The sequence below is a fragment of the Coenobita brevimanus genome, chromosome 90 (assembly GCF_032717465.1).
Source record: "Coenobita brevimanus isolate Jiangsu-jjx chromosome 90, ASM3271746v2, whole genome shotgun sequence".
Classification (NCBI taxonomy): Eukaryota; Metazoa; Arthropoda; class Malacostraca; order Decapoda; family Coenobitidae; genus Coenobita; species Coenobita brevimanus.
In genome coordinates, this window is record NC_137043.1 from 30,409,965 (window position 1) to 30,482,053 (window position 72,089).

A 72,089-nucleotide genomic window follows, 5' to 3' on the forward strand; every position below is an offset into this window, starting at 1 on the left:
ATATATATATATATATATATATATATATATATATATATATATATATATATATATATATATATATATATATATAAATATATATATATATATATATATATATATATATATATATATATATATATATATATATATATATATATATATATACACAGTATACTGTATACACACACACACACACACACACACATACACACACGAGGTGCTCGTAAAACAAAGTTCATTAATGTGGGGTTGAATCATCAAGGATGTTGCAGTTACCATTAGTCATTGGTGTCATTGTTTCAGGCGAAGTGTGCACCGATACTTTTTTTTTTTTTTTTTTAAATCGATTGTACATGGCTGGACCCTCACGCCGACTGGGGCGCTCAAATCACTCGGCCACAAGGCCCGTGTGTGGTGTAATACTGATAAGTGGTGAAGTATACCCAGCTATTTATATGTTCATTCCGCAGCAAACCATTTTCCATACAGGCGTCGCTTTACATAATTTCACACCTCGTTGAATCTGCTGAAATATGAACGATAGTAGTGTTTGTTAATGGTGTATGGAAATTAACGATGTAAAACCATATCACTGGCCATCGGAATATTAGCACTGATAGAAATGGACAGGCCTATAGGTTACATAAAGTGACACTGTTTCGTCTGATTAATGAGATGGGTTTACTTGCTTTGGTCCGATGATGCATTTGTAATTACAGTGTTGGTACCGTCAGACTATTATATTTTTCTTACATTGGGTCTCTTGAGGTGAAGGGGTTAATGAAGACTATATCCAACTTCTCCGTTTCAAAAAAGTATTCAGAGGTTAATAAAGCCGTGTAGAGGTACAAAGAATAAAACAGAAAATATGCGATCAGATTGAAGGGGATAAGAGGCTATACGCTAAATATATCAACCCCTTTTCCTGTGATTAAATGAGGAAGGTTTTAATGCTCTGAATGCTGTCCGTCCCACTTTAATCAGACTACATTCCTTATGTAGGGAAGCAACACTGGAAGGCCTAACACTTCATCATGGTGATAAGCTTTCTATCATATTTGTTACCTTCTCTCGATTTATTCATCCGCCGTTGCGAAGAAAATAACAGTTTTATACATTCAGACGTAGAATTTCCTCTTATTTCATGATCTATAGAGGCATGCCATTTGATTACATACTGTATACTGTGTAATATATATATATATATATATATATATATATATATATATATATATATATATATATATATATATATATAATTTTTTTCGCATAATTGAGATATTGCTTCTGTTAACCTCCCCTCTAACGCGCGCGCGCACACACGCGCAGTAAAGTTATACCCCGCTTTCGCATCGTGAGCGAGGATGTCAATCAATCAATCAATCATTTCCTGTGGCACCCTCGGGGATGCATAGGGCCTCGATGAACTCACACCACCACATCCTATCTTGTGCTAACTCCTCAAGATCTCCCCAACACTCATCTCCAGCTTCCCGTCTCATTGTCCTCACCCACGTCTCTTTTGGCCTTCCTCTACCTCTCCTACCAAGTGCCACCCACCCTGGTGTACCTCGTACTATTCCCTGTCTCCTATACACATGTCCTAGCCACTTCCATCGTGAGAATCTAACATATTCATCGATCGGCTGCACTCCCGTTATTTCTCTAATTCTACTATTTGGTATCCTTTCCCACCACTTAACTCCTAATATTCTTCTAAGTGCTTTATTTTCAAACACCAAGAATTTATTTTCCTTAGTCACTGTGCTGTACCAAGACTCGTGTCCATAAATTAAGATACTCCTAACCATTACCTTACAAAGTTTGATTTTTGTATGCATAGAGAAATTGTTATTATTCCAAATATTTTTAAGCATTCCCATTGCCTGATTAGCCTTCTTTAACCTTTCCTCGAATTCAAAGTTCAAAGAACCATCCTTGGCTAAAAAAGTACCTAAATATTTAAACCTATCAACTTGCTTTACAACCATACCTCCAATTACACATTCCTGCGCATTTTCCATATTCATATTGATTATTTCAGTTTTTCCACAATTAATAACCAAACCCATCTTGCGACCTTCACTCACCAAACAGTCCAACACTCTCTGCATCTCTTCTGGCCCATCACAAATCAAAACTATATCATCTGCATAATCTAAATCCAAAAGTTTCCTGTTCTCTCCCCAAAGTATACCTGCACCGGTTTCTGTTCCAACGCGTTTCATAATATAATCAATGACCAATATAAATAGTAAAGGCGATAGAACACCACCTTGAATTACTCCGGACTTGACTTCAAACGAATCACTCAGACAACCATCAACCATCACTTTACAAAATGTGTCCTCATGCATGTTCATAATGACCCTCACAAACTCCTCTGGTATTCCATAATGTCTCATGATCTTCCCCATAGTCTCTATCGAAACACTATCAAAAGCCTTTTCAAAATCAACAAAACAAAGACTTAACGGTACTCTCATTTCATTAACTTGCTGCATCAGATGCCTAACTATAAAGATCTGATCATTGCAACCACGTCCCTTTCTAAAACCAGCCTGTTCATCCCTCAGAATACCCTCAACCACCGGCTCCAACCTATTTAACAACACTCTACTGAAAACTTTCAAAGCTATCGGTGACAAACAGATTCCCCTCCAATTACCACATTCACTCAGGTCTCCCTTCTTCGGAACTTTAACAATTACACCATTCTTCCAAACTGATGGTAGTAACCCCGTCACCCATATCTTATTGAATAGCTTGGTCAGGATCATTATTAATCTATCCCCCTCCACTTTAAACATTTCCGGAAATAAACCATCCTCCCCTGGTGCCTTATTATTCTTTAACTGTTTTACTGCTTTCTCCACTTCTGCAAGCCTCAACTCTCCTGTTTCTATATTTAAATCTTCCTGAGCAGACGGTATATCCTCTTCTGGTGGTATTGGTCTATTAAGAACTGTCTCAAAATGCTCTTTCCATCTATTTTTAATATCTCCATCTTTGGTCAATAAATTTCCTTCCTGTCTCTAACTGGTATTTCCTTGCGTTTACCTGCATTACCACTCAGTTCTCTAATCGATTCATATGCTATTCTTTGACTCTGTCCATCATTTTTGTTTATTAAGATTTCAGTCTCTGCAACCTTTTCATCCACACATCTTCTTTTATCTCTCCTAGCTAACCTTCTTACTTCTGAATTCAAACTCCAGTACGCAGCTCTTGCTAATTCAATCTCTTGTTCATCAACGCATTGCATCTCACTCCTCAATTTAGCCTCACCTCTCTTTTTATCATATCCCACGTTTCCTCTGATATCCATTTCTTTCTCCTGAAGCTATGTCTCCTTCCAATCGTACATTCAGCAGTCTCATGCAAAACTTTGTTCACATCCTCCCACATCTCATCTACACTTCTCTCCCCCTCTTCCAACGTTTCCAACACCAAAAACCTATTTCTGCATTCTAATCTGAATTCCTCCTTTTCTTCTCCTTCCCTTCTAAGCTTAACAATATCGTATCTACCAACACCAGATTTTTCCTTCTTCTGATTTTTAAGTTTAAACCTTATTTGCAATGCTGAGTTGATGGTCACTACCAATATCCGCTCCCCGTTTAACATGAACATCTAGCAGAGAACTTCTATGCCTCCTACTGATAGCGATGTGATCAATCTGATTTTTATGTTTTCCACACGGCGACACCCAAGTTGTCTTGTGTATATTGCAATGCTGAAAGAGTGTGCCACCGATGACTAAGTCATTTGCTAGACAGAAGCTTCCAAATCTTACTCCGTTTTCACTCATCCTACTACCAACTCCCATCTTACCCATACATGCCTCAAATCCCTCATTTGAACAGCCCATTACTGCATTAAAGTCTCCAACGCAGATCAAAACATCATGTCTAGGTACCCTTCCTACTCCTTCTTGCAACTTTTCATGAAATGTGTCTTTCCTTTCATCGAGTGCATCATTAGTAGGTGCATAACACACAAACAGACTGATGTTGCCATGATTTGATTTAAACCGTGCGTATAACAATCGCTCATCTATAGGATCCCACCCACATAAAGCCTTATTTGCCTTACAACGCAGCAACAATCTTACTCCCTGATAATGCATTCCGTCCTGTCGGCCAGATATCAATAAACGTATACCATCCTCCAAATCCAACTTATCGACTCCAGTTAATCTAGTTTCTGTCAGAGCACAAATATCAAGTCCGTAATTTTGAAAAACCTTCACTAACTCATCGATTTTACCGTCATGATTTAGCGTTCTCACATTCCAGTTACCAATTTTAATTGTATTTTTTGCATTGACAAAGGAATTAGATTGTAATTGAGGCAACCGTGAGATTCTTAGCACCCCCTGCCCATTTAAGGGCTGCACGGGACTGGGGGCCATTATTGTTCTTTCAGAGTCCATCAAGGTTTCTTTGGCTAACTTCCTGAACACCTCGCCATTGTGTTGCAGTTGCAGTAGGCAGCTAACTTGCCTGATTGCCCACACCCGAAAGACCCAGCTATGCTGTAGCCAGTCACGTGCCGGCATGCTTCCCAGCCATTTCACTCTTAAGGAGTTCCTCTGCCTGAGAAAGCAACCACCCCCCTGCTCCCGAGGGCTTTTGATCTGTGTAGGTAGAGGGCGATCACTCCCTCACTAGCCATATACAGTGTATATACAGTGTATAGGCTACACTCACCACTATGAGTACTGTACACTATGAGTACTGTACTAAAATAGAATTTCCAGTTAACTGAAAACATATTTTCAAAAATACCATTTCATAGGGAAGTGATGATTTTAAGATTTATAAGATCACTGAATGGCAGTTTAGGTACTAACGTTCCCCTAAAATAGTGGCCATATAATAATGGATAAAACTACGTCACATTATATACTTCTTGCATATCTTCCGTAAGCAGTATTTGCCAGCAGTATATAGTAAAACTTGGGGTGATAAAACTTTGACAGGCAGTTTAGTGTTTAATTAATGACGGCAGCGGGATTAGGGATATACAGTGAACCTGTTTTTACTTAAAAAATACAGTTGGGTTTATACAGGTCCAGCATCGCTTCCAGATTTAACTATAATTGTAAATATCCATCTGAGTTGATTATAGGATCAGACCTTGGAGGGAGAGTGGCAGACATAAGTAACCCTTCCCCAGGCTGGCGAAGTATGAATGGGGGAGGCGTTTCTACTGCGAGTGATGCATGTTAAAGTCGAACTGAAAGTGACAGTGTATGCGTGTGTGTAGGTGCGAGTCATATGTGTGTGTTTTACGTCTTTGCTTGCGTGCCCCCCCCTCCCCTGAGTGTGTGTGTGTGTGTATCGTACATTCAGCATTATCTCCGTCAGCCTTATCTCCCAGCACATACATCTCATTCATCGTGACCTAAATTTAGTTCTTCATCCCTATTTATTCTACATCCCGGCATACATTATACAACCTGACCCACCTCCCACCAGACTCACCATACATTTTTTTGAAACAGCTGCAATCATTAATCCCACGCCAATCCACTTTTCAATTTAAATATTCCAAAACATAATCCTGATTCGAATTTTAATAGGTCTGGATACTGTGTCTGATTTGGATCCCCTCCTTATTAAATGGAAAAAAATACTGTATGGTTCGACGGGAAAGTACTGTAAGTGCAATTTTTTATTTTTTTCATACTTTCTTGATCTGGCATGTGATTAAGTTTTTTGTGTAGGCCTCCTGGTGCTTTGAGGATTTTATATATATATATATATATATATATATATATATATATATATATATATATATATATATAGAGAGAGAGAGAGAGAGAGAGAGAGAGAGAGAGAGAGAGAGAGAGAGAGCAAACTTCTTAGCCTAACATTTCCCAGCATCAACTCCAGACAAACACCGTACATCACCTCTTATTTTCAGGCAGTTCAGAATTATAGAAGCCTACCAAATCACCACGTTCACCTCATGACAAACACCATACATCACCTTGGATTATTAAAAGCTAAGTGAAGTTAACAGCACTTAGTTGGTGGCAGCGGTGGGATTGAAAAAAACAACAACTCAAACTTAATCCCATTTACTCATTTAAGCAGATTTGGATCAACAGAAGCTTGACATATCACCACTATCACCTCCTGACAAGCGCCGTGCATCACCCGAGGGAGTACTAAAAACGGGGTGAGGTTAGTTAGCGCTTACTTAAGGTTTTTGGTGGGAGTGGTGACTGGGGGGATGATGGATGAGTGTCCGCCTCAACTTTGTCTTGCCCGTAAATATTCCTAACCGGAGTTCTTAAGATTAATGAGTCTTACCTGGAAGACGACACGGCGAGCTGCTGGTGAAGGGGATGAGGGAGTGAGGGGATGAGGGAGTCGAGGGAAATGAGAGCTTGTATGAGAGGGATGAGGCTGGGAGAGGAAGGAGGGATGGATGAGGGTGAGTGGGTGCGAGGAGAGATTGTTGGAGAGGAGAAGAGAATGGCATTGTAAAAGGAGTGGAGTGGGGGAGGAGAGAGGAGGTGTGTTGGGAAAGGATAAAGGACATATAGTGTTGTGTGTGTGGGGGGGAGGGGGGAAGATGAAAACACTAGAGAGAGGGTTGTGAGAGATAAGGGGAAAGAGTTTCTGTATGGGAAATGGGAAGGCTTCTTGTGCTTGGAAAGAGAAGAGATTGAGATGGTGTCTTGGTACTGTTTATGGTTGTTGTGCTGGAGTGACTGTGGGTAGGAGAGATTGTAGTGGTGAAGGGGTGGGGAGAGGAGGGAGTGGGAGGGATCCGGAAGTTGTTGTAGATAGATGGGGTTGTGGTAAAGGATTGTGAGTTGTGATGGAGAAGGAGGAAGCACTGCGGAGGGATGAGCTTGTGGTGGTGATGGGTTGAGGAGAGGGTTGAAGGCGGGGGTGGAATGGGGCTCATGTTGGGGAAGGCAATCAGTAGGGAAGGGCTTGTAATATTGGGGTTAGATTCTTTGGTGGTGAGTGTAATAGCTCTGTGGGAAGGTCAGAGGAGTGGGTGGTGGCTGTGATGATCTGAGAGAAATGTACAGAGGAGTATGGAGGACAGCAAACAACAACAGACTTTACGATCCTGTCGGGTTTGTTTGTTACTGAGAGGACTATTACTGTGATATATGGCTGTGAGCTGAAGACAAGGATATTATAGCAAGAAGGCTCCCCGTCTCCCACCAAACCCTCCAGTAAAAGCCGGTAGGAAAAAGTGAGGATTGTGGGGGGTAGAGAGAGTAATGTATTGTGAAGAGAGGAAGTTGTTGTGACGTGGGTGGAATTTATGGTTGTAGGTGCGGTGGGGTGAAGTGTGGTGATTTGAGGCAGGATTGTGGCGGGTGAATGTCATGGTGAGAGCAACTGTGGTGATGGGTGGTGAGATTATGGGCTTTGTTCTAGGTGGCATATGAAGCTTCTTAGTACCTCTTTCTTAGCGATTCATTTTGCATATTAATCTTTCATTACATTGTGCTGTTTATATCGCTTTTTTTTTACACAGGTATAAGATGATATTAAGAGGTTATATGCAGAGTAAATCGCTTTTGACTAGGTGTTCGAAATCCTCAAAGCCACTTAGAATAGGACCCTCTATGTGGGTGATGATGGTAGGTTGTGGTGGGGGTTATGTTTTCGATAGTGGAGGTTCTGTTGTATACTCGACATATATACCTTTTTTTAGCCAGAAGATTGATAATTTAACAGGGAAAGTTTTTGCCATCCCTTTTTAAGTCAAATATTTCTGAATGGTTACTGTATATCGTATGTTTAAAATCCCTTCTAAATGCTGCGTTGACACAAATATCACACACTTACATAGGAGAAGATATTGGTGAATGTTTTCCTACTTTTTAAGATAATATTTTGATAGGTTTCGTGCATTGTTAAAAAAAAATAATCGAGCATAGAGTCAACAGTAAATTAGTTAGCGAAATTATACCAGAGCGATGTTTTTTTTTTTCAAGATATTTCGTTTTGCCTGGAAAAATGAATATGATAACTCGATAACAACACTCAAACTAATGCCGTTTAATTTTACACTAATGTTTGAAAGTAGAAAATATGCTGTTAACAAAATAGGACTTTCAGTGTACTACTGTACTCGTATTTCAGACCACTTCATCCCGTGTTTCAGAATGTCAGGCAGAACGAAAAAAGGCATACATTTTTTTCTTCTGAATATAATTGAAGATCACAGCATTTTTTCTTTTTTTGACTAGCTACTTAGGTTTTTCCCCATGTGCGTTCGTTTATTCTCGTTTATTTTCGTTTATTTATTTATTTTTTTCATTATTTCTTCTTCAGTCTCCTGTCATTCTTCCTTGTGTTTTGTTTGTAAATTTCAGGCGTCTGTTTTTATTTTTCACTCGTGTCTCCTTCATGGTCTTCTAATAATTATCTTCCTTTCTTTCTTTATTCTTATCTTTATTAATTATTTTTTCATGTACTGATTGACCACGTTTTCCTGTATTTTCATTACTCTCTCTCTCTCTCTCTCTCTCTCTCTCCATGTGTTCGATGGTATCACTTAGTCGGCTGGATTGGAATAGTGGTGTGTGTGTGTGTGTGTGTGTGTGTGTGTGTGTGTGTGTGTGTGTTTCTTAGATATACGGCAGTTTTGTTTGTATTTTTATATGTTTTCATGTACAAATAAAATATTGAAAAGACTCTCTGTGTTTGGTAGGCGGACAAACAAACTGACAGACAGATACAGACAGACAGATAGATAGATAGAGAGGCGAAGTTAATAATAGGAAAGTAAAAATGGAAAGGTAGATTGTAGTGACTGATGAGAGAGAGAGAGAGAGAGAGAGAGAGAGAGAGAGAGCAAATACGTATATACCCAAGCATAAACAGAAAAAGCCGTGTGTTTTTCTTACACTGTTTGCATATAGCTTCTTAGGAAAAAATAAACACTATGGGTGAGATAATGTTTGTTTACTTGGATGGATTCGAGACGTTTGGAGTTTCTCTCTCTCTCTCTCTCTCTCTCTCTCTCTCTCTTTCAGATATTCCCAGCAACAAATTTTTCTCATTCAGATTTCTCGCTTTCCTCATGTTCTCACTGACCTTTTCTACACACACACACACACACACACACACACACACACACACACACACACACACACACACACACACACACACACACACACACACACACACACACACACACACACACACACACAATTATTATAGTGTACTTCTCCATCATATCACCAACTGTCTCGACCTCTTTCTGTAACATGCTTCACCTTTTTCAAACACTTCTTTCCCTACTAGCCCATTTCTTAGCATCCTCACAATCTTTTCTTTATTTCTCCTTTACTATTTCCCAGTAAATATCAATACCTCGCACGGTTGTTTTTCTTAATCTAAATCACTGCCACCAACTTCCTTTACTTCCTCGGCCTTCTTAAGCAACTTTCTTCATAGTCTTTTCTCCCTCCCAGCTTCTTCCAGGAACTTTTTTTACCTTCAGGGTCTCGTTTAGCGTTTCCAGTAATTTTTTCCTCTCTGTTCTCCACACTCTCTGTTTTGTAACCCTCTCAGTAACTTCCTCTTTTTCTACGTTGACTCTTATTCTCCTCGGCCTCTCCCACCACCTACGATATCCCAACTACTTCCCTCAGCTTCATGCTTTCTGTTCCCTCTCCCAGCCACTGTTTGCAGCACCTAGGAGTCCCCCATTTCCCTGTCATTCATCAAGGAACATTCTTCACTTCCTCGGCCTCCCACGACAGCTTTCCTTCACCTCCACAGCTACAGTCAGCAACCTCCTTCACTTCAGGCATTCATTTCTCTCTCCTAGCGTCCTCTCCCAGCACCTAGGAGCCCCACCCCATTTTCCTCCCACACTCTCCTAGCAATTTTCATCACTTCCTCAGCTTCTTCCATCCATATTCCTTCATATCCACTGTCATTACCAGCAATTTCTTTCACGTCACACAATCATTTCTCTCTCCCAGTCCCTTCTCCCAGCACCTAGGACCTTCCCCTTCCCTCGTTACCCTCCCAGTCACTCCCAGCAACTTCCTTTTCTTCCTGATCCTCTCTCAACATTATTTTTTTTTCACTTCCACAATAGTTGCAAGTAATTTTCATCCCTTTCCCACTTACTCTTCCCCTTCCCAGCACGGTCTTCCAAACACCTAGGAGTCCTTAGCCCCCCCCCCCCTCCCGTTATAGGCTGGGTGATGGCTGGGAACAAAGCAGCGCCCTCTTTTGATCAATTACACTAACTCCTAACACAAACACTGACAAAAACACTAATCCAAACACGGGGACGTGGTGGTTTGTTGTGAGGGTTGAATACACAAACACCCCGATAGACAGGTACATACAGCATACCCAGACCCAGGTAAATACATACACAAATACATATGGACATCACACACACACACACACACACACATAGAAGGAAGTGTGCAGACTCAGAAAAAATACGCACACCCATGTACACGCGCTCATTCAAAACGTACATACACTTGTACACACAGTTACACTTGCATGTCAGTACGTTCACGAAAGCACAAGCAGAACAGTGAGGAGACAAAATTATCTCAACAAAAGTCTCTCTCTCTCTCCTTATCTCTGTCTATATCTGTGTATGTATGTATGTATCTACCTGTCTTCCTGTCAGTGTGTGTGTGTGTGTGTGTGTGTGTGTGTGTGTGTGTGTGTGTACACCTGGATACACACACGTGTATACACTTCTAAAAAACTGTAGAATATTATGTATTTATAAGAATTCGTGTATTTATTTTAACATATGTGCTTCCAGTTCTGAGAGAGAGAGAGAGAGAGAGAGAGATGCAAAACAGATTCCATGGGCATTTCTTTGATCCAGATTTAATGCCATTGTTTTCTGCATCTCTCTCTCTCTCTCTCTCTCTCTCTCTCATCCTTCATTCTGTTCCCTCTTCATTCCATAGTATCTCGCTTCTTCCGTCACACCCCATCTCCTTTGCAGAAGTTATCTTCATAATTTTTCCTACCTCTCCTTCTTCCTGTTCCTTCCTTCCTTCCTCTTCCCTCCATCCTTCTTTCCTCTTCCTTCCATCCTTCTTTCCTCTCTCCTTTCTTCCCTTCCTCCCATTTCACATCGACTTTCCTTCCGTTTTTCCTTCCATTCCAGTTTTTCCTTATTCCATTTCTCTCTCACTTTCAGGTCTTCCCATTTTTCCTTTTTCCTCTCTTCTTTTCTCTCCATTTTCATTCCATCCTACATTCTTCCTTCTATCCCTTCAGATATCCTGCCCTTCCTTCTTCCCTTTATTCCTTGTTCTCTGTAACCATCTATCATTCCAGACTTCTTCTCTCTCTCTCTCTCTCTCTCTCTCTCTCTCTCTCTCTCTCTCTCCTTCACATTCCTCCGCCGCCCTCTTCCTCTTTGTCTTTCCCACCTTCTCTCGAGCAGCTTCTTTGTCTGACTCTTTCTGTCTCCTCCCTTTGCCTTCCTCCTATTCTTATGTCTCTATCTCTCCCTCTTCCTCTCCTTCCTCCTTCTTGTCTCTCCCACTCTACCTTCTCATCTCCATCTTTCATTCTTTCCTATCCCCTTCTTACTCTCTTCGCCCTCTTTGCCCTTCCCACTCCTTCCTCCCTCCCTCGGTCCCTCTTCCTCCCTTTTTTTCCTTCATTTCTCTCTCTCTCTCTCTCTCTCTCTCTCTCTCTCTCTCTCTCTCCATCTTCTGGATCCCTGGAACGGCCTGAAATGAAACAGGGAAGATTTTTAATTAAACTAAAGTCATGCAGTTTCTTTTCTTTCAGCGAGGAGGTTGTGTGTGTGTGTGTGTGTGTGTGTGTGTGTGAGAGAGAGAGAGAGAGAGAGAGAGAGAGAGAGAGAGCCTTCCTCACTCAAATCCCACTTCTTTGATCTGTGCCTCAGTTTGTCAGAATTATGAAAGCAAGAAGAAAAATCGCTAATGAAATGGACGAAAAAATACCTCACTTCTTCGAAAAATGTGACAGAAAAATGCCATACTAATTTCAGCAGTATAGGTTTTGGATAATTCTGAGTTCATTGGAGTCCCGAAAGCTATAATTGGCTGAAAGATGGAAGTTAGCTTTTTTTCGATATAGTAAAGAAAAATTATGTAGTTTATACTTGTCACAAACGCCATGTATGTGTGGAGTGACGCGTGGTTAGTTTCATATTCTTGGAGACATTTTTTTATTTAGACATTCACCACGCCCATACAACTCAATCTGTAATGTCAAGGCTACTTATTTGAGGGTGACGCGTGCTTACTGTCTCATTCTTTCTGGGGGAAATTTTGATCCAGTGCTTCACCACGCCCATACACAAAGCCAACGCCACGTATTTTTGAAGGGCGCGCTTATTTTCTTGTTATTCAGAGAGAAAACTTTGATTCGAACCTTCACCACGCCCGTATAACTCAACCAACAACGTGCCTCTTCACAGGGTGTACTATCTCGCCTAACCTCATCACCCACTTCCATCCCAGTCATTCACACTTTAACACACCCTTCTGTAGCTTATAAATTATGTTCCCACTAACAACAACGCCCATTCCGACCAACCTACAACACTCCTTTTCACAGGGTGTACTCCTGGCTTTGCTTAACGCTCACTATTATTCCCGTCTGTCCTGCCCAGCCCTATATGCCTAGTCGACATAGGATTTTTAGGAGACATCTTCGACCGTCGCCTTACCAGCCGTCATACAACACCCATCTTTAATAATTTCTGTTGCTTTCTCTCTTGATTGCCTTATTTTTTATTAATTTGTTTATTTTTTAACAATCTTTACCGTGAATCATACAGTGCCCACTCCCCACACCTTCACCCACCACCCACTTCCACCACTATTTCAGCTTGTCCCATCTACATCTCTGCCACTTCACACATTCCCAAACCTCTCCATCCTACCCACTCCCAACTCCAGCCCATCCTGCTCATGCTTGTCTTTCCTGCCTTACCTCACCCCTTAACCCATTCTTTTCTCTCTAGACTTCTCTTTTCTCTCCTTACCTCAGCCCATCCTGCTCACTCTTCTCCCCCTCCCCCCACACTCTCGCAAGTTTAAAACAGACCTAACTCCAAGACCATTGCCTGGAACAGTTGCCGGTAATTTCGTAGGCTAAACCTGAATGGAATAGACGGACTTAAAGAGACATAAAAGGACATGCGAGGAATTGAAGGGAATTAACTATATATAAAAAAAGGAAGAGGTTGACCTAATTTGGGATGAATATCGTGCGAATGACCTAACAACATCTCCCCTGTACAGGCCCATGGTGGGAATAGGTCCATGGAGAATATTCACCCTGGGGAAATGGACCCAAGGATACAGTGGGAACCCGAGGGTCTTCTCCCTTAAGGAGTGGCTATCCAGGGTCCCAGGTAATGCACGATCATAGGGTTTTAACCATGCAACGTCGGGTACCCCTTCTAGTAGCCTTTGAAGAGAGCAATATGGCTTTTAAAAAGAGCAACATGGCTTCTAAAGAAAGCAGTTTGATTAAAAAATATATATATAGCTTTTAAAGAGAAATATGCTTTTAAAGAAAGCACTATGGCTAGGGGAACAATATGGCTTTTAAAGAATATGGTTTTTAAAAGAGCAATATGGCTTTTAAAGAGCAGTGTGGGTTTTAAAGAGCAGTATTGCTTTTAAAAGCAGCAATATGGCTTCTAAACAGCAATATGGCTTTTAAAGAGAACAGTGTGGCCTTTAAATAGCGCAGTATACTTTCTGTCCGATTCAGCAGGCAAGCAATTATTCCACACGAGGATCAAAGCAAAACTGGCAAAAAGCCCCCCCTCCCCTCCCCCAAGAGAGAGAGAGAGAGAGAGAGAGAGAGAGGGAGGGGCATTGTAAGCCTTTGGTGCCGAATATATTAAATTCTTGACAGAAGATAAATTTTTTCCTTTGCTGTGCCATGCTGTGTTGGACTGGCGTAAGATTTTAGTTATTTTTTAATGCGAGAAAAAAAAATCAAAGGCTTAGTGTTTGCGAAACTTGTCGCTGCCTAACAGTGATGAAAACCGTGATCAGGATCCGTTCGTTTCCAGAAACCCTGAACACATGCATTTAAGTGACTGGAGGGGAGTCTAGGCAGTGGGAAAGACACAGACCACATAGATTTCATTGTGTGTGTGTGTGTGTGTGTGTGTGTGTGTGTGTTGTGTGTGTGTGTGTGTGTGTGTGTGTGTGTGTGTGTGTGTGTGTGTGTGTGTGTGTTGCCGGTGACGTATTTGTAAGTTTATTTGTGCAGTCTTCAAACGGTTGCATTCCTGTTAGGAGAGATTTCCCGTACTGTAGGGGTAACATTAAGCCCTTTTAACGCCATACCTAATAGGGAGCGCTGCTAAAGTGAAATCGGTCGTGAGGAAAAAGTGTAAAGCGAAAAATACGTTGTCGGATTGAAGGGTTAAGAAGCTGGCTCTCAAACAATCTGAATCCCTTAGAATGACTAGATATCGCACAGAAGCAGCTTGGCGCACTTCAGCCCTCATTAGTGCTGTCTCTTCAGGTAGGGTTCAGGTGTGGAGTAATGAGTAATTTTTTTTTTTTTTTTTTTTTTTTTTCTTTTAATTTGACTGGATGGACTTCGCGATGGGAAACACAGTAAGGAATCTTGGGAATCAAAATAATACTTAATAAATTTCTGGTTTTGAATATATTGCTCGAAACTGGAAGCCCGCCTGGAAACGCGGAATGGGGGTGGGGGGTGTACCTCGGTGAGATGTCAGCTGACCTTGATTTATGGTTATCACTTGGAGCGTCGCGGGACAAAAATAACATAAATTTGAGCAAATAGGCCGGAAACCTCAGGAAAATTAAGAAAACACGTCTTTTTTTTTTTCTTTTTTTTTCCCAACCGTCAGTAAAATTTTGCTTTGAACAAAACGAAACGCTCCATTAAGTGCGTCCGATCCCAACAGTATTGGTTTCCATAACGGAATATAATTGTTTGCATTTACCAGAATAAAACACGTAAGTAGGGCAGTACCAGCGTGCGAGTTAAGCCACCATATGTTACTCTCTCGCCCCGGCAGGCTTCCACGCTTCATTAACCACACACTCTTATCCTCTGCTTTATTTTCCACGGGGCGTCAGGGTGTCGTGAGTAATGGCAGCAGGCGAGGCAGGGGAGACGGGGCAGGTGGCGGTGGGGGTTGGTGATCCAGATGATTTGATGCTCGCTGAAAAATTATGTCCATGTGCTGAAGTTGTGTTTGTTTCAGTTTGAGACTATAAAGCCTGCATTTTGATGAACTCATGGGACTGGGCAATCATGGCATAGTCGATTTGGTGTTTATTTTTGTCCCTTCTATCTTTATGGCGTTTTTTAGGTCCCTGAGTTCCATCTGCTGGTGTGTGTACGGTAGACCTAAAATAGTACACTTCTCCAAATATTCCCCACTTACACTGACTCTCATATCGTTTGTCTCACTCCTAGATCACGTTACTTGCTTCCTTTCACATTGACTTAGTTTCTTCCTCATACAGATCCTTCCAGACTGAGATAATAGCAGCTAAAGTTTACCCTCTGAAGCTATGACCAGTACTGTATCATCTGCAGATAACAGTTAGTCATTTCCACAGCTTCCTTTAACTTCCCCACTTCTCAGTAACCTTTCATCTCCCCTCCTCACCAATCCCTCATGAACAGACTGAAGAGGCAAGGTGACACCACTTATTTCTTGACACAGCCCCATCTTTATCTCAAGCCTTTCACCCTCTTCCCTTCTTGCCCTGACACCTACCTTTGTCCACGTGTCAATACTCATCACCTCACACAGTAGTAAAGATAACAGCCCATCCATTATTACCTCTTTGGATGCCTCAGGACCTAGGGTATGGGAAGGTCTGAGGCTAAGCAACCGTAGTCCTGATCATTTAAGTCGTAGGAGACAACCCCACGTACCAGGCAGCGATTTGTGTGATAGAAAAACCTCTGGCCACCTTTTGGATTCGACCTGTGATACCTTAGCGCACGACCTCATCTGCCCAGGGTTCAGTTTATATTCTCTTCTAAGTTGTGTTTAAGAGGGCTTGTACACAAAATTTTTTTCCCATATGCAGCTACCAGATCAAATAATTGTGAATTGTAAAAGGTATATATTGTGAAGAGCAAAACGATGTGATAAACAGGTAAGTGTTAAAGAGAATTGTAAAAATTAATTAGGGCCTTGTATTCAGACTTCAGAGGTCGACCACACGATACACTGAGAACACAATGTACTTATGTAAATACTGCTTAATAATGAGAAACGCTGGAAGGCAATTAGCGTTATAAAAAATCTGTTTACATCTCATCCGGCATAATTAAACCGCACATTATTCATAAATAAAAAAAATCTGCTTATCAGGGAAAGCTGATTGTAGGATTTTATTTAAGTGCCAGTAATTATGCAAGCGACTGGGGAATGTGTGATTCATTGTGCTGACAAAGGAATCTCTCTCTCTCTCTCTCTCTCTCATAACGTCACAGCCTGCGTTTTTAGTGTTTGCTTTGTTAATGGGTGTTTATCTCATTTTTGTTAGGCACCGATGACGTGTTGTACTTTGTATTTTCCCTTTTTGTTCTAACCATTAACCCCACAAAGTATCATAGGAATAGAATGATAATGATGACGATGTATTTTTATGGTGTTGAGGAGGAAGGTGATGATGATAGTGATGATGAGGAGGAAGGGGATGATGATGATGATGATGATAAAGTATGAAAGTTATTACATTAAGGGACAACGATACACTAAGTGTTTCACAGCTTCTGCTTCTCACTGTCCTCTGTTGGCTGATCAATGTTAAGGGAGGTTTGTTATGCGTCATTACCCATGATGCCTTAGTGAAGAAATTGATGGACATAGAGTGAGTGTGAAGTAAAGGCAGTGGAATAGCAGGGGAGCTTTTGTTGTGGTTGTACGTATGGTAAAGTTAAGAGTATTCTCAGTGAGTAACGCGAAAGCAGACTTGTAGTACTTCTCCCTGTTCCATCCCCCACTTCTTAACCTCCCCGTGGTGTGAGGAAACAGGTCATTTGTGAGTGAAAGGTAACATTCATTGTCAGTCACGTTGGTGTTGCCCTCGTCTCTCGTTACCAGCTGTACGAATGGGAACTTGGATATAACATTGACGGTTGCGGGTAGTTTTGTAGAGCAAGAGTGGGGCGACAAAACTTGAGTACATGCCTTAATAACTCTCGTGTAATTGACAGACATTAATTAAAAGTCATCTTCTTGAATTACCCAGTGGAGGTGGTCACAAAATCTCCCTCCTCAGATCTCAAGCCCACCGTGGATATCTGCCTCCCTGTCCCCTTGTGCAGTCGATAGGCATAATTCACTGGTAAATGACTAAATAAATGTCCGGCAATATTACATGAGTCGTGGCAGGGACAGTGTTGGGGGTGCTCGCAGGCCAGGTGTACAGCGACATTGTGACACCTGAAGGAAAACACTGGGAGAATGATATGTGGTACCGCGTGCAACCCAGGGAAGAGGAAAGGGGGGTTAAAACTATCTCTTGGTCTACCTCTCCTTCTCATTCCAAGCATCAGTCTGGTGAGAGAAAGACATAGTGAATTAAACCCGTCTCATGGTTTACTTTGCTCCTGCTCCTTCCTTTCATCTACCTCATTCCATCAAGAGAAAAGGAAAGTCGATTAAAACTGTCTCTCCGTCAGTCTCTTAGTCAGTCGCTTCAGCCAGGCGATTATGATGATTCTCTCTGTCTGTCTGTCTGTCTGTCTCTCTCTCTCTCTCTCTCTCTCTCTCTCTCTCTCTCTCTCTCCCTCCAATTTCACAATCCGTCCAAACCCACAACGCGTGAAATGAGATGTTGCATATATATTCCTTTGAAGTCGGCTTACCAATAATTGGAACACCTGCCTCATTACCGATAAATGATAAATTAATAAATAGTGATCACGGCTGGTTAGACACGTTCCCTGTGACAAAGTGGTGGACGTTTATAAATAGGGCCCATTATCCTGTTCTTCTCAACGCACCGAATGACCTTAATAAACTGGTCATTTATTCGCTACGGACACATCATGATACCGAAGCAAGCGTGTCGGATCTGTTTGAGCTTCGTGTCGTTCAGGTTCGGGGCATAAGACTCTCGAGCACTTCTTCATACGAGATATATTACACCTTCATTATTATCCTCCTCAATAAACTAAATGTGTAGGAATAAATTAGTATGTGATAAGACTCGAAGAAAATGTACTTAGCTCCATTGGCTCAGTAACAGAAAATAAACTACTGAGGGGTAGTTATAATAATTTTGCAAGCATATTTTTCGGAACTTTGAAAAAAAATAATAATAATGAGTTCATAAAATATCTGGGGCCCTAGGGAGTGTTCCTGCAAAGTTTCACCAAAATCTGTCAAGGTGTCAAGGAGGAGTAGCTGGATAAACCCTCACAGACTGACAAGACACACTGACAAAAATTAATCGCTGAAGGAGAGATACTAAGAAATCACCTAAGCCATTTTCCCGTTGACATGTAAAGCTTCTTCCTCAGTAATACTTAATACTCAATCATATTTCTCTTCTATGTTATTTGTGGTGTATTGATGTCGACATATTCTGCATCAGTAACGCAGAGGCAGAATTAATCGCAAAAGAAGAGGTGTTATGAAATCTAAGCCAGCGAATATTCGGGCCAAGGTTGTATGGGAATTTTTCAAAGATTCGGGTAGACGTTTGATATAATGGAATCTGATCCAGTCCTTGAGCCGTATTCTTGTCGGTTTAGAAAGCTCCTTATCACCTCTTCCTTAGCGATTTATTTTTGTATATGGCTAGTTAATATTCTTTTGTGCGTTAATCATGCAGAGTATGGCTATGTTAGAAGGATATGAATATCGAGAATAGGACTGTAATGTGTAATAAGCATAATAAATCACTTAGGAAAAGGTGTCACGGTGCTTCCGACGACAGTGCAGATCCTTATTTTGACTCCTGAGATATTAATAGAACCTTACCCAGCTGGATCGAAGCGTATGGTATAGAGGTTGGGAGACTAACCTAACAGGATTTGAATATGTATGTGAATAGACGTAAGGACTTGGAAGGATGGCACGTGACTATAAGAAGGATTGGTGTACTTGATTAGTGGTCAGTGACTGAAGATGGTCATAAAGTGGGATATGGTAGCTTGAATTATAGTGATTGTCTGTCTTACTGACCCCTGCAATAAGTAGGTATAAATCTGTCATTACTAGGAAGCATTGCTCTGTTTCATATTACTGCCATTTTCTTTGTTTTAAGTCTTTCAGTGTTACCTTTACTCTTTTAAAATTTATATCCCTTGTTACCTTTGCATGAATAAATACGGCATATATTATTCTTACCTGTACTCCTTGGATACTGTAACTTTGACTTTTTCGTTACTCTTACATATTATTCCCTATTATATTACCTATACTTTCTTTAATATTTTAGTATGGTACCCTCAGTATGTCACCTTTACTCTTATATTACCTTTAATATTTATCCTTTATTTTCTCTCTCTCTCTCTCTCTCTCTCTCTCTCTCTCTCTCTCTCTCTCTCTCAATATGTTACCTTTACCCTGATACATTACTCTTACCCTTTAGTGTGCTACCTTAATTTCTGAAATGACGTCTTTTTTTTTTCTTCATATTACCTTACCTGTACCATCTTTTTAACCTCTTCTCATCTTTTACCTTTGCAATATGTCACATGCAGTCTAATTTCAGTTTAATCCTTTAATATGCCATCTCTTCTCTTTTTACTATTTTGTTACCTTCCCTTTCATTCAATTACACCTCTTACTCTTTAACAGATCACCCATTCCGTCTCACCATAAATCACATTACAAATTCCCAAATATCCATAAAAATCGAATCCCGGAAAACTTGGTAAGATTTAATATAACACACCGCGACTGTCCCTAATATAAGAAAATCCCATCACTGTCGGACCTCCAGAAATTGAAACGAAAAGTCAAAATGAAAAAAGTTTAGGGGATAAAGAGAGAAGTGTGGGTCTGAGATCTGGGGGAGGAGGGGACGGAGGTATGTGGGAAACTGCCTAAGCCGACCAAGGTAAGGCAAGCTAATAAAGGCACAGAGAAGAGGTTGATATGAGAGAAGAGGTAAGGAGGAGAAAAGGGGCAGGGAAGAGGGATGTAGAGAAGAGAAATGAGAGGAGGAAAAGGGAGGAGATCCTAAGAGGAGAGGAAATGTAGAGAAGAATTGGGGGAAAGACTCAGTACGTAGAGAAGAAAAGAGATACAAATCAGAGAATTGGGAAGAAGCAAAACAATGAGTGAAGAGACGGAGAAACGAGTGAAAGCAAGAAGATAAGTCAGCAGAGAAGAGAATTGTGGACAAGAGGCTGGAAACAAGTTGTGGTCTTTGAAGAGGATCATAATTCATTGTGGCATGCAGTTCAAATGGAGTAATATCCGTACTCTAAATTACTGTGAATATGGATACTCTTCCCAGCAGGACTTTAAGGTAGTGAAAGATTTGACTTCATGTAATGCCAGTGATGGACAAATGATGAACTAGCCCACTTTCTAAAATACGGACTTCATATTTTCAGAACTTTTTCCATTCCTTCACAGTATCGTCAATAGAGACATATATTTTGTACCATCCAGTTGAATATAGTGGCCTAGTTCGAGTCCGTTACCCCTTGTGGGAAGCTGAGGACTACTGTGAAGACCTTCCTCAGCTGTACAGTGTTAAATTCTTTTAAAATTATATTTGATTACTTTACTTCTAAGCCAGTTCTTAAAAACAGAAAACAGTTTCAGTTCCTTCAGCATGTCTTAATACCTTTAGCTCAACAGATGGAATTACTCGAGTGGGTCTCCTCTGAACGTGTGTAGCCGATGTATTTCTTTAGGTGGGAATCACAAAACTGAGTAGTGCACCATAGGTGTGGTATTCCAGTTTTTATTAATAGGAAAAACGAATTCCTTTCTGTTACATGTTAAGTTTCCGTAAATAATATTTAGCATTGTATTTCCCCATTTTACTGCTTCACCACACTGGTGGGATGATTAAGGATTTTGGCCTATCATATAGTGACCCTACTATAAAGACTTCAAACATGTAACAACTGAGACACATTTGTTTACATTAATTGTCATACGCCATTTGATAGTTTACTCAGTTATGTCCAGAATTCTTGAAAATGATAACCTGTCAGCGTTACAGCACTGCATTCCTATTATCGCGTCTTCTTCATACTTCAGCAATATACGAGTATTGTTTTAACCCATCTCCCCAATCATTGTTCTGTCCATAGTGCCAGACTTAGCTCAGGATCAATATTATTTTTAGGGTCTTCAATAATATCGCCCTCCAACTTCTTGAACTTTCACCGCTTTCTTTGTTTACTTCTGCCAATCTCTCTCTCTCTCTCTCTCTCTCTCCGTACAGTGGAAACAAATCACGATCGGTGTTCTCTTACAATCTTTGCACACCTGCTTCTCTTTACGTCCCTCTTTACCTGTATGCACTGTTCATCTCTTCAGTATTCCTTTCCATACACCCTCTTAGACCATCATTTCTTCTGTGTACTCCAAGTTACATGATCTAACTAACCTTGAGATAAATATTGCTCTCTCTTCATTGATATCACGTGTGTTAATATTGTTTCTCCGCTAATACCCCTGAGCACCTCATTAATCACCTCATTCAGTCTCTCGCTCTCTCACCGTGTTCACTCCATTGCCATACCTCCTTCTAGCGCGCCATTCCATCTATTTGCTCTGTAGGTCGAACTGACTACGAACTCACTGGTATTCTTGCAATCTTTCTTCAGCAATATCAGGTATGTGCATTTACTTATTTATTTATTTTTGCTTACCTCTTCTGCCAGCCATCCTACTTCCATACACATTCCTTTGCACACCATTCCCTGTGTTCGCATCTCAGGCTCAAACTAACGTTGGAATCATTGTCATTCTTGCAGTCTCTCTTCAACCCGCGATGTTCACCTTTTCCTCACGTCAATATCCCTTTTCCCTTCCACCCCCATCCATCATCCGTACCCCTTTTCCCTTCCCTCCCCTCCATGTCTGCCACACACCGTAATAACATCAAGATCAGTCTTTCTGCCACAGCATCGCGTTACAATTCTCTTCTCCATTGAGCGTCGTTCCCCTCTCTTCATCCCATCAGTATGACTTTCCCTCTTCCATCCCCGGCCACACGCCCCTCCACCGCTCCACTGACTCTCCCTAAACTCTCCTTAACTCGGCCAAACTTCCCTCCATTCTCCCCTACCCTGCCAACTTCCCTCCATCCAGCCCTACCCAGCAGAACTTAACCTCTCGTTTTCCTCCTCCCTTTCTCCACCCCTGCGCTATTAAACTACCCTTCGCCTCCTGTCTACCTTGTCAGAGTGGCCCCATTGACCCTCTCTCTGATCTAGATTCACCCATGCTCTCATTTCGTGTACTCATTCACTCATTTACGCTAAGCTGTCCTTTTATGCCTTTATTCACTTCTTTCTCACTAATGTTTGTCTTGTCTCCCTGCCTGCCGTCGTTCATTCACTTGTTCCTCTCTCAGACCTCCCTCTCTCCTTCTTTACAGACTCTCTGCGTTACGTTCACGCTTAGAGACCATTAACTGTGCCAACATTTGTAGGTCATATCACTTGATGACAGCTCTGTGTGTTTCAGTCTTGAGTTGCCTCCCTTCTCAGTCCCGTATGCCGGAGGTCCCCACGCGAGACTTCATTCTACGTCTTCCTCCATCTGCCTGTGGACATAAATTTCTCCACATGCATACCTGTGACTCCTCAACCCCCCCTTCCTCTCTGTCCACACTATCTAAATTTTCCATTTCATGTCACTTTCTATACTATATCTAATGCCTCATCTCTGTCACAGCACACTGTTCTCAGCTGTCTTACTCAGTGATGCCCAACTCATCCATCTCAACACTTTTATGTCTCACTGCCATACCGCTGTACACTTCTCATGTTATGTGGTATACTCTTAGCACGAAATGAGATCCCCTTCGTAGTTAGGAGCGGCAAGAGTTTCTAAAAATTTCTTCCATCCACTTCTCACCTGAGCAGTGGATCAAGCCTCCGGTCTTCCTCTCAGTATGTCACCCAAACAACACCTTCCATTAGCATCACCAGCCCGAAAAAACCTACATACCACACACAGAAAATTTCTCTTATCCTTCAGCCCACCTCCAACATCACTGTATCTCTTGTGAACCCATCTTCAGCAAATTGTACAGCAAAGAGAACGCTTCCCAGATCAGTTTTTACATACAGCACAGCGTCACACACCTTGTTCCACGGCATTACCGCCCTCACAGCTGCTGAACCTGACCTTTGTTTTACTATACTTTGTTCACTTTAACTTGGCCTAAAATTGCCTCCTCTCCATCTTGAATGCTGAGTAGTTGTAACAGAAGAGTAACAGTATTATATGATGTTAGTCACGAAGAAGTGCTGTGGAAAGGTTGTCGTGTAATTATTGTATTGTCTTTTTGGTTATTTTTTTTTTGCACTGAGCAATGTAAAATAAGCCACAAAAGGACGAAAACCTTGGCCAGGTTAAGGTGAACGAACTGTAATGTTGACTGTCATTCCCTTCGTTTCCATCCTATTCATACACGTCTTGAACTTCTCTTTGTCGTCCTGCATACACTTAGCAATCAAAATTGAATCATCTCTGCTTTTCAAAATTTAGTCTCTCCTTCCGCACCATCCTGTCCCTCCCTTTCCTACTCCCACTCTTTCATTCAAACTTTTTTTTTTTTTTTTCCCCGACGAGGGTGGTATTCCTTTACCCATCTGTCCTCCTCTGTTCTTATCTTTTTAACATTGTTGTTGGTCTGTAGAGGAATCATTATCATTTCCTCATCATCATCAACAGCATTAACATCACCCTTCTCCTCCTCCTCCTCATCATCATCATCGTCGTCTTCGTCAAAACGAATACTGTTGTCATCGTTATCAACGCCACCACCCCTGTTCTCTCCTGTCTCTCCTTTCTCTTCCTTTTATAACTTTTCCAGGTATAGTCGGATTCCCGCCTGTTTGCGGCGGGGGTGTGGCCAGCACCTGTGGGCAATGGTGCCACGTTTCCCCAACTTGCGATGTGAAACGGAAGCTATTTATGTACAAGGCATCACAAATTCGATAAATTCAGATGAATAAAACTTACACTTGTGTATTTTGATGGATGAATCAACAGTAATCTTATTATGCATAAAATATTTATACAGTAACACAGAAACATGGCACACATATTGTACAGTGTTGCTAAAAGATATTGTAGTCACTTTTATTGGTTTTTAGCGTAGTTTTAGGGTGGGTAATAATATCACAGTTATGGATATAAGATAATGAGCCTGAAAAAAGAAGAAATATGCCAGTATCCAAAGTAAAAGAAATAATTCATGTAATTCTTGTGAGTGGCAATACTTACACATCCATCTGGCCTAAAATAAATGTCCCAAGGGAGAATGAGGAGATTCAATGTCCCAAGAGAGAGAGAGAGAGAGAGAGAGAGGGAGAGGGAGAGGGAGAGAGAGAGAGAGAGAGAGGCATGCATTGAATGCATTGTCGGCATCACTTAATATAACAAAACCAAATTAACAAATGAAAGCACAATTATAAATAACTTATAAAAGAATCAAAAGTACTCAGGGTGGCTCACATTTCCCGCCAGGAGAGAGAGAGAGAGAGAGAGAGGGGGGGAGGGGGGAGAGAGAGAGAGAGGTCTGTCACTGCCTTTGTATTCATTTGTTCCTTTGTACATACTGCACACACTGATATACATTGTTCCTATTGATGCACATATATCTATACACGTAATTTCTCTCTCTCTCTCTCTCTCTCTCTCTCTCTCTCTCTCTCTCTCTCTTCTAATACTGACCACGTGGTAGGTGAATCCAGCCCCCCCTTCCCCTCTCCTCCCTTCTTAATCCCTCCTGGGTGTCTCAGGTCAAATCCCCCTTCACACTTCCCCTCCCCCCTGGACCACTACGTCGGGGTGTATGAATCAGTAACGTAACAAACCTCTCAGCAGACAGTAACTTTGACACTCCATCTACTACTAAATATGACAAAACCAAATTAACAAATGAAAGCACAATTATAAATAACTTATAAAAGAATCAAAAGTACTCAAGGTGGCTCACATTTCCCGCCAGGAGAGAGAGAGAGAGAGAGAGAGAGAGAGAGAGATAACGGTATAGAAAACGTGGCTACACTGTACACAGGTGCGAGCCGCGCCACGGCCGCGAGCGCGCGCGAGTCCTACTATAGTTGCGTTGTCTTATTTCCCTCCTTTTCCTTCTCCAGATTAGGTCCTTTTCTTCCTTATTCCTTGCTCTTCATCATACTAATTTTTCTTTTCTCCCACCCCCATCCCTTTTCTTGAGCTGTTCAGTCCTCATAATTTTTCTTTTCCTTTCCTCCTCCTCCTCCTCCTCCAAATCACGCCCTGCTCCTCCTGCTCAAGCCGCATCCGTGGATGCTCGTCACGCACATTAATATTCATAACCGTGCTCAGGCGGCGGTGAGGCGGAAGGGCGAGAAGGAAGGAAGGAAGGAAGTTGGAGTTGGCAAAGAGAAAGTCACTGATGGAAAGCCCTAAACACTGAATGTCAGAGTTGATGCTCGTTTCTGCCACTTACGGAACCGCTGGAGCCGAGAACTTACCTGCTTTACCTGTGCCACAAATACTGACACATTAACGCTTTGATTACAGGTGACTTCCTTTTTAACTTAATGCATTTTATTCAAGGCTTTTCGTATTGCATGTGTTTATGAAAGCAATATCAAACGACCTCTGTATTCGCTGGGTGGGGAGAAGCAAATGCGACGTCCATCCTTGAATCAATACCACACACACACACACACACACACACACACACACACACACACACACACACACACACACAGCCTCGCTCAACCTTAAGTCTCTTTCATCTCTTCCTTGGTATCTAACTAAACATGACTCTCCTTAGGCAGATCCAGTCCTCAGTTCCATTATCCTCAGTTTCTTTTGGGTCTTCCAGTCCTTTATCACTTCAGTTCGATGACGTATTTTGCGTGTGTGTGTGTGTGTGTGTGTGTGTGTGTGTGCCAGACGATTAAATTCAACTTAGGTGGATTTGTTTATTGGAGGGATATTGCATCACTTCCATCGCTAGACATCTCCCCTAAGCTGAATAAAATCGTCTGGAGATATCAGGAATAAAATTAATAACATGATCCTATTAGAGGGGTTAATTAACTCCTGATAAACAATAAGGGTAATGGGAAATAATGGGGGGAAGGAAACAGGTCACCCTATTCCATTGGCTAATTGACTCAGGTGATTGGCAGGTAATAGGGGAGAAGGAGCAGGAGGAAGAGTAGAGGAGGAAGAGGAAGGGGAGGGGGAAGAGGAAGGGAAGTGGGGAGAAGAATAGAAGTAGGGGTTGATGGAGATGTAGAGGAGGAAGACTAAATGGGGAAGAAGAGGATGGGTAGAGATGGAGGAAGAGGAAGTGTGGAGGTGGAGGAAGAGGATGTATATAGGAAGAAGAGGAGGAGGAGGAGGAGGAAGGGTAAAGAAAGAGGAGGAAGGGGAGAGTGGGACGAGGAAGAAGGATAGTGGAGGAGAAAGATTGGTAGAGGAGAAGAAAGGGAGGAGAAAGGGAGAAATAGGATGGTGAAGACGAAGAAGAGTAGGATTAAGAAAAAGAGGAGGAAGAGTTGAAGGTGGATAATAGGGAAGAAAGGGATGAGGCAGAGAAGATGGGGAGGAACAGGCATACAGGAAGGAAGAGGAGGAAAAGGAGAAGAAAAAAAGAATTAGAGGAAAATTAGAAGTCGAAATGAAGGAAAAGGAAAATAATAGAAAGAAATTAGAACAAAAATGGTGGAGAAAAGGAAGCAAAGGATATTAGGAGGGAGAAACGGAGGATAATTTTGGGAAGGAAAAGGAGAAGAAAAGGTTAAACAAGAAGGGGAAGAGTGAAAATAAGGGGAGGAAGAAAGGGGAAACAAAAAGAGAACAAGGAAGCTAGAAGGTGAGGGGAGTGGGTGTCAGTTCAACAGACCGTCCCATTGCAGCAAGGTGAGGGGCTGGATTATTCCCCTAATTCACCTGTCAGTTATGGTCACCTGGATATGGGGCAGACTAGGCTTTGCGAACACTGTGGTGATAAATTTGTCTGGTGATGGACATAAACTGATTCTCTCTCTCTCTCTCTCTCTCTCTCTCTCGTAACCAGGAATTGTTCATGACGAAGGATGGAGGACAGGGAAAGATTTTACCCTCTTTGTCCATCCTACAAAAAACAAGTCTGAGTCGCGACATAGAATCCATTGTAAATACCTTTGAAAATCCCAACCTATTTACGGTCTAGTCCCCTTCGTAACCCGTATTTTTCTTTTTCCAGGAAGAAGTAGAGGCAAGGGAAATTCTGCGCCAGCCCTTAATTTTCTCTCCTCTTGAAACAAATATACAGTCCTATGCAAATTTTCCTTTCGCAATCTAAATTTGTTATTGTAGGAAGAACAGGAGGCGTGGAAGATTCTCTGTTCTCCTCTCACTGCCCTTCCTGGGAGAGAAAATCACAGTTATAACGGGAAAACTATCGCAAGTGCGTTTGTGAATCTGGCCCCTGATCTCTCGGGTCCATGGAGAGAGGAGCAGGAGGGGCGGCAGTGCTTCTGATGTCCGCTCTACGTGCAAAGGCAGTTAAATACAAGAATAATATCGCTTGACACTGAGTTCATTCCAAGCGCATATTGCTGCATCCCTGTTTCGTAGCCATCTCTTTCTGCGGCCCATATCAGTATTTGAACAGAATTGCTTTTGTGATTCGACTGGTAGCGCCGGCCGATGAACAGGTAGAGTATTTCACCAACCATTTTGCGACCTTGATGAACTGGTAACTCTGAATGAACACTGGAACCATGTGGCTGCCAGTTGATAGATATACAGAAAGTACATTGATTTGCTTTGTTTCTAAGCTGTCTATTTCAGCTCGCTACATTTCGACTGACCAAACGTAAGTCACGTAACACCAACACGCACTGTCTGAAAAACAATCCCTTCGATAGACTGTCGTTTCACTCGACCACAATACACCCTCTTCTCACTCCAGAACAGACGAGTAGAATTATCAGGAAAACAAAGAACTTGAACCGTATGGCATCAGCAACCTGCACTTGAATCATTTAGGACCACAAGGCATCCAAGTTCCCATAAACATTAACAACTACTCGTCACACAGTGTAGCAGTCCCAGTATTTGGAAATGTGGAATAATTATCATTACACTTAAATTGAATAAAGACACAACACTCCCTTCTTCGTACCCACCTTCTTCGTACTCCGTGTCCCCCTTGGTCCTTCGCAACTCGGATTTAAAGCACTGTACACTACAAACACCTTACTAAGCATCTGGCGGCGCCAACTTCGCAACACCCGCACAATGCACACTTCTCACAATAGATAATAGTTAAGTCTGCGGTGCCATCCTTAGACACAAACTGAGTACCAGGATATACAACACAAACATGTAAACACAACCAAATGCTGGCGTGCTAACTGTCTGTCTGGTAGACAAGAACATGTTACATTCCAAGGCAAGTCATCATGAACACGACATTTCTGTAACGGAGTTCCGCTGGGCTCCGTTTTCTCACCCACATTGTTCAACCTATTGTTGCATGATATCCCCAGATTCCAACCACCTACAAACGTTGCCTCTTATGCGGATGACATGACCATAGGAACCACACCACATTGCAAACACAACCTCACACTGGAACAAGACTACTTCAGCACACTGAGGACTTGGGTTAAGAACGACAGGCTGAAGATCGCCACGGCAAAATCCACCACCATACTCATCACCAGCAGTAAACATGAACACAGATATTTCCTTCATATCTCACCAAAAAATGTATGTGTACCGCACACACCCTTCATTAAGCTCCTTGGAGTGACACACGATACCGTGTTCACCGTTATGGACCGTGTACAAGACATCAAGAGGCGGTGCACCGCCAGACTTGGTGCACTCAGGACAATTACAGGGTCAAGCTTTGGGCAACAAAAAGAAGCACTCTCCTTTCTCTACAAACAATACATTAGGTCAGTGACATCCTGTATCTCCCGTCGTGGGCTCCCATCCAGTCTAATACTCATCGCATCACCTTGCAAGCCAGTCAGAACAACGCCTTACACATCACCACTAGCTGCATTAAAACCACTCCCTTAGCTCATTTACACTCCGAAACAAAATTTTCCCTGTCATAGACTACCTTGACTGTGAGGCACACAGTTTTATGTAGCAGCCTGTGCCAATACTCAACACCCTCGTCATTACATGCCAGGGACACACAACACACCTCCGCACATAAAACAGTCACCACACAGACATTATTAAACCCCCTACAACAATATCCCTCCTCCAGACTTTCCAGCAGTAGTAGTGAAGAAACACCTACATACTGAATTCACGCGTAGGTCAGTAGGCTACAGCACCTCGAACGGAACACTATGTTACAAGCCTCCCACCTGACATCCACCCATCGGAGGTGTCCCTAAACAGATGATCAAGTTCATCTAACAAGGATTTGATTAGGACATTTTTTAGTCGTTGTCGGCTGCCAGCTTAGATTAGGCCTGTGTGAAATCCCAGATGACATGCGCCCTGGTTGTAGTATAGGCCCACACAATATAACACGCATAATGGATCACTGCACAGCATATGCCACACTAGACGCAGACATCATCAGCTGTGCAGGAAAACTGTGGTACAGTCTCATAGGGTTAGTTGCTTACCTGCAGTCGACGGGTCTGCTGGATCTTACTATGCGGTGTTGAGCAACAGTAACGACAGCAACAACACTGACTCCCCCAAATTTCGAAGCATCATAATTCAACGTGCCCTATTTCCAGGACCCATAATTCGACACCCTGTATATCGGCACCCCACATTACGACCTCCCGTATTTCCAGGTCCCCGTATTGCTCGAATTTGAACACGGCGATGGAGTGACGACATTAGCGGGAGATGCACGTGGGGAGGGGGAGAGAATAGGGTGGAGGTGGGAGACATTAGGAGGGGGTGCAAGTGAGACTGTGTTGACGGGCAGGGGAACAGGGGAGAAGGAGGTACAGGGAATACAAAGGATAGCAAACAACAAACTTATTGGTCCTTTCGAGGCTGTTTGTTGCTGGATAGGTTATAACTAGCGTAACTATTCTTCTTGTCAGAGACAAGGATAGGAAAGCAGGAAGATTCCCCGCACCCACCAAATCTTTCAAGCCGAAGCCAGCAGGAAATATATTGAAACATGCAGCACAGGAAAAGCTGCCATGGAAATTTCATAGGAAAGAATGAAAGGAAACCATATCTGTATTGTTTTAACCTACAAGGGAAACACATCTAGTAAACTTTAGGAATATGTTGTTGTTCTGTGGTTACTGGTTTGCTACGTCCTCCGTGTTTTGCACCGCAGGACATATTATTTCGTAAATGTATTATTCAGAAGTGAACATGCTTAGGAGAGGGGAGAGAAGACTGACAGGGAAGAGGGTGGGGGAAGTGGGGGAGGGGAGGGAGAAGGGGTATGTGGAGGAGGGGTTAGCGTTAATGTCCGGAGAATGGCTTAGTGGGGATTACCGTAATGATATGAATTATGCTTCTCTGTCTGGCTTTCTGCTTCGGTCACTCTCCCTCATCTGTCTGTATGATTCTCTCTCTCTCTCTCTCTCTCTCTCTCTCTCTCTCATTTTTACATAGATTCTGGCTTTCTCTCTATTGAGGTCACACAATTATTCTGTTTTTCTTTACCTTTCTTCAGTTCCTACACTTCCTGTCCTCTGCCACATTAAATACCTTCATTCTCTCTATTCATATCCAGTTCTTACCTCTTCATTTTATTTCTACAGCTTTCTCCATATTTACTCTTTCATTGTATCTGTTTCATTTCTCTCAGCTTCTCCGTCTTCCCTTCCCCTGTTTGTTGCTATTTCTCTTCCCGTCTCTCCCTTCCTCTTCATTCTCCCTTATTCATCCTTCATCCCTTGCTGCTCTCGCCTCTCGTCTCCTTTCTCCTCCTCCTCTTACTTCCCCTTCATCTCTCATTCTCTTCATTTCGCCTCTCTTCATTTCTCCTTTGTTCTTTCGTCTCCTTCATTAGTACCTCCCTTCTCAATTCATCTGTGTCATCGCCTTTGCAAGTCTCTCTCTCTCTCTCTCTCTCTCTCTCTCTCTCTCTCTCTCTCTCTCTCTCTGCCTAGTATCTGTGTTAAACTGAGAAGTACTGTAAACGCGAAAGCAGTTTGAGAAAGAATGAAATAACCTTAAGTAACAAGTTATGAACCATCAGGAGAAATATATACATCACTGTGATTGAAAGCATCCAGTAAATGATGAAGGGAGTTGGCGAATTGACAAGACTTGCTGGTGCTAAGAAAGAGGAAATATTCTTGTAAAAAAAAAAAAGAAAAGTATCATTCGGATTGCGATAACCAAAGGATAAAATAAAACGAGACAGTAAATAGATAAGTATACGATAGTCAGAACGCTAAAGGGAAACCATCATTGCACAAGGTATTTCCAGGAAGCGTAGAATATTTTGTGGCCATAAGAGCGAAAGGAAACATTTAAAAAGTGGAATAGACCCTTTAATCGACGAAAATGGTAAGCTCTTGGTCGATGATAACGTAATGGCTTCAACTTTCACGTCTTTAGCTTAGTAGTGGCCAAAAAAATGTCAAGGCGCTAACATTGCCTCACTGATCAGAACTCATTATCAGTTTCCTCTGCTTACAGTCATGGAAAGCGAAATATCAGACCGTTTAAGTGTGATGAAAAGAAACACGAAAACAAGAAGTGTAAAGTTTGAATTACTCTCTTCTATCACCTCTTTGTTTCTTCACCTTAAGCTCATTAATCTTAATTTGGTGGAGATTTTCGTCCTTTTTCAGTATATTTCCCGTACCGCAGTAACACATATGACAACACTACGGCTCTGCAACCTTCCCGTAGCACTAATTCGCGAGGAACATTATATTCTAGTGCTACTGGAGAGATGGAAATTTTAATTCAAGATAAAATCAGAGTAGCAGCATTACATTTTACAACTGTACCTCTCTCTGCACGTCCTAAAATGCTGCATACACGAATTTTAGTCTTGCAGGATGTTGCTTAGATGTTGCATATACCTGTATCTAATATATGGCTAATTGTTGCATAGTTTGGACGCTTTAGGAGAGCTTTTTGATTTCTTGACTTACCGCTAAATTTCTGTAATGGTGAAGAAGGCATTTTGTTTGCAAGGGTTGTGAGGTCTGTTCTGTCTGTGTATCTGTAGAATTTCTCTCTCTCTCTCTCTCTCTCTCTCTCTCATCTGATCCTGTGTACGGTATGGGTGTGTTGCCGTGGCAACCCCTCCACCTGTGCCCACCACTGTCCACCTTACCAAACACATCTACACCTGTGTTTGTTATCCCGTTAAGATCGATAGTGGGTTAGACTGAACTCAGATTAGATATTAATTAACCCGTAAAATAAATAGTGACATTAAATTAGAACAGCTGATGTAGGTCTAGATTAGGACAGATTACGTTGGATTACATTAGGAAAGGGTGGGTTCGTTTTGATTAGGCGTAGGTAAGTCAGGTGTGGGTTAAATTAAGGTAATAGGGGCTAGTCTAGAATAGGTTAGGTTTCTCTGTCGTCTTGATTAGTCTCTTTGGCAAGATTAGGTTGATTACGTTAGGTTGGGTAAAGTTAGGCTGGCTGGGTTTGGTTAGGTTAGGGGAAGTGGATTTGGAATGAGTTTGGTTTAGTTTGGTTGGGTTGGGTTGGGCTGGATATGATTGAATTGGGTTTGGTTGAGTTTGATTTGGTCTGGTTGGGGTTGGTTTGGGTCTGGTTGGGTTGGGCTGGCTTGGCTTGGTTTAGGACTGGTTGGATTGGGTTGGGTTTCTCGTTCCATGGCACCTTGATTAGACTCTCTATGGCAAGAGTATTACCGAGCCCGGACCACTGCCAGGACACCACGGCTTCCCCCACCACACAGCACTGCAGTCTGGGATCCTGTACTGGGGCCTGGAAGTAGAATCTATAGGGCGATAAATTTCACGTTTTCTTTCTTTTCTTTTTTTCAGTCAGCAGTTTTCGAGTCTCTTCTGTCATTCATACTTTCCTCTGACACCTGCGTCCACACCTACTTCATTAGCTCTTGCACCTGCTCTGGAAACTCTCATCCTGCTTTAAAATTCCATACTTCCTCCCTATTCCTTCCCAACACCACCTACCGTACAAATATTTCTACTCCCATCTAAACGTACTTCTTCTACCTCCTTCCCACTCCCAAGCCTGCCCCCACACAGACTCCCACACTTGCTTTCCTACGTACCGCACCTATCCATTACCTTCTGCTTTAATACCTGCCACATCTGCCGTCAAAACCAGTTCGCTCTTTCCTTTTATCATTCCCTCGTGCCTCCAACACCTGATCGTTAATTTCTTCCTCAACACCTGGCACACCTGCTCTTACCTGCTTACTGCTTCACCCCTATCACGTCTGCTTCGTCAGATTCCACACCTGGCTTTACAGTTTCTACATTTGCTTTCACATTTACCACACATGCTCCTACACCTACTCGTACACATACTCCTGCACACCCCACACCTGCTCCACATTCTCCAAACCTTACACACCAGGTGCCACACCCCACACCTGCTGCCACGCCCCACACCTGTTCCCACACCCACTCCCACTCCTCCCACGCACCTGCTCTTACATCGCCCTCACACCTGCTCCCACACCTCCCACACATTTGCTTCCACACCAGCTACACCTGTCACACAGCTGCTCCCTCACCTACCACACCTGCTAACACACATCCACATCTCTTACACCTGCCACACACCTGCTCCCACATCTTCCACACCTACACTTACACCTGCCACACTCACTCCTGCGAGCAACACGCCTGGGTAAGGGCTTTGTTAGGAGATAATGAGTCTTTTTGTGGGCCGCTCACAAACACGTGGCCAAATATCACTTAGGTGTTGATGAGGAGCAGGTGGAGGAGGAGGAAGAGGAGCAGGAGCAGGAGGAGGAGCAGGAGGAAAAAGAGGAAGAAGATAGACGAAGAGGAAGGAAGAGAAGACGAAGAAGAGGAATTAGAATCTTAATGGTGTTGATTCCCCGTAAATTATTCTGCCTCATAATTATTCTCTCTCTCTCTCTCTCTCTCTCTCTCTCTCTCTCTCTCTCTCTCTCTCATTACCCCTTTAATTTCTCCTGCCATTCCATTGAGCTAATGACGTTCCATTATCTCTTCTTCCTTCCTTCATTATATCTCTCTCCTTCCCTTGTCTTCCATCCTTCATTTATCCTTTCCCTCTTTTCTTTCCTTCATCCTTCATTCTTCCTTTAACCGGTTACTCCTTCATTTTCCATAATTCTGTAATCTCTCAGTCCTTCCTTCCTTCTTTCCCAATTTGTATACTCCCCATCATTCCTCATCACCCCTCTCTCACATCCTTCTTCTCTTCCTTGTGTCTTTTTCTTCTGTCCCCTTTAATTTTTTTGCCAATTTATTATTTCTTAGCTCCGTCCTTTCCTTCCTTCCTTCCTTCCTTCCTTCCTTCCTTCCTTCGATCTCTTTCTCTGATCATCCTTCCTTTTCTCTCTCCTTTTCTCACTTCATGTCTCCTCTGTCTCTCCATCTATCAATACCCAGTTGACTGAATCCTTGAATGGGTAGCCACAAACAAATCGCTCCCATGTCATTTTGTCTTGCGCCGTCAGGTTGCCCTGCCTCCAACTCACCACCCTTACCCGCATACCTCTCCACCCTATACCTCCATCTCATCCTTGGTCTCCCACTTCCTCTCCTCCCATCCAGCTCACTCACATACACTTTTTCAGGCAATTCTCCATTCTCTACGTAAGACCAAACCACAACACTCCTTAACTTCATCATTTCTCTTTCAGTCTCTCAGTGTAACCTCAATTGCTCCTCTCAAGTAACTCATTTCCAGTCCTCTCACTCTACTGTAGTGTCCAACAGAGTCAAGCTTCACTTCCATACATTAACCTGGAAAACACAGTACGTCCATGCAGCAACTTCCTTACATTCATCCTCACTTCCCTTCTCCATGTCATTGTTTTCGGTGTATCTGCGTACTTGCCTGCTGTACTTTTCTTGCAGTTCATCATTTAAGGTTCCATCGTTGCTCATCACAGTACCAAAGTATCTGAAGCCTCATACATTCTCCATTTCCTCATTATGCCGCTTTACTACGCACTCCATTACTTTATTTCTCTCATAGACCTTAGCTTTACTCTTTTCCACGTTTACTTGCAGGTTCCACTTTTTTACACACTTTCAAACTCATTTAATAAGCCTTTCAGCCCTCATCTTCGCTTAATTTGTATCATCTCTAATTCATGTTGTTTACCACTCTCCTCCTTTCATCCTTGTATTTTCGTCTCTTTCGCTTGGTATCTATTCCATTTTCTTCCCTTATTCTGCATTATTTGCTCTCCTCTTTACTCTATTCATTGTCGTCTGTCCTTTCTTCTTTACTCCATTTTTCATCTCCCGTAAGGTCTCACATAAGCTCTGCTTCTCTTCATTTTTCTCTTCGTCCTTCTTCACCTCATCATTTCCTCCCTCACCCCTCACATCATCTCTCCCCTTATTCCTTCCTCCTTTATCACTTTCTCTCTTTACCTCCGCCAACGAAGTTGGAGGAGGTTATGTATTCGCCTATGCTTGTCTCTCTGTCTGTCTGTCAGTCTGTCTGTCTGTCCAGACGACATCTCCAAAAGTTCTCTGTGAATTTCAATGAAATTTTGTGGAAGGGTGGGCCAAGGGCCGATGAAGAAATGATTAAATTTAGGGGCGGATCCGGATCCGGAGTATCCTGCACAATATCTTCAAAAGTTTTCATTGAATTTCAATGAAATTTTGTGAAAGGGTGGGCCATGGGCCAAGAAAGAATTGATTAAATTTTAGGGCGGATCCGGATCCACATCCGGATCTCCACGGATCCGGATAATTTTCAGTGGCAATGACATTGGCTGAGGTATGCGCTCGGTGAGTGCTTTGTAGTTTCCCCATGTCACTTACTCTTCCATTTTTTTCTTTAAGGTCTTCGCTTCGTTTTTCATCTTGTCTTTCATGCCTTATTTCATCCCTGTTCCTTCCCTATGTTTCCCTCAACACTCCCTTAATCTCTCTCCTGTCTCTTCTCCCTTCCTTTTTCCCCCGTCTCTCTCCCCCTTTCTTCCTCTATCCTTCATTGTCCCACCTCTCCCTCACCTCGCTGTTCCCACCCCATCTTTAATTTCCCTATCGACTCTCCTTTCCATTTCTCTCCCTATCTTTTCTCCCTCCTTTCTCTCTCCCTACTTTTTACTCTCCTCGTCCTCTCTCGCATCCTTTTTCCTATATTCCGTTCCAATTGTCTCATTTTTTCTGCAGTCAACCTTTAGTTTACATTTGCTTTCTCCCTTCTTTGCCACCCCGCTCTTTTTATCACTCCTTTTTCTCCCACCCATTTCTCCCGTCCATCTCTTCCCTTTCTTTCCCCCTCCCTTTTCTCCCTCAGTCCTATTACTCCCACCCTTCTCTTTCCCTTCTTCTTTTTCTCCTCCTTCTTCCTCCCTATTCACCTGCAATCATATCTTTCCCTCCTTTCTTCCTCCCTTCTCTCTCCCACCCTTTCTCTTCCTCCCACCCTTCTCTCCCTCCTTCCCATCTCTCCCTCCCTCTCATCTCTTCTTCCGTTTTCTCTCTCCCCCCTTTCTTTCCCTCCTTTGTCTCTCTTCCTTCTCTCCCTCCTTTTTTACCCTCCTTTGTCTCTCTCCCTTCTCTCCCTCCCTTCTTACCCTCCTTTGTCTCTCTCCCTGCCATCTCTCCCTTAATTCTCCCCATCTTCTCCCTCTCTCCCCACCTTTCCTCCCTCCTCTCCCTCCCTCCAGTAATGCTTTATGTGCTGTGATGGCTCTCAGGAGGATCATTCGTGAGATTAGACTCATCGGGATCTCCTTGGCTCACTCTGATCACCGGAGAGGGCAGATTAGATGGCATAGGTGAGAGAGAGAGAGAGAGAGGGAGAGGGAGAGGGTGGGGGGAGGAAAGCGTAGAGAAGTAGCTAATGGTGGAAAGAGGGAGGAGGAGAAGAGGGAAGAAAGGGAACAAGGGAGGGAGGGAGGAGGAAGAGAAGGAATATAAACAAAGATGGTATTAGAGGAGGGGAGGATATGGATGAGAGAGAGAGAGAAAGAGAGAGAGAGAGGGGAAATGAAAGAGGAGGAATGTGGTGGTTCCGTAGAAGGTGGTAAGTGAGGGAGGGAAGAAGGAAGAGAGGAAGGGAACGGAGAAGGGGCTAACTGAAGGGTTAATGAAGCAGTGGATGGAGGGAGGGGAGAAGGAGGAAGAGGAGGAGGAGGAGGAAGGGAAGGAACGCCAGAAGGAGGGTCACTGGAAGAGGAGGGGGGAAGGAGGGAGAGAGGAAACGAGGGAAAGGGGTCATGAGAGGAGGAGAAGGAGGAAGATAATGGAAGGAGAGAGAGAATGGGAGAAATTTAGGCTGCCGAATGAGCAGAAGGAGAATTGAGAAGGAGAGTGATCAGGAAGGAAAGAGAGAGAGAGAGAGAGAACGGGAAAAGGGGGAAAATTGATGGATGATGATGATAAGGAGAATGGTGATGATAAGGGGAATGATGATATGGAAGAGAGGTGGTGCCGTTGGGTAATATACACGGATGATGGCAGGGAAGTGAGGGAACGGGAGAAGAAGTTTATTTTAAGAGAAAGAGAGAGAGAGAGAGAGAGAGGAGGGTCAGTGAAGGTAGATGATAGTAGAGGAAGTGAGATGGGATATATGAGAGAACAGTCAGATTTCAAAGTTCTCCTCGTCCACTGCACACTGAGGGCATGTCCATCACTTTCCTTCCTGACGCCTCATACAAAAGAGTTATTATGCATGGAAAAATATCAAAGCTTTCTCAGTTTAGGAATATTAACCAGCAGAGGATGATGAAAAGGAGAAGCAGTGCAGTATTAGGCGTGCTTATGTTACAGGATAGGAAGTACAGATGATTGGATGTTTGTATGTCTGTAGCGAGTTTCGTTTTTGAGATGAACTACTTTCACACAAAAAATTACGCTGCATGTAAGAAAAGGCATTAAAAGAAGCAAATTCTCCCTTACCCACCATTCCCTCTGACTTCGTATTTGTAGAGGTTAGGAAAATGAAATACATCATGTTGTCTGAAAGGCCAAATACCATAATGAACATATTTTATTTAGAAAAGAAGCGAAAGTGTCACCACCACCACCAGACCATTACCATCTCGATGACGGCCACCTTCGCCATCACAATCCCCATCACAAACAGCCAGAGACAGTCCCTTGCAAGAAAAGGGCATCCCCCATTTTTCTTTACCTTCATCTGCTGACTGTTAGCCTGTTCCACTCGCTTCAGACAAATCTGTGAGTTTCATTTCCCCGTCTTTCTTCCTCAAATTCCATCTCTGGGTTACCGTTCATTAACTCTGCTTGTCCATCTATTATTGATTCTACGAGAGACTTAACCTGCCCATGTGCATACGTGCTTCATTGTAGTTATATCTCAAGTTCATATTTTTCCATATCTATAAAGTCTCGTTTCAAAGAAGCTCTTTTTTCTTTTTCTTTTTCTTTTTTAATCCCTCTGTGTTATACCCAACATAATTTTTTTTTCTGTTATTCTTTGAGGGTTCCTGAGAGTATATATTGATGATGATGTTTGATTTCGTTATAGGTAGTACGTAAAGTTTTGTTTGTCTGTTAGAGGAAAGTCTCTCGTATCCTTAATATGGTTAAAGTTGAGACCTTGATCACCTCTGCCTAAGCCCTCGTTTCCTTCAGAACTATTTCTCTTGTTTAATTGACTGTTTTCGTTGCTTTTATGTTGGTTTCTTTGTTGTGGCCCCAGGCTTATCTATACGTGGATCCGGTGGACTGCAGGCTGAAGTTGCCCTTCTTGAGTTCTCCAGCCATCTTTCTTGGATAGAGAGAATATTGAGAGATGTTTCTATAGCCAGGGAGTAGGAGAACAGTACTTAGTTTTATCGGTGTCACCACGTGAAGGCTTCCCTCTCCAGCACATAACTTGTACAATGGGAATCACTGTGTCCACCATTTCTGTCTCTTCTGTCTCTGTTCCATAAAATCTGACGTGAAAAGCAGTCACTATAAACCATAATAAATAGTACCGGTATCCTACAGTCCTCAGCATACCCGTTTGACATTGAAAAATAAGATATAGTAGAGGCCGCGTTGTGCCGAAATAATTCCAGCGAATATATAAATGCAGTGATAGTTTTAACGCTGCCAGTTGTCTGTGGCAGTGTGTTGCAGGGTTACGCGCCGCGAATATTAAAGTTATTTTCACACTGTGCATGTAACTTTATTTTTTTCGCTCAGGATATCATACCGCCACTTTTGGTCACGGTTTCATTCTGCCGTTCGAAATTGTTATCAGAGCTGACGTTGTCGAGCTTTGTTTAGAATTGTTAATAAATTGAATCCGTAAGTCTGTTGCATTTTGAGATTTTTTATTATTATTATTTTCATGTATTCATTTATATGTTTTTTGCCAATTCGTCGTAGGTTTTACCCTGATGCCTAGTCTATCAGTACTCAGCAAGTATGAGCTTTTGGCTCATCCTGTAGTTTGTCTGCCAGAATCTTAATCTTACTGCATTGTTGTAGTTTCTTCACCTTTACTTGGCCCAGATTTTCGTCCTTTTGCAGCATATTTCACGTATCCCATTGACTGAATAAGATAACACTATAACCCTGCTTTGTTTTTATAGCATATCTTCATGGCTTGCATCATATTTTAATGTATCTCCAAGCATTCAAGATGGAGAGGTGTGTCATTCTTTTTTAAGTTAAAGTGAAGAGTACAGTAACCACCGTGAGGGAAGGGAGAGTAAGAGAAGGGAGAGCTAATAGGGTAATGGTTTGCTGGGTGTGGTAGTGAAAGTAAAACTCGATGTTGTGGCTGATAGGTTTAGGGAAGTTGTGAATGAGCTGGTTAATTAGGAACACGTGATTTCATAGTGATTTATGGTATGTAATAAAAAATCTCATTATACATTAAATAACGCTTTTCCCCTGTAGATGAAGATAGCGTGGAATGTATTTCCCATTTTCCCTTTTGTATAATTTCCATGACATTTTTGTATGATTCTTGGTGTTCCTTCTGACTGTTTTCCTGCCGGCTTGATGGGTGGGGATGGCCTTCCTGCTTTGCTGTCCTTATCTTAAACTCATAGAATAGATACCTTAGTCATAGGGTGCCGTATAGTAAATAGTTTCAAAAGACCCAGTATGTTTGTTGTTGTTTGCTTTCCTTTGTACCAGAGAGAGAGAGAGAGAGAGAGCAATATCCAAGCCGCCTCTCTCTTTCAATGCATCCGTCCTCTTTTATCCTCCATCACAGTCTCCCTTGCCTTCTCATCTTCCTTCTCGTCCACTCTTCATCTCTCTGGCGTCCCCCGCTCTTCATCTCTCTCCCTCCCTCTTCTACAGCCGGTACTTACTTCCCTCCCTCCCTCCCTCGTCTGCCATCCTTATCTCCTTCTTCCTTGAAAAAAATTATAATCCCTTCGACTATAATTACATAATGACTTTCACATAAAAAAAAAAAAAAAAAAACTTCAAGCAGTAGTAGTGATAAAACCAGGTATTCAGTTTTATATGACTTCAAGTTTTTATTTTTTTATGAATTTGAAATCTAATACTGGAACATTATTGCACGCATTTCTTAATTCCCGGAAAAAAAAAAAATTGGTGAAAATATTCTTGGCATCTGTAGTAAAACACCAATGCATGTTTAATAAGTAAAATCAACACCCTTATTCCGCAGGTGTAGTTTTTCTTTTTCTTTTTACCTTACGACGATTTTATTCAGTTTGGGGAGAGATTTGGTTGTGAAGGGGTTGAGGCTACAGCATCTCAACCCTTCAGTACGAAAAGTCTCCCCGAAGCTGAATAAAATCGTCAGGTAGGAACAAAAGTTAAAAAAAAAAAAGCCATGTGGTCGAAGGGTAAATATGGTAATGTGAATGGGCGTGCTTAACTGACACATTTATTTATTTATTTATTTATTGTAGGGACTGCCATAAACAACGCATAAATAAATAACAGGGTTTCATTATGCCACATTCATTGAATTGTGTTAACTGATTTGGCTGTGACTTAACCCCTTCACCAGGACAACGTTTATTTGTCATTCGTTCACGCTATCTCTTGACACTATATAACTTCAAATTTATTTCCCGATTTGAAACGACTGTTTAAGGTCATATCTAACGTCATCATTTTGAAAAGTCGCCCCAGAGTTGGACAAAATCATCCCGCGATACCAGGATTAAAATGCAAAAGACATCATGGTACTGAAAGGGTTAGTAATACAGACTGGAACCAGAGAGACTGGCATTAAACCCAGAAATAACAAGAGTTCTGTATATATCCTCCCTGACAATTGTTTTTTGCGTTCTTCCAGACTGAACCAATACCTGTACAGTGAAGGCATCAGTGTCTCCACTAGCATGGTATACACTGCAACCCAGTTCTTCAAGACTCGACACTTTAAGGTTGGTAATTTGTTGCCTGTGTTTATTGCCTAAGAAATGATCCATTGGTCTTCTGTAAACATAATCAGAGGCTTCGTTTGCCGAGAATTGCCGAAGAACGTAAGTGTTTTTCTCTCTTGAAAATGCGAACATAAAGATAAAGTTATATAATTTCTGCATTTAGATTATCAAAATACATCCAGTTTTGGATTTAAAGTCAAAGGTAAAAGATTGACTATTAATAATGCTTAAGTTACTTTCTTATTCGTTCAGTGGAACATAGGAAGAAGCGTCCTGAAACAGCCATTAGTGTTAAAACTGTTAGTTACGATCAAATTACTCCCATATTGTCCATTTCGGGGTGTAGGGACCCAAGGCTAGGCTCCAGTAGTTCGGAATATTTAAGCGTTGGAGACTGACGTACAATCGAAGACTACAGGCGCTTGTGACAGATGGGAAGCGTTGTGTGCATGTGAAAGCCGTCAATGATTGGTGTATTCTGTAAACCAGCCATCAGGCATCTAAAACTATCAGTAAAATCCGACAGCATGAATAATTCGACATTTTAGGTCACTGTGTATATTGAAACAGAGAGGATAGATTAATACACTTGCATTTATTTTCATGCTTCAGGAAGAAAAGTTTAAGGATACAGTGAAAAATGGATTTCCAATTTTTCTTTCTATATAGTAAAGATCTCCGCAGTCAGTTCATTCAAAGCCGTATATTTTTTTCTTACCAGCTAATATATCTGAGGAAGTGGTGGGCGGGAAAGAATCTTCCTCTTTTCCATCTTTTTCTTCCCCACACGTGTGATTCGCTTCCTCAGATAACCTAGTTTCACGCCAATACGCCACCTTTTATCTCCATTTCCTGTGTAAGCCAGCTCTGATATGCTCTCCATTATTTCACCTTCTTCTCTGCTGTCCATCTCTCCTCCCTCCTTTCTCTGGCCCACACTCTTATCCTCTTTCCTTCTCTCTTTCCCTTGTCCTCTCATTTCTCTCTCCCATGCTGTCCTCTTCCTCTCCATTTCTTTCGATTCTTTTCTATTTTTTTCCTCTTTTCACATCTGTCATGTTTCTCCCATCCCTCCTCTTTTTTTTTTTCTCTTTCTACCAACCAATCCTCTACTATTCTTTCCCTGCTCCCCGTCTCCTCCTTCCTTATCTCTTCTTTTCCCATGCACTCTTTTTCTCTTACCTTTTTCTCGTCATTTTTCTTCATTTCCTCTCTATATTTATACTACACTTTCCTCTCATTCTTTACCTCCAGTCCTTCTCCCTCCCATCCATTTCCGCATTTTCTCGTCTCCTTCATGTCTTTCCTTTTCTCCCCGTCCACTCCTTTAATCTCTCTCACGCTCTCCTCTCATCCCCTGTCCTCTCCCCTCTTCTTTCTTCTCATCCCCTCCCCTCTCTTCTCCTCTCCTCCCCTTCCCACCTTTCCTCCGTCTCATCCTCTTCCTCTCCTTTTTTACCCTCCTTCACACACCCTCGCCAACCTATTTTCTCGGGTGATTGACTGAAGGATTGTGTGGATCTGTGGCGTGAGGAGGAGGAGGAGGAGGGGGAAATAAGAAAAGAAAAAGAGAAATAAAGGAGGAGGAGGAGGAAGAAGAAGAAGAAGAAAAGTAGGAGGAGGAGGAGGGGGGGAAGGACGAGGGAAAAAGGTTAAAAAATGAAGGAATGAAAGAAAGAGGAAGAAAAAGATGATGATGATGGTGAGGATCGTGGTAATGATGATGATGATGATGAGGAGGATGTTAATGATGATGATGATGGTGATAACGATTACAGCGGCGTTAATATCATGATGGTGGTAATGATTAAGATGTGATAATGAGGTGATGATAATAAGCTAATGATCATGATAAAGATTGGGAAGATGAAGGAGAAAGAGGACAAGAAAAAAATGAAAAGGGAAGGAGGAAGCTGAAAGGAGGATGAGTGAGAGTTAAAAATAAAATTAATGGGAGAAGACGACGATGAAGAAAACAATGATGGAAAAGACGATGATGAACAAGACGATGAAAAAAAAAAACACGACGATGAAGACGATGATGAAAAAAGCGACACCAAATAGGACGACATTGAAAGAGGGGAAGATGAAGACGACGAAGACTATGAAAACGACGAAGACGATAAAGACGGGAAGACGATGAGGAACAGGAATTAGACGAAAACAATGGAGACGAAGCAGATGATGAAGAGGAAGAAAACAAAGGCGATAAAAAACAGAACTGAAGGCGAAGACAAAGACGACAAAGATAAGAAGAAAAAAAAGGAGATACTCTTAAAGACAAAAGTAAAGACGAAGGCGAAGAAGACAAACACCACGAAAAAAAAAAGATGATAAAGACTAAAGCGACGACGATGCGACGACGACGAAGAAACGAAAGACGAAAAAGAAGAATGGGCTGCGGAAGAGGGAAGAGGAGGAGGACGAGGACGAGGAGGAGGGATATGAGAGAGAAAAATCAAGTGGTGGAAGAAAAAGCAAAATGAGAGAGAGAGAGACAGACAGACAGACAGAGACAGACAGACAGACAGATCGCGTCATCCTTCTTCTTCTTTTCTTGTTTGTTTCTTCTATATCCTCCTCCTCCTCCTCCTCCTCCTCCTCCTCTCGATAATAACTTGCCTTACAAATTTTGAAGTGGAAAGCGACGAGAGGGTGGGAGGAGGCAGGGATGGAGAGAGAGAGAGAGAGAGAGAGAGAGAGAGAGAGAGAGAGGAACATACCCCCCAGATCCAAAATACGGACATTGCCACTCGCCTCTAGTACCGTAACTAACCCCAGATTATTATTTTTTCGTTATTATTTTTTCATTCATCTGTCATTTCTGTATATTTCTCCCCTCCTGATCCTTCCCAGAGCTACCTGTCTTCCTCCCTTCTTTTCCCTCCCCTCCATACTTTTTCCTTCTCGTTTAATCCACCCTCCTCTACTCTGTCCACTTCTCCTTCCATCTCCTCCCCCCTTCATCCCCCTATTCTTTCCTCCCCCTTCTACCTCTCCCACTCTTTCTCCCTCTCCCCCTCTCTTCCACTTTTTTCGTTCCTTCTCCCTTCCATTCCCCCACCCCTCTTATACTCTTGCCGCCCTTCTTCCTTCGTCTCCTCCCCTCCTCCATCCTTCTTGCTCATCCTTCCATCCTCTCCCCCTTTCATGCTTCCCATTTTTCCTCTCCCTCCGCTCCCTCACCTTTTCCACCCTTTGCCCTGTCTCTCTCTCTCTCTCTCCAACCTTCACTTCCTCCTCCACTTACCCCCTCCTCCACTTACCCCCTCCTCCACTTACCCCCTCCCCGACTTACCCCCTCCTCACATATTAACCCCATCACCCAGAGGCCTTCCTTTTCCATTTGCCGTACTTAATATCCTGAAAAAAAAAAAAAAATCCCCTCGCAGTGAAAGGGTTAATGAAGGTTATATCTACTTCCCTCCAGTTAGGAAAAAGCCACTTCGTTCTTAAGTAAAATCGCCAGGAGATAAGAATTTAATGTGAAGTACGTCATCGTAGTAGTGAAGAGGATTAGTCGCTCTACTTTACGTCTTCCTTTCTTCCGGTTTCCTTTTCGTTTACCCTTCCCCTTGCCATTTCCTTAATTCCCCCATTTATCTTTGTACTTTGTTGTAATCCTTCCTTTCTCCCCTGTCTAACTTTTATGTGAGATGCGAGTACTAAAATCAGGAATAGTGCTTCCATAGTTTTCATTGTAAGTAAATAAAGAACTCGTCATTAGATAAATTATGCAAGCACTTTACAGTAATTAAACGTCGTCATTATTACCATCAACCTCATCATCACAGTCACTATCTTCATCTGTTATTTTTTCCTCCGCCAACGAAGTTTGAGGAGGTTGTGTAATCACCCGTTCCTGTTTGTGTGTGTACAGTACATTGCAGAAAGTTTCATTGGGTTTCACAAAAATTTGGTGGGTAGCAGGGCAGTGGATCAAGGGAAAATATATATGCTTTGAGGTAGATTCGGATCCGGGTGCAAGAAATCATAAATTGTATAGGCGCTGGTAGACATATGCTCTGAAGCTATGTAACAAGGCAGACCAAGACTAGTACAGTAGCATCAATCGCCTGTGTGACAACGTGAAAATATTCTCCTGGCAAGAAAGAGGGATTACAGCAGTCAATTAAAAACTAATGGCATTGGCGGAGGTATGCGTTCTCTGAGTACTTTCTAGTTTAACAGTGTCTTCATCGCCCATAATCCTCGCTGTCTTGAATGGGATAAACAGGATCTGCCAGAAATATGACATGAATAATACAGTACATGAACCAAAGCATTAATTAGAACATTTAATGAAAACAGCCAAGCGTCATGTCTTCATTCATTCAGCACTGAGACACTAAATTGAAAAAAAAAAAAAAAAAAGCTTGCTGTATTTCCCATTTTAGACTGCGAGGAACTAGAGGTTTTTAATTTTCACTCAGGCTTACTTATAATTTTTTTTTTTTTAAAGTTGTGCATGGGTGGTGAATTTTTGCAATGACTTCGCTCAGGTAAAGAAACTTATTAACCGGTATCCAGAAGAAAGTACATTTGCAGACATAAACATCGCTTCTCTTAATTACGGTAAATAACGAGACAGTGAACAATGACTCTCGAATCCCAGTGGTACGACCTTAGAAACCCAATAGACTTTCCAGAATACCGTGAAGGACTCCCATAATTCTTCGACTAAAAGTGAGTGCTATTTCTGCCCGCTAATGAGCATCCGTAAATATTTGGCGTCAGTAATTGGTTTGGGGGGTTAATTACACTTGCACACACCTGTATTATCCAGGTATCTAATGGAAGGGTTAATCGATATCTAGTCCGTATTCTCGTCCGTTAAGAAAGATCCCTAACACCTTTTCCCAAGCGATTTCTTTTCCTTATTACACCTACATAAATCCTTCAGACATTGCCATACTCCTCATCTGCCTGTTACAATTGTCATGTCCAAGGATAAATCGCTGAGGAAGACGTGTTAGGGAGCCGCCATACCCGACGAGAATACGGGTAATGTACACAGCAATGCTTTTTCTTTTTTATCGTAATTTGGCCCAGATTTTTGTCCCTTTGCAAATTCCAGATAGTTTGATAGCAGAATAAAACAATACTTACTACAGCCGTCCGACCTTCCCATAGCACTTCTTCGTGACTAGCATTATACACTAGCGCTAATCGACTGTTACAACTGTGCATTCAAGATGGAAGAGATCAGCTTTAGGTCAAGTAAAGGTGCTTTAGTCAACTCTAGAACCGTCTTCCACTTTCTGTCTTCCTCATTCTGTCTTTCCCTCAGGCGATGACCTTTAGTCTTTAATCGCAATCTGTCCAGGTTTCTCAAATGAACTGAGCTTTATTTTCGCTTTCTCTTTGTCAGTTTTTTTAGGAAGGACAGATTTTGCAGAGACTCGGCCTTGGGTTCTTCCTTTGTGCATAAAAATGAGCTTGTGATCATATCCTTTCAATTTTCTGAAACTTAATTAAAATTAGTACAGGTGTTGTTGCTTAATTTCGTTTGTAATCCTATCTTCCCTTCTCTCCATTTCTTAAGCACTTTCCTTTATCCAACCTTCCGTCCTTGCTTCCCTCACTCCTCCTCCTCCTCCTCCTCCTCCTCCTCCCTTCACCACAATGCTCAGATCATCGTCTTAGCCCTTTGATCCGGTGCTTGAGGGGAAAAAGGGATGCTGTGTTCTCTCTTTCTACACACACACACACACACACACACTCTCTCTCTCTCTCTCTCTCTCTCTCTCGTTTCCCCATTCATCCTTCTCTTGCCTCTTCCTTGTTCGTAGATCACCGTCTTTTCTTTCTTCTCATTTCTTTCCTATGTCTCCTTTCATTTTTCCTTTCCTTCCGTTCCTGCCTTTTCATTCTTCCTTTCCTTCCGTTCCTGCCTTTTCATTCTTCCTTTCTTCCTTCCTTCCCTCCCTATCTTTTCATTCTTCCTTCTCCCTTTTCTTTCTTCCTGCCTTCCCGTATCAGTTTTATCCACTCTTTTTCTCCCTTTCCAATCTTTTCGTTCTTCCTTCCTTTACCTTAAGTTCATTTGCCCTTCCTCTTCGTTCTTCGTCTTCCTTTTTATTCTTCCTTCCCTTCCTCCTTTTCAATCCTTCCTTCCCTCTTCTTTTTCCTTTTCTGTTTCTGCATGTGCGTATTTTTTTCCGTCTTTCCTTTACTTCCTCTTCATTCTTCTCTTCTTTTTTCTGTTTTTCCACATTCTCTCATTCCTTTCCCTCCTTATCATTCTTCCTTCCTCCTTTTCTCTTTTTCATACTTCCTTCCTTCTTGCCTTTTGGGTTTTCCTTCCATCCTTCAGTCCTTTCCTTTCAGACTGAGTGCTTTCATCTTGCTGACATTCCCCCCTCCTCTCTCTCTCTCTCTCTTCCTCCTTATCTCTCCCTGTTTTCCTCTTCCATACTCCTACTCATCTTTCCTTCCTCTTTTCTCCCTCCATCCCTCCTCCGTCGTTCCTTCTTCCTCTCTCTTCTTTCCTTACTCTTCTTTCTTCATATTCTTTTCTATTTCTTAATTAATTCTTCCCTATTTTACTTTCATCATTTTCCCCATGTCCTTCCTCTCCCTCCTGCCTCATATTTCCTCCTTCCTTTCACCTCCCTCTTCCCTTCTTCCTCTTCTTTCTTCTTCCTTTTATCATCCTTCTTCATTCCTCCCCTCATCCTTCTTCCTCCTTCCTTTCATCAGTCCTCCCACCTTCATCCTTCCTTTTCTCTTTATTCTTTTTGCTTCTTCTCTCCCTCCTTCCTACCTTCTATACTTCCTTTCTTTCCTCCATTACTCCTTTCCTACGTCACTGTTTTTCCTTCCCTAATTCCTTCTGTATCTCTTATCTCACAGTCTTTTCCCTCATATATCTCCCTCTCTCTTTCTTTCCTTCCTTCCTCTGTTAATCTCTCCTTCCAGTTGTTTTTCTCTCTTATCTCTATCACTCCCTCATCTTCCTTCCTTCCTCTTTATTATCCTTCGTCTCCTCTCCCCTCCTTCTCTCTCTCTCTCTCTCTCTCTCATGGTGAAGTGCTGTCAGTTAGTGGTGGACATGCCTGCTCTCTGATAATTTCTCTCTCTCTCGTCTTCCTCCTCCCTCCCTCCCTCTCCCTCCTCTTCCTACTCATCCCCTCTCCCTTACCTACCTCTCTTTATTTTTGCTCTTTTTATCTTTTCCCACTCCCTGTTCCCTCTCCTTCCTCCCTACTTCTCTTCTTCCTCTCTCCTTCACTTCTTCCTCTCTCCTTCCCTACTTCACTTCCTCAATCTCTCTCTCTCTGCCTACCCCTTCCCTCTTCTCTCCTCTCTCTCTTCCTCTGCCTACCCCTTCCCTCTTCTCCTCTCTCTCTCTCTTCCCTCCTTCCTTTCCTCCCCCTTCTCACCATCTCTTCCTCCCCCTTCTCACCATCCCTTCCTCCCTTTCTCCCCCCCGACCCCAACCCCCAGCCACCAGCATCCTCCCCTCATGATCTACACCAACACTTCCTCTCCCAGGATGAACAGCGTCACTATACTCGCCGCTCAGCACACAATTTACACTTAATTTTTTTTCCCACCTGAGTCTCCGCCTTAAGAGCCCAAGTTGGCTCGTAGATAAATATTAGGCGACTTTATACAGACTAGAGGAGTGAGGGGCCGACGCACTAACCAACGAGCCGCGGGGATAGGGATGGATGGATGGATGGATGGATGGAAGGAAGGAAGGAAGGAAGGAAGAAAGAAAGAAAGAAAGAAAGAAAGGGAGGATGGATGGATGAATTGGATAAGTATAATGGATGGATGGAAGAAAGAAGGAAGGAAGGGTGGATGGATGAATTGGATAGATATAAGGGTTGGATGGATGGATGGAAGGAGGGAAGGAAGGAAGGAAGGAAGAAAGAAAGAAAGAAAGAAAGAAAGAAAGAAGGAAGGATGGATGGATGAATTGGACTGATGATGTGGATGGAGGGACTGACAGATGGATGGATAGGTTGTTTGATGGTTGGGTGGATGAAGGGCGTGATTGATGAATTCATAGATGGATAAATTTATTGGTGGATGGATAAGAGTAATTTCGGGAGAGTGAAGAACCGTCTCACCAGGATAAGGATGGATGGATGGATAAATGGGTCTTAGTGGATGGATAGATGGATGTGTTGATAGATGGATGCTGGCCTGATGGATGGATGAATTTTAGGCTACCAACTCCAGCTAGCTATCACAGAAATAGGGATGGATAGGATGTGTGGATGGATGGGTGGATGGATGGTTGGATGGATGGATGGTTGGATGGATGGATGGGTGGACGGATGGGTGGACGGTTGGATGGATGGTTGGATGGGTGGATAGATGGGTGGGTGGATGGACGGTTGGATGGGTGGGTGGATGGATGGATGGTGACTTAGTGGATGGGTATTTGTATAGGCAATTCAGATGGATGGATGGATGAATAGTGACTCGGTGGATTGCTAAGTAGATAGATAAATGAAAGGATAATCAGATGTTTCAGTTGGATGGACCGGTAGATGGACAGATAGATAGATAGATAGATAGATGGATGAGTGGGATGGTAGATGGATGTTATCATAGCAGACTGATAGATAAAATTAATGAAACCAGATCAAAACAAAACCAGTTATATCCTCACATTAAACACAAAATAAGTATGCAGTTATAATTCATCCAAGATATATAAAAGAGAGAAAAAAAAAAAACTTCCTAGGACTGTTAGATCGGACAGTTGGACTAGGTGAAACAGATGCAGGGAATTTTGGAAGGGATATTGCGTTGGGGGAAAGGATGGGTAAAAAGAGGGTATAGGAGAGGGAGGGGAACTGAGACAAATGGTATGGATGAAGAGGAGGAAGGGAGGGATGGGAGAGAGAGGGGGGATGGAGAGTGGAGCGAGGGAGGAAGGAAAGGAAATGGGAGGAAGGAGAGGGAGTAGGAAGGGGGCGATGTGTATGGAAAAAGATGGAGGAAGGGGAGAGAGAGAGAGAGGAGTACAAGAGGGTGAAAAAGGAAGAGAGAGAGGAATGGGAAAAGCAAGAGGGGGAGAGAGAGACTGGGAAGGTAAGAGGGAAAGTGAGAAATGGGAAAGTGGGGAGCAACAGAGAAGACGGGAACAGGGACAGAACAAGGGTAGCAAGAAGAGCAAGAGGGTGGAGAGTGGAGAGGATGAGGTGAAGGAGAAGTAGAGGAAAACTGAGAGGAAGTATATTTAAGCATGCAGTCATTCTTTCCCTTATCTGTTTTAAAGTAAACAATAACAGGGAATGGAAGGGTAAACCCTGGGATTGGGCATCTGCCAGCAGATAACAAGGTTGGACAGATGTCACACAGCAGCTAAAATACAGTTGAAAGAAAGCGTGAAATCACGTTATTGTTTTATCACCATATAGCACATAAAACCGTGCTTGATAGATATCTTTGATTTATCTATCAGGAACAGACCTTGGCTCCGGCAGGTTTGATAGATCTCCTGTGAATGTTACAACTACCAGTTCACTAAGGTTTCTTGGATTCTCACAGTTCACACACAGATTTCAACCTGACAGCTCCCCATGTTGACTTAGGAAGCATGTAAATCACATCTCAATCAGTGGCTGGTGTAAATCAAGTCGGTCTTTAGCAGGGAAGGGAACTGCTTCCCTGGCCCCTCCGAAGGGTGCCTCGGGTAAAAATGTTTGTATCAACAGTGGGGATGCAGGTAACCCTTGAGAAACAGTGGATGCAGTGTTCTCTGGATCTGTTTAGCCAGACTGGCATAATGGGAGACCCCTTGATCTACTAACAAAGGGGCAGGGTTTATTATTAACACTCGTGTGAGGCAGGGCTGTGTTGGAACTCCATAGATGTCAGTTTTATGTCTTTACCGATAAATAGATAAATAATATACATAAATAGATAAATAATATATATAGCTAGACAGAAGATAGATGTATAGATAATACAGATATCTAGAGGGAAGATACACTATATATATATATATATATATATATATATATATATATATATATATATATATATATATATATATATATATATATATATATATACACGAGTATATAAGGGGTGTTAAAGCAATATTTACTAGACCCCTATCAAGAGGGAATATACTGTATATATATATATATATATATATATATATATGAGGGGAGTTAAAACAAGATTTACTAGACCAGAAAAAGCAATACTCTTTTCACCTTAACTCGCCCCAGTTTTCATCATTTTGCAGCTTATTTCACGTAGCTCGATGACAGAAAATGTCAATACTACGACTGAACATCCTTTCCATAGCACTTATTCGTGACTAGCAATGTATTCTAATGTTCATCGTTTGTTACAACTCGGGATCCAAGATGGAGAGAAGGCGATTTTATTCCAGGTAAATACAGTCTAGTTTTGAATAGGCCAAATTTGTTTTTTTTTAATGAAAAATTGTTGCATGCTACTAGTGAACCGGATGTTTGTGGAGTGTTTCCGAGTTCAGTAAAATGTCTGAATGGGGAGACCTGAAACTACATGTAAATTAAAGTAAAACATTCTTTGTCTAGATAAAGGTAGATGATATATTGGTGAACGACGAGATACTTGATTTAGTGGAAGAGTTCAAGTACCTGGATGCAATGCTAGACGATAGGTAACTATCAAGAAAGTCGAGGGTAGAGTTGTTCATGGATGTAAAGAGAATAGCATTACAAAATTCTGAATATGTACGAAACAGAACAGAGGGGCAGCAGGAGGAATGTATGATGTGTTGGTCATCAGATGAACATACGGGCGTGGGACCTTGGAATGGCGTGAATGTAAATAATCAGTAGAGAGAGCTGTGTAAATGAAGCTGGTGAGGAAAGTAGTTGGTGAAGGTTTTAGAAAGATGTGGAGAGAGAGAGAGAGAGAGAGAGAGAGAGAGAGAGAGAGGCAAGAGAGTTCAGAATACAATTAGTGCGTCATACAACGGTCAAATGCAGCTGGACCAACTACAATAGGGCCGAAATACAGCTGTAGGCGATGTATAATGAGATTTGAACGCTGTGATGATGGTATTGTGAGGTGTAGATGGAGAGGGAAGGGGAGGAAGGGGCAGAGATCGAGGAGGGAGGACGTTTGGAGGGGGAGGGGATAGGGAAGGAATGTTGGGGGAGAGATGGAGGAGGGAGGAAGTTTGGAGGGGGCGGGGATAGGGCGGGGAGGGAGGGTAGAGATGGAGGGGGTAGGAAGTTTGGAGGGGGTGGGATAGGGAGGGGATGCTGAGGGAGAGATGGAGGAGTTTGGAGGGGGAGGGGATGTTGGGGGAGAGATGGGGTGTATTGGGAAGGGAAGTGTAGATAGAGGAAGTGGAGAAGTGGGGGCAGTGAGTGGGGAGGGAAGGGTAGAAACGGGGAAAAAGGTGAGGGAATGTAGGGTGAAGGAAGTGGAGGTAAGGAAGTGGAGAGATTGAGGAGAGAGGAGGGGTTGGAGGAGTGAGAGAGCGTAGAGAGAGGAGCTACGGGAAAAGAGGGGGTAGAGAAGTGAAAGAATATGGAAAGGAGGAAAGAACAAGGGCGAAAATGAGAGGAAAATAACAAGAGGGAAAACGAGAACAAAAGCAACAGGGTAAGAACGAGAGAGAGAGAGAGAGAACGCACCTGTACGAGTCACCTCTCACCGTAATTAGATAGCGCATGTTATTCACCTCATTTTATTCATTACCTTTTTCAAGACTGCCTCCTTCATGCAGCAGTGAGATATGTTTAGCTCGTGAGGTGCGTGTGGAAGGCTTCTGTCAGTACGCATTTTGGAGTCGAAGTGCACGCATTTATTCATCCCACATCTTTATTTGTGAAGTGTTTGTTTGTGTGTGTGTGTGTGTGTGTGTGTGTGTGTGTGTGTGTGTGTGTGTGTGTGTGTGTGTGTGTGTGTGTGTGTGTGTGTGTGTGTGTGTTGGGGAAGGGCAGTAGCTCGTCACTGAAATAGTTACCATTATTGCAACCTTTTTACGTAAATGTTGAAGATTATATTATGTTATTTGTACTTTATAAATATTAATACACACACACACACACACTGACACACACACACACACACACACACACACACACACACACACACACACACACACACACACACACAAACGCATACTTCTCCCCTCCCTTCCTTCCCATCTTCTCTTCGCCTCTATGCTTTCCCCCGTCTTCCTCCAACGCGCCCTCTCACAATTTCATTTCTCCTTCCCACTCTCCCTCCCTCTTATCAACTCTCTCTCTCTCCCTCTTCTCTATTCCTCCCCATCCACTTTCCTTCCTTCCTTCATTCTTTACTTCCTTTCTTTTCTGCCTATCTCTCTAAGTCCCCTTCCTCCCTCCATCCCTCCCTCTATTCCTTCTCCTCCCCCTCCTCCCCCGCCCTACTCTTATCTCTCCCTCCTCCCCTCCCTCTCATCCTCCCCCCTCCCCTTCCTTCCTCCCTCCTCTTCCTCCTTTCCACCTTTCCTCTGGGTCACACTTCCTCTTTATTTATTCCCCTCTTCCTAAGCCCACCGGGACAGGCAGGCTCCCAGGGGTGCCCTTGACGTCTGGCCGGGTGAGGCAGGCAGGCGGGGAGGCAGCAGAATATGGCAGCTGGGGTGAGGCAAGGGGGGAGGACGAGAAGGGCGTAGGTAGGGAAGGAGCTAAGGAAAAGAGAAACTGGAGGTGAGGGTATGTAGGAAAAGAGGTAGATAGGTAGGTGGGTAGGTAGGTCGTTAAGTAAGAAAGAGAGGAAGTAGCAAGAGGGGAAGTAGGAAGGTATTGTAGGTAGGTAAGAGAGGGTAGGTAGGTAGATTATGAAGGGAGGAAGTAAGTGGGTAAGTAGACAGGTAGGTAGGTAAGAGAGGTAGTAAGAAGGTACTGTAGGTAGGTGGGAGGAAGTAGGAAGGTACTGTAGGTAGATAAGAGAGAAAGTACGTAGGTAGGTAGGTAACAGAGGATGTAGGTAAGCGGGTAGGCAGGTGTAGGTAAGGCATGAGATGAGGTAGAGAGGGATGGATGCAAGTAGGGAAGGCGGTAGGAATGGAGGTAGGCAGGAAAGGACGAGAATAAGACAGGTGGGATGAGGCAGGGAGGAAAGATGGGTAACGATGTAGGTAGGCAGAGCAAGGAAGTATGGACAAGAGGTAGGTAGGTAGGAAAGGAAGCAGGTAAAAAGGGAAAATGGAGATGAGGTAGGAAAGAAGGCAGGGAGGCAAGGAAATTTGTCGAGTGAAGGTGAGGCAGGGGGCATAGGCAGGAAAAGATATAGACAGGTAGGAAGAGAGGTAGGCAGGGAGATGAAGCAGAGAGTGGGATTGGAAAGGCTTGAGGTAGGAAAAGTACACAGGCAGGGGAGGAGTTAGGCAGGCGGGTAGGAAAATTTGAAAGGTTGAGGGAGGCAGGCAGAAGGGAGGGTAGGCAGGGGGGTGAGGCAGGGGAGGTAGGGAAGCAGGAGGGGAGGTGTGGAGGCGGAGAGATAAACTGGACGGGTTGCAGGGAGGGAAGGAAAGTAGAAAACATGGTTGGGTGAGACAGGAAGGAGGAGAGAAATGCAAGGAGGCACGCAGGAAGAGAGGGAGGAAGGAGGTAGAAAAGGATGGAGGAGTGAGGTATGGAGGGTAGGAGGAGAGGCCGTGTGGAGAACGTGGTGGAGAGTGAGAGGCAGGCAGGAAATACTGAAAGAAGGTAGAGGAGGAGAAATAACTAGAGAAAAGGAAGAAGACGACGAAAATTAGAGGAGGAGGAGGAGGTGGAGGAGGAAGAAGAAGAGGAAGGAGAAGGTGAAACAGAAGAAACTGAGGAAGAGGTGAAAGAGGAAAAAGGAAAGAACGAATGCAAGGGAGAAAGAGTGGGGATGGGAGTGAGGGAGAAAGGCAGGCAGAAGGAGAAGTCGATGGGAAGCCAAGGATGGAAGGTGGAGATCTGGTAGGCAGGGAGGCAGTGAGTAGATAGAAAGAGAGAGAGAGAGAGAGAGATGGGTGGGTGAGCAGGGAGGGAAGGGGGTGGGTTAGTGGGCAGAAAATAGGTTGGCAATAAGTGGGATGGGTAGATAGAAAAGCAGGGAGATAGATGGATGGGTGGGCAGGGAGGGAGAGAAGGTAGCGGGTTCGGAAGCAGAAGAAGTAGGCAGAGAGGGGGTTAGGTATGCATGAAAGCAGACAGGTAGGCGAGGAAGCAGGGAGGGAGGCACTGAATTTTCCTTTCGTCCCCCCAACAGAGGCTTCAGATATACTTCCTCCATTCCTTCTCCCTTCTGACTTCTCACTGACTGATGAATCTTTTATAGGAGTGATTTCAGGGTATTTTTATTATTATTATTATTATTATTATTATTATTACAGTATTTTTATTATTATTATTATTATTATTATTATTATTATTATTATTACTACTATTAATATTACTATACAGTATGTCAAGGCAGCTCCAGGTGAACGGAACTTACCTTTGCCTTTCTTTTATTCACCTTTAATTGGAAGGACAATCTTGCAGGCTTCGGGTTCGATTCTTATGTAGTATAAAAAACGCAGGAAAGAAAGTAAATTTAATGGGTAAGTAGGTAGGAAGGGAGGGAGAAAGGTAGGATGAAGGGAGGTGGATAGGTAGGCGGGAAGGCATGGAGGGGGGATGGGTAGCCAGGATTGAATGGAGGTAGGTAGGAAGGGAGAAAGGTAGGATAGTGGATAGGTAGGAAAAGAGGTGGATAGGTAGGCGGGAAGGCATGGAGGGGGATGGGTAGCTAGGATTGGATGGAGGTAGGTAGGAAGGGAGGGAGATATGAAGGTAAGGAAAGAAGGAAGGCAGAGAGAGAGAGAGAGAGGAAGATAAAAATGGAAGGAGAGGGTTGGAGGGAGAAAAACGGGAGAGACTGATGGAGGGAGGGGGAGGAGGAGTAATGGAGGGCATTAAAGGAGGGAGAAAAGAGGGAAGTAGGGGTGGGGGGAGGAAATGAGAGTGAGAATCTGTGAGGGAAATTGGAAGAGAGAGAGAGAGAGAATTACGATCATTTTGTAGATTGTCAAACCGTAGTTTTGTGAAAGACTTATTCCTAAGATAATTTTGTAGGTAGGTAGGGAGAGAGAGAGAGAGAGAGAGAGTCCAGATTACCTCTCACCTCAGTAGCACCCACCAGGGACTTGAGGAGGAGGAGGAGGAGGAGGAGGAAGAAAAAGAAGAAGAAGAAGAAGGAAGAAGAAGAAGAAGGAAGAAGAAGAAGAAGGAAGAAGAAGAAGAGGAAGGAGAGGAAGAGGAAGACGAGGTGTAAAGATTGGAGAAAGGAAGGAGGAGGGAAGAGTGTGGGGAAGAATAAGAGGAGATAATAGGGCATCTCAAGCAATGTATTTTTTTTTGCCTTGACATTTTCCAGCCAAAAACTCATCATACACTGTTTTACTGGTGTTAATTTTCCTCTGCCACATTTTCCCCTCATTACCTCAAATTCTTAAAGTTTTATTATGTTTTTTGGTGTTCTCTTGTAACGCTTATTCTGCCGCCTTTTTTGTGTCTTGTAAATTAATCTACCTTTGAAGTGACACTTGAGCTGTAGGGTTTATGTGAGGCCGTGCTTAATCCATCCACTACGACAGACCTGGCCTTTGGTTCCTTCTTTCTTGCATTAAAAAAAAAAAAATCATCTACAATCCTCCTCCTCCTCCTCCTCCTCCTCCTCCAAAAGAAGAGTGAAGGAGAGATCTTTCCTACTCTTAATATCTTGGAATCATCTGGTGGCAGCGAGTATAAAGTTTTAGTTATGTCATCCTAGCAAAGGTTATTGAGTGAGTAATAAATGAATAAAGAATAAATAATAAAGATTTTGTGTAGACGTGAATAACGAAAAATATAATTGGTCCTAAAACTCATTCCAGGGGCACTCCGCTGTTTATTTCTACCCAGTCTTTAGATTCGTAACTAATTGTCTTGATTCCAGTGTTAACATGGGAGACTTACACACACACACACACACACACACACACACACACACACACACACACACACACACACACACACACACACCGAACTTTTTAATCTCTTCAGTCCAATGACGTACTTTTCATTTTAATCAGGGAATTTTATTCACCTACTCGAGTACTTTGCATTAGCTCCGTAACACCTATTCCCAAGCGATTTATTTTGCTTATTACATCTTGCGGTCCTCTTCTGTTACTTAAATTATTCTAATTTCACCATACTCTGCATAAATAACGCACAAAACGATATAACTAGCCGTATGCAAAAATAAATCGGTAAGGAAGAGGTATTAGGGAGCTTTCTCATACGCCATTGAAGGGAGCGGGTTAATTGTGAAGATATAACGTTTTCTCCCCAGCTAAATAATATATCTGATTTTCATGGGAATCTGTTTGAAAATTCTCTGCATTTTCCTTCAAAAAATGTTAAAGGATCATAGTTGGAATTTACATTATTTTCATCCTACTTAAAGCGGGTCCAAGTGGGGCCGAAACAGTCATTATCATCACAATAAACAGGACTTAGGTGCTGGAGAGGGGTGCCTTCACGTGATGGCACTTATATGACTGGACGGTGGAGCTGCCTGATGACGCAAACATTCCTCAGTCCTCTCCCTATCCCCGGAAAGGAGGACGTTGGACTGCGGAAACAGGGAACTTCAGGCCTGTAGTCCACTGGGTTCACGTTCAGATGAGGCTAGGGTTGCAACTGGTGCAACTACATGGTATAAATAGGGTGGGTATATTTTTCCAGCTCTTTCTCTTCCCTAATTGCAGGTCGTTGCTTTGGTGTTTATGAGTAAGTTGTCCGTTCATGAATATATATTAGGCTACAGACTGTCCTCATTAAAGGTCAGGGAAGTGTTGCAAATACCACACCTTATACATGCAGCTGGTGCCGAAGATTGGAGGAAAACAGGTTATATTATGAAATCGGGAGTTATGGGTGGTAGTGTAGCTTTGAAGAGGTCATTTTTCGGTAATTTACTGTGGACGAAATGAAAAAAAATAATGTAGACAAGACAAAAGACACATTTGATGGTCGCACACACCCCTGCCGCGTTCACCATCCCAAGACGTCCCAAAAGGTGTCCCTTGTCTCAGATCACTTCCCTAAGACACACCCCATACACGTCCCTGTCAGTGTTACAAAAATCATTAGGAGTGAAGTGTGAAGTAATAAAATTCTACGTTTGCAACTTGCCAGATTTCGTACTTCAAAAAGGTACAGTAACTCGGCAAAAAAAGATACAACAAAAAATATTACAGACTTATTACACAGCCAACACCATGGGAGGTAAACTAATGGATACCTGAATTTTATGGGAAACTATATCTGATGTTTTATGGGTCTAAATTTGTTACTCTGGGAGGTGCTGTAGCGTCCTAGTTGCTGCTATTTATATCATGTAAAAATTCAAGCCAATTTGTGGGGCGCCATCTTTATTGAGGGTGGAACTGGAGGAGAAATGGGAGAGCGAGGAAAGAGGAGAGAAAAAGAGGCTAGGGAAAGAGGAGAGGGACAAAAGGGAGGGAAAGGAGGTGAGGAGGAAGAGAGAGTGAGTGGGGAAGAAAGAGAGAAAAGAAAGGAGAGAACAGGAGTGTGACAAGGCGGGGAGGAGTGGAAGAGGAAGAGAAGAAAGAGGAGGGGAAGAAAAGTGGTGGGAGAAAAGAGCTGGAGAAAGATGAGGAGCAGAAGGATGATGAAAAGAGGATGTAGAAGAGAGAGAGAGAGAGAGAGAGAGAGAGAGAGAGAGAAAGGGGGGGAATAAGAGTGAGGAGAAAGGGAAGAGAAAGGGAATAACAATAAGAAAAAGAGAGGAGAATTAAGGAAGAAGAGTGAGAGATAGAGAGAAGGGAGGGAGGAGAAACGGAGAGGAAGAGGACGAAAAGAGAATGAGAGGAGGAAGAAGTGATAAGAAGGTGCGGCGTGGAGGGGGGAACCGGATGGAGATAAGGGAGGAAGGAGGAAAGAGGGAGGAGAAGAAGGAAAGGGAGCACAGAGGGAGAGGAGCAAGGAGAGGGAGAGGGAGAGTGATCTGAATGAATGGATGGGAGAGAGAGAGAGAGAGAGAGAGAGAGAGAATGTAAAGAAAGAGGTAAAGGAGAGAGAGAATGTTAAATGATGGAGGTTGGGTGGAGGGAAGGAGAGAAAGATGGGAAGAAGAGAGGAGGAGGGAGGACGGTTAAGAGAAAGAAGTGATAAGGGAGGGAGAGGAGAGAGAGCGAGGAGGGAGGGAGGAAACGCGGGAGAGAAAGAGAGAGGGAGGGAGAAGAGCAACGGAAGGTAGGTAGGTAATGTGAAGAGGTAATGAGGGAGGGAGAGGAGGCGGTAGGGAAGGTACAGGTGTTTGGGAGACAAGCTATTAGGCCGATTGACTCTCTCTCTCTCTCTCTCTCTCTCAAAAATCCCTTTATATTTTCCGCAGCTGATTCACTCACTCTTAGTCCTACGTAATTCAAGATACGCTTCCATTACTAAATCAAATGGTCTTGTGGTAATGAAAATGAAATCATAAATAGTATCGTAGTTAAAGAAGATTGTTTTAACCTCCTCACTCCTACGTGCCTTTCTTAAATATTACGAAAATAATTGGTGGTATCAAAATAAAAAAAGAAGAAAAAAGAAAAAAAAAGAATGAAAGGAAAGGAAAAAGATATTGTCGAAGGGAAGCGATTTGGCTCGTATCTTTTTTCCCGTTTTCCGTGTTTTTTCCCTCCCCCTCCCCCTCTCAGACCCCCTTTCCCCCTCCCCCCTCCCGGCCCATAAGCCTAGTAACTGTATTAAAATGCCTATTAATCCTTTAACTCACTTACCCCCCCAAAAAAATGCATACCTGAATGACCGTGAAATTCAATATCTTCCAAACTTTGGCTAAAATAATGAATTCAAAGTCCTAACTCTGCTTTGTATGGTTTTTAAAAGGTTTCACACTGCGAGAATACTGAATCCAAAATCATTCAGACTAACCCACAAGACTGAATCCAATTTTTTTTACTCCTTTATACTTCGGAATTCAAAGTTTGTCAGAGTTTACCGATAGGCTGAATCCAAAATCATTCAACCTAACCCACAAGACTGAATCCAATTTTATTTCTCCTGTATCATTCGGAATTCAGAGTTTGTCAGAGTTTAGCCAGAATGCTGAATCCAAAATCATTCTGCCGCAGCCAAAAGACGGAATTCAGAGTCTCATGCCTTATCAGAACATTGAATCCAAATCAGCAGAAAGACACTGTATTCCAAGTCCTTCAAACAGTGCCAAAATACGGAATCCAATATTTTTTTTTCTGACTGGTTAATGATAGAATTCAATATATTGCTAATTTTGCCGGAATACAAATTTAATCTTTCAAACTTTGCTAAAATATGGAGTTCCAAACATAATCTTGCAGGTCTTTTCGTAGTGAAGAGTTTATCACTTTTTAAAAATATTCACGTCATAATTAATATATTGTGAGTTTGTTTCGTTCACACACACACACACACACACACACACACACACACACACACACACACAGGTAGAGAGAGGAGAATCGTAATATTAGCAGATTATTTTTTTACCTGTTTTTTTGACTTCCTGAATAATATCTCGCCTGATGGTAATTAAATTCATAAAGGCACACTCGTTCGGAAGTGGTCGCCTGCATTTCCTTCAATCAAAATATCGCTAAAAATTTCTGACAGGGAATTCTGGCTGCGTTATTTAATATTTTTCTTCCTTTTCGATAAAATGCCTAAATCCTGGAGAAATCCTGAAAATGCAATATTGCCCTCTCTCTCTCTCTCTCTCTCTCTCTCTCTCTCGTCCAGCTTGTTTCAGTTGGACAGTTTAAGTTTCTTTCGATATTTCTCTCTCTCTCTCTCTCTCTCTCTCTCTCTCTCTCTCTCTCGTCCAGCTTGTTTCAGTTGGACAGTTTAAGTTTCTTTCGATATTTCTCTCTCTCTCTCTCTCTCTCTCTCTCTCTCTCTCACTCTCTCTCTCAATACAATACTCAGAGCACCAGGAGGCCTACACACACACAAAAAAAAAAAAAAAAAAAAAAAACATCCCAGACTTCCAAAGAAAATTTTTGCATTCATTTTTTCCATCTAAGCATGCAGTTTTTTTTTTTTTTTTTTCCATCACATATACCAACGTGTCACTTTTTTGAGGAGAAATCAAAATATAACGGTAAATATAGTGGTAGTAAAAGAAGTGGGGTGTGAAGGGAATAGAGACGGGCTCCAAGTCCGGCCGAAAGAGTTAGAAAGTAAAAATTAATAGGCGAGATGATGATGATGATGATGAAGTTGATGATGGTGATGATGATGATGATGATTATGATGATGATGACGTTGATGATGATGATGATGGTGGTGATGGTGATGATGGTGAAGGTGATGATGACGTTGATGATGATGATGATGATGATGGTGGTGATGATGATGATGATGATGATGATGATGATAATGATGATATAATTCTTCTATTTAAACTGTTCATGGCATTGATATCCAAGATCCGTATTCTCGTCGGTTGAGGAAGCTCACTAACACCTTTTCCTAAGCGATTTATTTTGTTTATTACACCTCACTGTCCTCTTCTGCGTTACATAAATCATTCAAATATTGCTAAACTCTCCATAAATAACGTACAAAAGGATCTTAACCAGCCATACCAGTGTCCAAAAATAAATCGCTATGGAAGAGGTGTTGCGGAGCTTCCACACTCGACACAGTACAGTATATTACAAGCCACTACAGTTCGGATGAGAATTATGTTTTTGTATAATTTAATGGAAATGTGGATTTGGGGTGGATTACTAATTGCAGTCGTGTAAAAAAATGTGTGACGAGTCTGGTGGGAGATGGAGCCGGTCAGGAAGTATAATGTATGCTGGAATGTAGAACAAATTGGGATGAAGAACTACATTTAGACTAGGAAATGAATGAGATGTATGTGACAAGAAAAGAATGAAAAGTATGTTTTGAGAGATAATTGAAGATAATGTAGAATGTATGTTGCAAGGTGGATAGGAAATGAATGAAGGATGGCTGCCAGACAGATAATGTAGAATGAATGTTGCAAGAATATGGAAATGAATGATTGTAATTAGGTTAAGATTGAAGAGAATACATTGGAAAGTGAACAGGACAAAAATAAAAGTTATACAATTCATACTAGAAGATGAATAAGCATAAAAGGGAGTGAAAGTATGCAGGTTAGGGTTTCAAAATGTATAATGGCAGGTTAATTAGTTTGGAATGAATAACTGATGATAAGGAAACCAGTGAAAAATCGACGCTGGAAGGTGGAATGGGGTGGAGTGAAGAACTGGATATTTTTTACATTGCCCGAATATGCATTGGAGTAAAACAGGAGTATTGTGGGATTTCTAGATTATTGGAGGGTGGATTGGAATAGAATGAAAAGACTGATAGCACTCCTTAGAAATTATAAAGTAGAATGAGATAATGAAGACATGCTAGAATGCTTGAAATGTCTGGAGGGTCAGTTTGGATGGAATGAAGAACTGGCAGCATCGTTACACTCCCGGAAACTAGATTGAAATTAAAACGAGAGGAAAAAATCGTCTTACTGTAAATATCAGACTTATTATATTTTCTCCGTATATTTTCTGGCAGCGAGGTTGGAGCCCCAATCGCATTAGCTGGCCATTATTGTAGCGGATTAAGAATACTGGCCTCAGATTTCGTGTGGGAAGTTGGATATTTTTTTTCTTTTTCGATTTAAAGACGGTATTTATTAGTTTATTCACTTCTCTTTTTTTTTTGTCTATTATGTTGTTATTAATTGTACTTATTTATTATCCATATTTGTACCTTAATGGATCAACTCTTTTATCTTTTTTTGTATTTCTGATCAGCCTCATCACCTGCCCATACCTGTCAGTACATGTCTATATGTAAGTCGATCTGTTTATCTTATCTTTAAGTCCTTTTGTCTGTCTAAATCTGTATCTGTCTGTATTTCTCTGTACCTATATCTATATCTATCCCTGTCTGTCTATATATCTGTCTGTGTATCCACCCATCTGTATAAGTCCATCTCTGTGTATCTGTCATATATTGTCTTATCCACCTATTATCTGTCTGTCCGTCTGTAAATGTCTGGCTGTCAGTCCATCTCTCTCTCTCTCTCTCTCTCTCTCTCTCTCTCTCTCTCTCTCTCTCTCTTCTGTATAAGTCCATCTCTGTATATCTGTCATATATTGTCTTATCCACCTATTATCTGTCTGTCCGTCTGTAAATGTCTGGCTGTCAGTCCATCTCTCTCTCTCTCTCTCTCTCTCTCTCTCTCTCTCTCTCTCTCTCTCTCTCTCTCTCTCTCTCACGCACTCACAACCTCGCTGTCTCCCACCCTCACACTCACTCCCAGAAATATGCAGCTGTCTGAACACTAATTACAACGAGAGCCCAGGGTGAGAGCCCAAATGAAAGCACTGGTCCAAAATTAGTCCACTACACCCAGCGTTTATTCTAATTAGGCCCAATAATAACTGTAATTAATTGTATTCCTTTATTGCCTACCCGAGCGGCGGCCGGCGGGATAAATATTTGTGAAGGAATGTGCGAGGGTGATTGTGTGTGTGTGTGGAGGGGTGATTGTGTGTGTGGGATGGGGAGGGGTGGTTGTGTGTGTGTGTGGGATTGGGAGGGGTGGTTGTGTGTGTGTGTGTGTGTGTGTGTGGTTGCATTTATGTGTGTGTAACCTTGTGGAATATAATAATAATGATAATAATGAGGAGGAGGAGGAATAGTCTACTTAGTTTTTGCATACAGTGCCTGAAAATACACAAGTTCCTCGTCCACAGCGCTGTAATAGGTGGCAGATCAGTAGCGCCCCTGAAGATTACCGACACACTACCAACCCTTACTAAAAAGGAGTGAGGCGTAGGCACAAAGGAACCAGCCGCTTAATCTGTACCCCCTGCGAATTTCGAACCCTTGACGGTATTCCACTACGGCAAATCATGGGTGACACTCGATAGGTATGAATCCACCTCCTTCACACCTGTACACGTATTCTTAAACTCACCTGTGTTCAAGATATGTACGTGATTGCCTGTTGTTTCACCCATGCAGATTCATTCATGTATGGAGAGTCTGGCGGTAGAAGTGTGTGGTTAGAGGGATATGCGGTTCAGATCCAGGGTGTGGCTGGAGGTTGTTCTGTCTGTAAACAGTGGAAGGAACGTACTGTTGATTGGTGTCCTAAGGCTGAGCTGATTTGAGGGTTGTATTTCACTCTAATATTCATTCTGTTTCCTTAAGAAGTCCTTATTAGTCTGTATGTGAGATGACAGAAATTTAAACACGCAATTTTATACACCAAAGCACTCGGCCAAGGGGTATTATAGTCTTGGCACGGCAGTATCAAAGTTTTTTTAATGATTTTCCTTCTTAGGCGCGTCCATACCAAATGTTTGCTGGTGTGGGCGGGAGTTCTGCATCACTGTAACCCGTAGAAGTTCTCGCAGTGTAACCCCCGCCCGCACCAGGAAGCATCTGGTGTGGACGCGAATTTAGGTATTTCAACATGGGAATACGATACATCAATCACTTTAAATACAGGTGTGAGACTTTGTTCTTAAGTATTTTAAACAAGGTATTATGGGGCCTGATTCACTCCTAATAATATGAAGATTTTTTTTTTGGTCTAACCCCCACTTATTTTAACATGGAAATATGGCACATCATCCACATTTTATTTCCTACGCATTTTAACACGGTAATTCGTCATTCAGTTTTTCATTTCCCACATAATATCAGCAGGAAATACGGCCCGTCATTCAGCCACGTTGTTTACCGCCCACGTATTTTTTTACCTAGAAATACGGAGACTCATTCAATTATGTATGAGGGGTTAACAGGGGTTTCATCTGCCCTTTTTTCAATGATGGGTGTGCAGTGATGGAAATAAGTTTGATCTCTGGGCACACGAACGAAAACAGATTGGACGGTACTGCTGCGTGATGAGAGAGAGAGAGAGAGAGAGAGACTGGAAGGTAGGGAAGGCTTAAGTTTTAGAATTTGTGCTTAACTATAGACCTATGCTGTTGCGTGATGGTATATGAGGAAATAGATAGAGATGGATGGACAGATAGATGAAGTAGAAAGATAGACAGGTAGGTAGGTAGGAAGGAAGTCAGATGGGTCAGATAGATAAATGGGCTAGACAAATGGGGTACAGATAGATGGGATAAGTAGACAGATAGATAGATGGGGTATTTTGAAAGTTATATTGGGGAGACAGACAGAGATAGATGAGGTAGATAGATAGGTAGTTAAATCAGGTAGACAGATGTAAGGAGTAAATAGATAAACGGATAGATGCGATAGATAGACAGCTGCAAAGAGATAAATAATGGTGGATTTATAATTGCGATTTATCTTATTGCGATTTATCTACTCGCGATTTATCTACTTGCGATTTAACTACTTTTTCATTGATGGTCAGTGATGTGGATGAGTTTGATCTGTGGCAGTGTTAATGGAAAATGATTGGACTGGAACAGCGTGGTGGATAGAGGCTAGGTGATAGATAAATAGATAGATAGATAGGTAAACAGATGGGTAGAGATAGAAAGATAAATAGATGTATAGCGAGGTGAGGTAGAGAGGCAGATAAATGGGGTGGATAGATAGGTGGAGATAGACAGATAGATAGAAAGCTGAGGGAGAGGGAGATCGATGGGATGGATAGATAGGTGGAGATAGACAGATAGATAGATGTATAGACAGCTTAAGTTGAGAGACAGATAGATGGGGTACTGGGAAAGGTAGATAGATAAACGGATAGGCAGATGGAAATATAGAAAGATAGATAGGATACTGATATAGATAGACAGATAGATAGATAGACGGTGTGTAGGGATGAACAGACAGATAGAGCTAATGGCATATATAAACAGATAGATAGACAAATACGATAGATAGATAAACGGCAGAGTAAATGATGCAGTAACATGGAAGAACGGATCAGAATTTCGGAGAGAGAGAGAGAGAGAGAGTATTGATTGATTTTGAAGCGTACGAGGCCATGGGTTCCCGATATCCGGTTTTCATGAAATTTTCGCCAATTTTTCTGATTTTTATGGATAATCGGAAGGCAAAGGAAATTCTGCTCCGCTCCAGTTTCTTTCCTCACTATTTCTTCTTCTAATATTTTTCTCTCCTTTAATTTCGGTTCCTTTTTTTTTTTCATTTTTCTTTCCCTCTTTATTCTTTTTGTCTTCGTATTATTATTATTATTATTATTATTATTATTACCATTACTACTACTACTACTACTACTACTACTACTCCTACTCCTGCTCCTACTACTAATGCTACTAATATTAATAGTTGGTATTATTATTTTTATTATTATTATTATTATTATTACGCTTCTTCTTTCTTATCTTCAGTGTTTTCCTTATTCTTATTTTCTTTTTCTTCTGCCAGTAATAAAGAGAAACAATAACATTAATCTCTTTCTTTCTCTCCTTTGATGAGGGATAAACTAGATTAATAGTCTCTCTCTCTCTCTCTCTCTCTCTCTCTCTCTCTCTCTCTCTCTCATTAAAGCAAGTGGAGAGGTTAGAGATACCTCTAAAAACCCCTTCAGTACACAAGGCTCCTGAGTTAAAGAAAATCGTCTTAGTAGCAGACCTCACCTAAAGCGCGTCATTGGACTGAAGAGATTAAGAAAAGTAGAATGAGGAAGCTGACCGTCCCAAAGTAATTCAGAAACTCGAAAAAAAAAAAAAAAAATCTACTAGCCATCATAGAAAATGTATTGTCGTGAACTTCGAGGGCTAACTTTGGTAATTCAATTGACCTGGATTTTATTTTTCCGTATAGCATTTACTTGATATCTGAAGACTAGACATGGCAACCTGTCCATACTTATTGTTGGTGTCGTGGTCTTGTGTTACCTGGGCGTGAACCCGGTGGAGCGCAGGCTGAAATAACGTATGCATATGCAGGTAATTACATAAGGAATACGTGACAGTTCATAATGGCAAAAATAGTAAAAAATGCTGGAACTGTGGAATGCAAAGATAAATATAAAGTTGGCATATTATGAGGCATTAGATAGAACATGGCTTAAAATAGTTATTCTAAACAAAATGTGCAAAATGTTTTCATGACTTCATCCCCTACAATAAAACAAAACTAATCATATCTAAATATGGTGTCATGGCGTAAAAAAAAAATGCAGACGATCCATCAGTGTTTTTATTTCTAGCGGCAATCATTAAAAAAAAAAAAAAATGCCAGTTTGTATTTTTCTGTAGGTAAGCGGTGATAGGGTTGTGCCACTTCATACAACTTACGCTTGTATTAAAAAACTGAGAACGCAGAGGTAAAGACAAACCCGTACTTTCCGATGGTCATTTGTTTCCCATGATAAGAGTTAGGTGCTTTTGGCTTGTGTGTGTGGCTCGTGAATGTGGTATGTAACGCGGCAGTCAGAGTTACCATGTCTAATCCTCACCAGTGTTACGTAAGCGACCATCAGAAATTAGGAGTGTGCTTGAACATTCATCTATAAACTCGTCGGTCCTCAGACGTCTGTTTCATTTCTCCTACCTCCAGTTCATTTTACTCAGCATTTTTTTTTTTTTTTTTTTTTTATAAGCTGGAGAAGTAAGACTGAGCCTTCAATAGACCTTTCACTTCTAGGATTCTCACCCAAGAAAACTAAAATCGATATGAACAAGAATAAGATACGCATAAACTTCATTGGACTAAAATCTCTAAACTATGGCCATGGATCTTTGGGACATAACGCTTACAGCTTCAAATTTCACGTCTCATTCGGCCAGGCTTCGAAGTTTTTACCACATCACCCAGGCTTTAAACTACCCACGTCTCTGTTGCGGTGCGGGGAAGAAGGTTTATATTACAGCCTGTCGAATAAACGAGGTGCATTGAAGTAGAACTCTTTGCTAAGTCCTAATCTTCCTCTAGAATATGACAAGCATGCACAGTACACACTACACTTCCTATTCAAAATTTACCATAATGGCGTCAATTCACCCAGCCTCGGAGTCCCCAGGGGGGGGGACCATAAATGCCCCCGCCATCTGCCCCTCTCCCGGTGACGACTCGAGGTGCCTGGAACCACTGTCTGACTCTCTTCTTCTTCATTTCTGCAACATTCGCGGCCTTTCATCTAACTTTCGCTCTGTTGAGCACCACCTCTCCTCCTCTAAACCTCACCTTCTTTTTCTAACGGAGACTCAGCTGTCTGAGGCAACTGACAGCAAACCCTTTTCTGTATCCTCCTACTTTCTCTATACTCATTTCAAAGCCAAAGGTGGCTGTTGTGTATACATACGCAACGACTTATCTTGCTCTCGTGTTCCTGAACTTGATTCTTCTGAATTCTCCACTCTCTGGCTTCGGCTTTCCTGTCATTCTCTGACTAAATATATCTGTGCTGTTTACTTATCCCCTAATTCTACTGACTATCAAAAATTCTTCGACTATCTTACTTCTACGATGGAACACATTCTGTCCATTTCTCCTTTCTCTGAAATCTCCATTCTTGGAGATTTCAATGTTCACCACCACCTTTGGCTCTCCTCTCCTTTCACGGATCCACCTGGTGAACAAGCCTACATCTTTTCTATCCTTAATGACCTAGAGCAGCTTGTACAGCACCCTACCCGTATCCCTGACCGCCTTGGAGAGAGCTCCAACATACTTGACCTCTTCCTCACAACTAATCCTTCTGCTTACTCTGTTAATCTTTTCTCTCCGTTGGGCTCCTCCGATCACAACCTTATTACCTTAACCTGTCCTATCGCTCCAGTACGGCCTGCGGACCCTCCAGGGAAACGTCGTCTCTGGCATTTTGGAGCTGCGGACTGGGAGGCCCTCAGGCAGTACTTCTTTGATTTTCCCTGGAATGATTATTGCTTCCATGGCCGTGAGCCATCTGAGTGTGCCTTGCGCATTACGGAGGTTATTCTCTCGGGCATGGAAGCATACATTCCTTTCTCATATCCTTTGACTAACGCAAGAAAGCCTTGGTTTAATCACGCTTGTTCTAATGCTGTCCGCAACAAGGAGAAGGCCTACAAAAGGTACCGGAGCCAACCCACCCCTGAATCACATAATCTTTACGTTTCTGCCCGGAATCGTGCTAAGTCTGTTCTTCGCTCTACTAAAAATAATTTCATCCATACTAAATGCTCTGAACTCTCCAACTCGAATTCTTCCCGCTCCTTCTGGCACCTTGCCAAAAATCTTTCTAACAACTTTACTTCATCATCCTTCCCTCCTCTTTTCTACTCTGATGGTTCTGTAGCTATTTCTTCTACTGATAAAGCAGATCTCTTCGCACAGACTTTCTCCTCCAATTCCACCTTAGACGATTCCGGTGCTGTTCCTCCATCACTTCCCCCCTCTGACTTCCTCATGGCTGACATTAAAATTTCTTCAGTTGATGTATTTTCTGCCATTACTGGCCTCAGTACTAACAAGGCATATGGGCCTGATGGGGTCCCTCCTGTTGTTCTCAAAAACTGTGCTTCTGTGCTTACACCCTGCCTAGGCAAACTATTTCGCCTTTGTCTGTCAACTTGTACCTTTCCTTCTTGCTGGAAGTTTGCTCTCATTCAGCCAGTCCCAAAGAAGGGTGACCATTCCCAACCCTCCAACTATCGTCCAATTGCCTTAACGTCCTGTATTTCAAAAGTTTTCGAGTCAATTCTTAATAAAAAAATTTTAAGGCATCTTTCCTATCACAACCTTCTTTCCGATCGTCAGTATGGGTTCCGTCAGGGACGCTCCACTGGCGATCTTCTCACCTACCTTTCAGACTCCTGGTCATCCTCCTTTCGGGACTTTGGCGAAAGCTTTGCCATTGCACTTGACATCTCAAAGGCTTTCGATCGAGTCTGGCACAAATCTTTAATTTCCAAACTGCCCTCCTACGGTTTCTATCCTTCTATCTGTACCTTCATCGCTAGCTTCCTTTCTGGTCGTTCTATAGCTGCTGTCGTAGACGGCCATCGTTCTTCTCCTAGATCTATCAACAGTGGTGTTCCTCAGGGCTCTGTCCTATCACCAACTCTCTTCCTTTTATTCATCAATGATCTTCTAAGCTGTACATCTAACCCTATCCACTCATACGCTGATGACTCCACCCTTCACCTTTCCATTCGGTTCCCGCAACGCCCATCTCAACAGTTACTTCAAGAAACAAGGGATGAGGCTATGGCACACCTAATGTCTGACTTGGCTCATATCTCTGACTGGGGTAAAAATAATATGGTTGTCTTTAATGCTTCTAAGACTCAGTTCTTACACCTATCAACCCGACAAAATCTTCCACAGGTATACCCACTAATGTTTAATAATATTCAGATTAATCCTGCATCATCCTTGAACATGCTTGGGGTTTCATTTACTCGGGACTTATCTTGGAAAGATCATATTACATCTCTTGTAAAATCTGCTTCCAAGAGATTGGGTGTGCTAAGCCGACTCGCTCTTTCTTTACCCCTGCACAATTGTTGACTCTATAGAGGGGTTTATCCGCCCCTGTGTGGAGTACAACTCTCATGTGTGGGGAGGCTCCCCACATACAGCTCTTCTCAATAGGGTGGAGTCAAAGGCTTTTCGTCTCATTAACTCTCCTCCTCTTACTGACTCCCTTCAACCTCTGTCTCTTCGCCGCACTGTTGCATCTTTATCTCTTTTCTATCGCTACTTTAATGGTCACTGCTCCTCTGAACTGTCTGCTTGCATTCCTCCACCTCTACGACGGGCGCGTAGCACCCGTCTGGCAGCAAACTCTCATCCCTTTTCTGTCCAACTCTCTAATGCAAGAGTTAACCGTTACTCCCAGTCTTTCATTCATGCAACAGGTCAGCTCTGGAACTGTCTCCCTCTGTCTGTATTTCCTCCTGCCTATGATCTCCAGTCTTTCAAACGCAGTGTGTCCAGGCATCTCAAAATGATCGGATCTTGAATTTGGCTCTCTATTGTATTTTGTTTTTCTCTTGGAGGGAACTGTTACTGCGGGCTCATGGCCTTTGGTTCCTTCTTCCTCGCATTAAAAAAAAAAAAAAAAAAAAAAAAAAAAAAATAATAATAATAATAATGCAGGGTGAACAGGAACAATGGAAAATGCATCTGAATCTCCGAGACATGCCACAAAGGGTTTCGTGTCTCTTTTGCCAGGGCTCGTGTCTCGGTCGGCCACACCACGTTGCGGTTGTGCTGGATGGGACTGGTGTATATTTTCCCGGTTAGTGATTATATTAGGATATATTAAGACTTGAGATGGCGATGGGAAACGCAGCCCATCCATTGTTGACTCGTACTTGCTAAGCCTGTCATGAGCGAAAGATGTATTTATTTATTTACTTATTGTTTTTTCGTTACTGCTGAATGCTCTGTGTAACTCGTGAAATGCTCGATTTTTTTTTTTTTTTTACGTGTTTTCATTTTAAAAATTGCGTTGACTTTTTTTTTTTTCCCCGTGTTTTCTACTTACCGTTATTTTTATCGCGCTTATT